This window comes from Arachis ipaensis, chromosome B7, assembly GCF_059453495.1.
Source record: "Arachis ipaensis isolate K30076 ecotype BB chromosome B7, ASM5945349v1, whole genome shotgun sequence".
NCBI lineage: Eukaryota > Viridiplantae > Streptophyta > Magnoliopsida > Fabales > Fabaceae > Arachis > Arachis ipaensis.
Window position 1 is genome coordinate 5,183,157 of NC_142442.1, and position 72,089 is coordinate 5,255,245.

At 36.6% G+C, this 72,089-nt stretch overlaps 3 protein-coding genes, 1 long non-coding RNA gene and 2 pseudogenes across 4 annotated transcripts; 2 read left to right on the forward strand and 4 right to left on the reverse strand.

The window, feature by feature from the left end:
- The first annotated feature begins 236 nt into the window (after nt 1–236).
- LOC107609312 (cyclin-dependent kinase C-2-like) lies at nt 237–12,750 on the forward strand. The gene is made up of 11 exons (XM_088493978.1): nt 237–507; nt 1,130–1,211; nt 1,385–1,475; nt 1,552–1,581; nt 1,775–1,884; nt 1,966–2,038; nt 2,119–2,239; nt 2,346–2,461; nt 2,626–2,767; nt 3,787–3,859; nt 12,355–12,750. Exons 1-10 carry the CDS (start codon nt 404–406, stop codon nt 3,854–3,856), a joined length of 939 nt encoding a protein of 312 aa, XP_088350104.1. The 5' UTR covers nt 237–403; the 3' UTR covers nt 3,857–3,859; nt 12,355–12,750.
- LOC148550214 (uncharacterized) lies at nt 1,521–12,465 on the reverse strand. The gene is made up of 4 exons (XR_015892307.1): nt 12,346–12,465; nt 11,579–11,681; nt 10,521–10,705; nt 1,521–2,449 (listed from the first exon to the last, which is right to left on the reverse strand). It is a non-coding gene; the product is annotated as an uncharacterized LOC148550214 (long non-coding RNA).
- A 19,581-nt stretch (nt 12,751–32,331) lies between the features above and the next one.
- LOC107606573 (F-box protein SKIP2 pseudogene) lies at nt 32,332–33,696 on the reverse strand (annotated as a pseudogene).
- A 15,718-nt stretch (nt 33,697–49,414) lies between these two features.
- Nucleotides 49,415–50,447, reverse strand: LOC148550215 (urease accessory protein F pseudogene; annotated as a pseudogene).
- A 521-nt stretch (nt 50,448–50,968) lies between these two features.
- Nucleotides 50,969–52,200, reverse strand: LOC110262361 (uncharacterized). Its single transcript, XM_088492735.1, has 2 exons — nt 52,061–52,200; nt 50,969–51,612 (listed from the first exon to the last, which is right to left on the reverse strand). The coding sequence occupies exon 2, from the start codon at nt 51,556–51,558 to the stop codon at nt 51,133–51,135; it is 426 nt and encodes a 141-aa protein (XP_088348861.1). The 5' UTR covers nt 51,559–51,612; nt 52,061–52,200; the 3' UTR covers nt 50,969–51,132.
- A 14,824-nt stretch (nt 52,201–67,024) lies between these two features.
- On the forward strand, nt 67,025–69,977 carry LOC107609422 (pentatricopeptide repeat-containing protein At1g71210, mitochondrial-like). The gene is made up of 2 exons (XM_021107087.2): nt 67,025–67,671; nt 67,878–69,977. Exons 1-2 carry the CDS (start codon nt 67,438–67,440, stop codon nt 69,648–69,650), a joined length of 2,007 nt encoding a protein of 668 aa, XP_020962746.1. The 5' UTR covers nt 67,025–67,437; the 3' UTR covers nt 69,651–69,977.
- Nucleotides 69,978–72,089: the final 2,112 nt, after the last annotated feature.

Genomic DNA, 72,089 nt, shown 5'->3' on the forward strand with positions numbered 1-72,089 from the left:
AGACCATGATGCTCTAAATTCAGACTAAAAATCTTCCGCAAATGGACTTTAGAAACTCTTCTCAACTATGGGCTGACATTACACTAGACCCAATTAATTTGGGCCTAACGAGCCGAAGTTTAAAAAGAATGAAAAAAAGGAAAGCACCCTCAAGAATTATAATTCAGACAAAAAACCGAAAAAAGAAAACAGAGTAAGAAATAGTAAAGAACGCTTTCACGTCCGAAAAAAAAAAAAGGAACGCTTTTATGCTCTCTGTTGTTTTTGCTTTTCTTCTCTCAAATGTTTTTCAGTGAAGACGTCAACAAGGAAAAAAATTCCCTACAGAAAACCATAAAAATTGGATTGAGGAATTTTAGTTCTTCGGAAGGATTAGGGTTTTTTTTTTCCTCAGGTGGGAACAATGTCGATTGCAGGGCAACTGAACGTGAACGAATCCCATTCTTGGGGATCCAGAAGTGTGGATTGCTTCGAGAAGTTGGAGCAAATTGGCGAGGGCACATACGGGTTAGTTTCACTTTCATTCCTTTTAATCTTTCGGCAATCAGAATCTTTTTTTTTTAAAAAAAAAAGGAATAAAAATTCCCCCTTTTTTTTGGAGTGTGTATGAAATTTGTGGATTCAGTGGTAATTACTTGCACCACTTTACCAAGAACTCTTGAGTTTTGGGTCGCCGATGCTTCCCTGGAGAATCGTGGCACTTTCCTCTATCGAGAGGACGATGGTATTTGACACGAGATTGAGCTGCCGGAGCCATAATTCTTCAAGTGCTTAGAGTAGTGTTTGTGTGCTAGTATGCTGATTATTTATCTGTGTTACCATTATTGGAATGTTAATGTGTAGTACTAAAGCTTAGTTGTAACTTTTCAGTAATTGTTGTTAGGCATTTTGTATAAGCATAATTGTAATTGGTTTGATTGATTTTTGTAAGTTTTAAAGTTTTTAAATCATGATTTGTATGAAAAGGCTCTTTTTCTTTTCCCTTTCCGAAATTTGTTATTGAGATAGTTGAAATGTGTAACATTTCTACTTTCAGATGAAGATTATTTACTTGTTAACTTACCATAAAATCCGTTGCTAATATTATCATAAGGTAATTGATCTTTGCTTCCATATATTATACTTGCAGTCAAGTTTACATGGCTAAAGAGATCAAAACTGGTGAAATTGATGCTCTGAAGAAAATTCGAATGGACAATGAGAGAGAAGGGGTATTTCTATATTTAATTTGTTGTTTATTATGTTATAGGTGCATAACATTCTATATTGGTACTTCCTTTCACTTGTGACTTACTAGCTTTGTATCTTCTCTAACAAACTCATACATGCAATTCTGTATTATGAATTTATCGTCTGACTTGTATTGTAAATTTTGCCATGGCAGTTTCCTATAACTGCTATACGAGAAATCAAAATTCTTAAGAAACTACACCATGAAAATGTGATCAAGCTAAAAGAAATTGTCACTTCTCCAGGTACTGTTTTAAAGAACTATTCACTCGAGTAAAGATTGTTTTGTTTTGATCTAACATTGTCTGTTTCTTCTTTCAGGCCCTGAGAAAGATGAACAAGGGAGGCCAGGCAAGGTATTCACTCTCATGTCATGTTATTAGCCAATTACTTTATTTACAACCATAAAGTTGCGCATAATCTGCTATATAGTTTTGTTTGTAAGAATATATTTATCAACTTCTTTTGGATATCCTTAGTTTATCTATTTAGTAAATTAATTCATCTGCTATTCATATTTGTTTTGGCCTTTTGGGGGCTACAGATGGTAACAAATATAAAGGGGGCGTCTATATGGTCTTCGAATACATGGACCATGATTTGACTGGTCTTGCTGACTGTCCTGGGATGAGATTCACAGTTCCCCAAATTAAGGTATTGCTGTTAATACGAGTGTTACTTTATACTGTTAAAATTGTTTATTTCATGTTTCCTGAGTTACTTTTCCTTCTGAAGTGTTACATGAGACAGCTGTTGACGGGGCTTCATTATTGTCATGTAAATCAAGTACTTCATCGAGATATTAAAGGTCTGTGTGTGGCCAAAGTTTCGTCTTTAGATCTAGTTGAATATGTCATATCCCATTTGATGTATTATGTTCTGTTGCAGGCTCAAATCTCCTTATGGACAATGAAGGAAATCTGAAGCTTGCAGATTTCGGACTGGCATGGTCATTTTCTAATGATCACAATGCAAATCTTACAAACCGTGTCATTACATTATGGTACAAGTAAATGTTGTGACCTGTCAATGTTTTCATGAGAGTTCAGTGGGGAAGAGGGGGTTGGACTCTTGAGATTGACTGGTACGTATATGGATTTTGTCATTGTAAATTTAGAACCTGAGTTGCTGCTAGGGACAACAAAGTATGGGCCAGCTGTAGATATGTGGTCTGTTGGGTGCTTTTTTGCCGAACTTCTTCATGGGAAGCCTATCTTTCCTGGAAAAGATGAGATTAGCGATATTCTGTGTATGATATATGAGTGGATTAGAGGGGCATTGGATCACTAATGTGAAATTGTTACAGGGAAGATATGATCTTATATTGTATATCTTCACGGCAACAATTTCTTTGTATAGCTTAGATGTAATGTATGTTTCCTTTGTAATTATTGCAGCCTGAACAACTAAATAAAATATTTGAGCTGTGTGGAGCACCGGATGAGGTGAACTGGCCTGGGGTTTCCAAGACTCCTTGGTATAATCAATTTAAACCAACAAGGCCAATGAAAAGACGTTTGAGGGAAGTTTTCAGACAGTAAGTAGATAACACGAGTTTCACTGATGAGTATATACTTATTATTTTTTGAGTTGTGATCTGGTAGTGTATAATGTTTGCTCATGTTAGTCTAACTATTTCTTTTCTTTTAATTAATTAGCTATAATTTTTTTGACTTGAGATTCAGAAATTAAAATCATGTTTTATGTTTAGGACAATATTATGGTGAAATTGAAGCTAAGATTGTGTCATTCACATAACAAACATCTTTTGAGTTGTTAATGTTTCCTTTAACTTCTTTTCAAAATCTTTATTTTTGTTGTTTGTCTGTTGTTGCATCCAGTAAGCTTATATCTACTTTCAATTTATTTTTTTAGAAACATTTAGGAGGATGAGAAGAAACAACTAAGCTTTCCATGCATTATTTGCAAGGTGCTGCCGTTTTCAAAATCTTTCCTACATGTACCTATTGATTTTTAATTAAGTACCCCCTTACATTGATCATTCATTGCCAACAATGTTTCTTTTCCTGGCATTTTTCTTTTGTTCAATGAAAAATTCAGAATCAATTCAAGAATAAGGAAGTTTATTAGAGTGCACAAAGTGAGTTAAATAAACACTTTTATGAGAAAATTGTCACTTTATATAAGATTAAATTTTTTCTCTTAATATCTTGGTGTAATTTTTTTTCCGTAATGATTTGATCTTGTGAATTGTGAGTATTCTTCTATTGATTCTTTAAAATTTTTACATCATACTTTGTCTCACTTTTTTTATTTGTTTATTTTTATTCTTCCCTCCTATTTTTGCATTTCTCTTAAATTTCATTTTTTATTTTTACCAAATTCTCTTTGGTATAAGCTTTTACTACTATTAGCAGCATTTGGATTCTCAAAACAGTTTTTGGTTCAGTATGATTCTCAAAAGTTAATGTTGTACTAGAGTTTGTTGTAAATACTCTTCAACTCTGGTTTCACCAATTTCTTTCTCTCATATCAATTTGTTTATTTGATAATTTATTGGATAAATCTTACTCTTATATGATTTTTTTCGTTTAGCTGGAGTTGTGAATTTGTGGAGGAGACTTTGTGTCCTAGATGCACAATAGATTTACTGGCACTATTCTAAAAGGTATGGTCCTTTTTACCTATTCTCTTTGGATACTACATTATTGATTGTGTCCTCTTATTTATTGTTTCCTAATTTCCTTGCACATATCTCAGAATTTTCAATTATGTTTAAATAATGAGTCTTTGTTTATGGTCATTGTTTTGGCTCTGATAACCTCAACTATTTTTTGTGACAGCCATTATGTCATGCTTATAATTCTACTGTTAATAACCATCTTTTTGCCTTGTGGGTTAAATCTTTTGTTTATTGCTAATATAATCAAAGTTACTAAAGTTTATTATGATGTCAAAAGATAATTTGAGCCTCTCATTATATAGGTGTTAAACGATTGATTCAAAGTTGCCAGAGAACTTTATTAGTATTTCAATCAGCATATTAATCTGTTTTTGGAAATTGAATATTATTTTAGACACTTCTAAATTTTTAGATAGTTATTTTTTTTTTACTGGTGAAGACATTGATGATTGCCTATGTTATCAAGCTCTGAATAGTTTAAAAATATGCTTCTTTAAAGATCAATTTTATAAGCTGATCAAATATGCAGATTTTTTTCGATTTCTTTTGGTTTCATGATAAAGGGAAGAAAAAATACACGAAATTTTGATTTGGGATTATTCTTTTGTACCATAACTTTATTTTTATCACAGATGTGGTGATGTATAATTTTGTATTGTAACCAATATTTTGGAAAACATCTCTTTTTTGTGATAAATAATCTATTTCAGGGATCACTACTATGCAAAAAGAAAAAGTGTATAAATACATCTATTATAACATGAACTGTTGGAAGATTGTTTCTACTTTTTTGGTTTGTCTTATACTTTGAAGTTCAAGTCATGTATTTATATTTATTTAGCTATCTTTTTATATCTAGAAATGGGATATAGATGTGTTCTTTAATCTTATTAAAGAGCTTGGGACAACGGCATTAAAAATCTGTTGAGAAGGTGAAAATTTTGACCATTTCGAAAAGAAATTTTTTGTATTTCCATATGGTTTTTCTCACTATAGGCAGAATTTTTTGTTTCCAAAGGCTATTAAATTTTGATTCTTTATGTATTACTTATTTCTATTCATTTGAAGTTTACTAATCATATTTTGGATTTTGTTACTGTTCTGAATAATTGGTGTTTAATTAATTTTCTACATCTTATTTGATCCTTACTTTTGTTTAACATGTGATCCGTGATTGAGTTGTTGAACATTTTAAGGGGGTGGTTTATTGGTAGCCACCGAAAGAAGCCATTGAATAAGGTGCACAAACTTGTGTGGAACCTTCTATTAATTGCTATAATGATTATGATGGTCTTCCTGAACTTCAAGCAGCATTAATGCAAAAGGTAAACAACAACGTTTTAGACTCAATCTTCTTTTTACAACATATAAATGTGTGTTAATTTATGTGTGATATCCATGTATTGAGTTATTCTTCTTCTTTTTCTAGGATTTCTTTGATTTTGTTTCAAATAAATATGAATTCAACTTTTTTTAATAGTGACTTGTTAGTAAAAAAATTTGAAATCTTTTTTTAAGTGTTAATTTTTTATTGATATAACTGCGTATTTGTGTAATTTAAAAATATATTTTTAGATTAAAAATCTCGGATTAGATATAGGCTGCTAGGAGGTGTAACCTATATACTATTTTGATGATAATTTTTTGGCCTTCCATTATTTTTTTACCGTTGTTTTAATTCCTTTTAAAGAAACTACATAACAATGCATATCTAATTATTTTCTTATTCTTTTTATTTTTGTTTTTGTTTTCTTTATTTCTTAATTTATTTTTTTTAATAATCTTAAGTGAATAATTGTTTATAATGTGCTAATGAGGATTAAAAAGAGAATAGTTGAGAAATCAGTCTCTACTAGGATAATAAGATTCTAAATAAATTGTCTATATCTACTTTTTCTAAAAGAGATCACCTTGGCATATTTTTCATTGGGAATATACTCTATCTTGCATTAAATATAAAAAATATGTTGTACGCTTATTAAAATTATAATATTTAAACTAATACTAGATGTACTCATTGTATGCACTTTCTTTTCCTTCCTTTTGGTCTTCTATCTCTCTTTCTTCCTTTCTGTTTCTCTTTTCTTCTGCTATCTTGAGAATTGTAATTTTTTCTTATCTTCATATTCTGTCCCTGTTATCTTATGTGGAATTTTTGCTATATCTCTCTGAGGTGACACTATTAGGTTATGGTTTAAAGGGAGCTGTTTTGATTTACGTGCTATTTTTCACCCCCTCTTTGCTATATTTCTCTCCTGCCATTAGGTTAGGGGGTATAGGGTTCCAACTTCTAAGTCTGTCCTACTGATTCTTTGATCGGATAGTGGTATTCTTTGATCGGATAGTGGTGGCCATAAAGATCTTGGATTAGATATGGGACGTTAATAGGGTAACCTATAAATTATTTTGATGATAATTTAAAACAATTTTTTAGCCTTCCATGATTTTGTAACTGTTGTTTCAATTCCTTTTAAAGAAATTAAGTAACAATTCATACCTAATTATTTTCTTATTCTTTGTAGTTTTGTTTTATTTTTATTTTCTTTATATATATATATATATATATTTTTTTTTTTACTAATCTTAAGTGAATAATTGTTTATAATGTGCTAATGAGGATAAGAAGAGAATAGTTGACAAATCAGTCTCTGCTAGGGTAATAATATTCTAAATAAATTGTCTATATCTACTTTTTCTAGAAGAGATCACCTTGACATATTTTTCATTGGGAATATGCTCTATCTTGTATTAAATATTATAATTTTAATAGGCGTACATCATATTTCTAATATTTAATACAAGATAGAGCATATTCCCAATGAAAAATATGTCAAGGTGATCTCTTCTAGAAAAAGTAGATATAGACAATTTATTTAGAATATTATTACCCTAGTAGAGACTGATTTGTCAACTATTCTCTTCTTATCCTCATTAGCACATTATAAACAATTATTAACTTAAGATTAGTAAAATATATATATATATATATATAAAGAAAATAAAAATAAAACAAAACTACAAAGAATAAGAAAATAATTAGGTATGAATTGTTACTTAATTTCTTTAAAAGGAATTGAAACAACAGTTACAAAATCATGGAAGGCTAAAAAATTGTTTTAAATTATCATCAAAATAATTTATAGGTTACCCCTATTAACGTCCCATATCTAATCCAAGATCTTTATGGCCACCACTATCCGATCAAAGAATACCACTATCCGATCAAAGAATCAGTAGGACAGACTCGGAAGTTGGAATCCTATACCCTAACCTAATGGCAGGAGAGAAATATAGCAAAGAGGGGTGAAAAATAGCACGTAAATCAAAACAGCTCCTTTTAAACCATAACCTAATAGTGTCACCTCAGAGAGATATAGCAAAAATTCCACATAAGATAACAGAGACAGAATATGAAGATAAGAAAAAATTACAATTCTCAAGAAAGCAGAAGAAGAGCAAACAAAAAAAGAGAAGAGAAACATAAAGGAAGAAAGAGAGATAGAAGACCAAAAGGAAGGAAAAGAAAGTGCATACAATGAGTACATCTAGTATTAGTTTAAATATTATAATTTTAATAAGCGTACAACATATTTTTTATATTTAATCCAAGATAGAGTATATTCCCAATGAAAAATATGTCAAGGTGATCTCTTTTAGAAAAAGTAGATATAGACAATTTATTTAGAATCTTATTATCCCAGTAGAGACTGATTTCTCAACTATTCTCTTTTTAATCCTCATTAGCACATTATAAACAATTATTCACTTAAAATTATTAAAAAAAATAAATTAAGAAATAAAGAAAACAAAAACAAATATAAAAAGAATAAGAAAATAATTTGATATGCATTGTTATGTAGTTTCTTTAAAAGGAATTGAAACAACGGTAAAAAAAATAATGGAAGGCCAAAAAATTATCATCAAAATAGTATATAGGTTACTCCTCCTAACAGCCTATATCTAATCCGAAATTTTTAATCTAAAAATATATTTTTAAATTACACAAATACAGGTTACACCTCCTAACAGCCTATATCTAATCCGAAATTTTTAATCTAAAAATATATTTTTAAATTACACAAATACGCAGTTATATCAATAAAAAATTAACACTTAAAAAAAGATTTCAAATTTTTTTACTAATAGGTCACTATTAAAAAAAGTTGAATTCATATTTATTTGAAACAAAATCAAAGAAATCCTAAAAAGAGAAGAAGAATAACTCAATACATGGATATCACACATAAATTAACACACATTTATATGTTGTAAAAAGAAGATTGAGTCTAAAACGTTGTTGCTTACCTTTTGCATTAATGCTGCTTGAAGTTCAGGAAGACCATCATAATCATTATAGCAATTAATAGAAGGTTCCACACAAGTTTGTGCACCTTATTCAATGGCTTCTTTCGGTGGCTACCAATAAACCACCCCCTTAAAATGTTCAACAACTCAATCACGGATCACATGTTAAACAAAAGTAAGGATCAAATAAGATGTAGAAAATTAATTAAACACCAATTATTCAGAACAGTAACAAAATCCAAAATATGATTAGTAAACTTCAAATGAATAGAAATAAGTAATACATAAAGAATCAAAATTTAATAGCCTTTGGAAACAAAAAATTCTGCCTATAGTGAGAAAAACCATATAGAAATACAAAAAATTTCTTTTCGAAATGGTCAAAATTTTCACCTTCTCAACAGATTTTTAATGCCGTTGTCCCAAGCTCTTTAATAAGATTAAAGAACACATCTATATCCCATTTCTAGATATAAAAAGATAGCTAAATAAATATAAATACATGACTTGAACTTCAAAGTATAAGACAAACCAAAAAAGTAGAAACAACCAACAGTTCATGTTATAATAGATGTATTTATACACTTTTTCTTTTTGCATAGTAGTGATCCCTGAAATAGATTATTTATCACAAAAAAGAGATGTTTTCCAAAATATTGGTTACAATACAAAATTATACATCACCACATCTGTGATAAAAATAAAGTTATGGTACAAAAGAAGAATCCCAAATCAAAATTTCGTGTATTTTTTCTTCCCTTTATCATGAAACCAAAAGAAATCGAAAAAAATCTGCATATTTGATCAGCTTATAAAATTGATCTTTAAAGAAGCATATTTTTAAACTATTCAGAGCTTGATAACATAGGCAATCATCAATGTCTTCACCAGTAAAAAAAAATAACTATCTAAAAATTTAGAAGTGTCTAAAATAATATTCAATTTCCAAAAACAGATTAATATGCTGATTGAAATACTAATAAAGTTCTCTGGCAACTTTGAATCAATCGTTTAACACCTATATAATGAGAGGCTCAAATTATCTTTTGACATCATAATAAACTTTAGTAACTTTGATTATATTAGCAATAAACAAAAGATTTAACCCACAAGGCAAAAGATGGTTATTAACAGTAGAATTATAAGCATGACATAATGGCTGTCACAAAAAATAGTTGAGGTTATCAGAGCCAAAACAATGACCATAAACAAAGACTCATTATTTAAACATAATTGAAAATTCTGTGATATGTGCAAGGAAATTAGGAAACATGCCAGTAAATCTATTATGCATCTAGGACACAAATTCACAACTCCAGCTAAACGAAAAAAATCATATAAGAGCAAGATTTATCCAATAAATTATCAAATAAACAAATTGATATGAGAGAAAGAAATTGGTGAAACCAGAGTTGAAGAGTATTTACAACAAACTCTAGTACAACATTAACTTTTGAGAATCATACTGAACCAAAAACTGTTTTGAGAATCCAAATGCTGCTAATAGTAGTAAAAGCTTATACCAAAGAGAATTTGGTAAAAATAAAAAATGAAATTTAAGAGAAATGTAAAAATAGGAGGGGAGAATAAAAATAAACAAATAAAAAAAGTGAGACAAAGTATGATGTAAAAATTTTAAAGAATCAATAGAAGAATACTCACAATTCACAAGATCAAATCATTACGAAAAAAAAAAATTACACCAAGATATTAAGAGAAAAAATTTAATCTTATATAAAGTGACAATTTTCTCATAAAAGTGTTTATTTAACTCACTTTGTGCACTCTAATAAACTTCCTTATTCTTGAATTGATTCTGAATTTTTCATTGAACAAAAGAAAAATGTCAGGAAAAGAAACATTGTTGGCAATGAATGATCAATGTAAGGGGGTACTTAATTAAAAATCAATAGGTACATGTAGGAAAGATTTTGAAAACGGCAGCACCTTGCAAATAATGCATGGAAAGCTTAGTTGTTTCTTCTCATCCTCCTAAATGTTTCTAAAAAAATAAATTGAAAGTAGATATAAGCTTACTGGATGCAACAATAGACAAACAACAAAAATAAAGATTTTGAAAAAAGTTAAAGGAAACATTAACAACTCAAAAGATGTTTGTTATGTGAATGACACAATCTTAGCTTCAATTTCACCATAATATTGTCCTAAACATAAAACATGATTTTAATTTCTGAATCTCAAGTCAAAAAAACTATAGCTAATTAATTAAAAGAAAAGAAATAGTTAGACTAACATGAGCAAACATTATACACTACCAGATCACAACTCAAAAAATAATAAGAGTTAGAAAAATAAGAAAAGTAGAACGGCAACATTTTACCTCACTCCACTAATAAGCCTCTTTAGCAGTACCATAAACCTACATGGGAAGTCGGGGCTCCAATTAATTTCGCTGTTGCAAGAAAATGTCTCTGAAAACCAAGAACAACTGCTGGATCTTGGACTCGGAGAGCTGAATCTCCTGTCGGGGTGTTCCATCCTTAGAGAGCGAGACCAAGAGCAGCACTTTGGGATCAGTGTAATCGGACCCCAATATAAAAGAACAAAAGAAATAGAAAACAATTAGTTCATGTATATTTACTCAAAGCACATCGAGTAAAATATTAAGAAAACACAAAGGATCAATAAGCATAACCATATGCCAAAAGAATTGCAACTAAAATAATAGTATATCCATATAGATTTAAAAGAAGATGGAAAGGAACCTATAAAACAAATTAATGGTAACAATGACAGTAACCAAAAATTACACGCTCAACACGTCACAGATGGAAAAACACTCAACCTAACCCAAAGATTCTCATCAAGTCAGTTCAGATTTAAAAAATATTATTTCTTCTCTTTTTTTCAAACGAAGCAACAAGGCATTTTTAAGATAAAATCCTTAAGCAAAGCAAAGCTAAAGTCATTTATCCACAACATAATGATACAGATCTGTCATGACATCAATTTTTTCTTTCTTAGGTTACGATAACGACACAGATTTGAATAGATCACATAAACAGCTAAAATCAAGACCTCTGACAAACCCCATTATTAGAATTCGAAAGGGAGATACCGAACAATGTCTCCAAAATAATAAGAGTTATTGAATATCAGTGAATAATTTATTGGAAATATAAGTTCAAGAGAAGTCATGTGAAAATTCAAATCAATATTTTAAAACATGTTGAAAACACATTGAAAAATATAACAGTGAAGTCACTCTCAAAATTAAAAGAATATAAAATCACAAATAGGAAAAAATAAAATCAATAAGACAATAACCCATCAATAAAATGCCAGTTTAAAAAGGACAGGAAAAAGACCGAAACAAAAAGGGTTGCAAGAACGAAAGCAGTACAGTTAGGGATTGCGAGAGGTTAGAGTTCCACAAACCTAAATGGAAAGTTGGAGGTACAATCAATTTCGCTGTTACAATAAAACATCTCTGATAACCGAGAAGAACTGCTGGATCTTGGACTCTGAGAGGTGAACCTCCCTGTCGGGATACCCACAAACTCAGTCAATAATTTATTGAAAATATAAGCTGTAGAGAAGTTATACGAAAATTAAAATCAAGAATTTAAAACACAATGAGAATACATTGAAAAATATGATAGTAAATATCTCTCTCAATTTGGATGTTGCAAAAAAGTGTACCTGGAACATAATCATATATTAAAAATGATTGCAACGAAAATAACACTAAATTCACATAGATTTAGAACACAAAGAAAAGCCACCCATAAATCAAATGGATAATAACAGTGACACGAACCCAAAATTACACTGTTAACACGTCACAGACAACAAAACAGTAAATTTAATCCAAAATTTCTCGTCAAATCAGTTCGGAATTCAAGAACATTAATCTTCGTTTTTTTAACGCAACCAGCAATATATTTTTATTTTTTAGAAAAAAATCCTTAAGCAAAGCAAAGCTAAAGTCAATTATACACAAGGTAATGACATAGATCTATCATGACATCAATTTCCTTTATCTCACGTTATGATAATGATACACATGAACTAAGAGATCACACAGACAGTTAAAATCCAAGACTTTTACCAAACTCCATGATCAACAATCAAAACGTAGATACCGACACATGTGAAAGTAAACTTTCAAAATTTACCAACATCTCAAGAAAAAATAACTTAACCTTCTGCAGATTTTCTGGACCCATAATTGCGATGCAGCCTCAGATCAGAATCCACCAGGGTGTGCAATTGATCTCTTATAAATCATCATATACCAACAGATCACAGTATAAATAACAGTGCATTAATATTTATTTGAAATATTATCAAAGAAATCCTAAAAAACACGATAATGATCCATCCGGTATCTAACCTGAGGGGTAGTGCCCGACAGAAAACGGGGATGGAACTCCGTAACCTTCGACTTTGGTAGGGGTGTGCAAAAAAACTGATTTCACTTAATTGAAACTGAACTGAAACCATAGTTTGTATGAAAAATCAGTTTATTAAAAACCAGTTTTTATGGTTCAGTTTAGTTTTAAACCAAATTAAAACTGGTTTTATTTAAATTCCAAAATTAATTTTACATACTCTTTTTTTCTCTTTCTCCATTCATTCTCTCTCTCTCTCTCTCTCTCTCCTCTTTCTCCCCCTTCTCCCCCTTCTCTCCCTTCTCTCTCTCTCTCTCCATCTCCCTTCCCATCACTCTCTCTCTTTCCTTTCCCCCTCTCCCTCTTCCTCTCCCTTCCTTCTCCTCTCTCTTCCTCTCTCTCTCCTCTCCCTCCTCTCTTTCTCCCCATCCCCTCTTTCTTCTCTCTCTCTCTTTCTCTCACCCCTTTCCTCTTTCTCCCTCTCCCTCCTTTTCCTCTCTCTCTCCCCCCTCTCCCTCTCCTTCCCCCTTCCTTCTTCTCTCTCCTCCCCCCTCTCTCTCTCTCTCTCCCTTTTTTTCTCTCTCTCCTCTCCCTCCTCTCTCTCTCTCCCTCTCCCTCTCCTTTTTCTTTCTCTCTCTTCTTCTCCTCTTTCTCCCCCTTCTCTCTCTCTCTCTCTCTCTCTCTCTCTCTCTCCTCTCCTTCTCTCTCTTTTTCATCTCTCTCCCTTCTCTCTCTCTCTCTCGCTCTCTCTCTCCCTTCCTTCCCCTCTCTCTCCTCTCCCTCCTCTCTCTCCTCTTTCCTCTCTCTCTCTCTCCCCCCTCTCCTTCCATTTCCCCTCTCTCCCCTCCTATCTCTTTCTCTCTCTCCCCCCTCACCCTCTCCTTCTCCTTCCCCCTTCCTTCTTCTCTCTCTCTCTCTCTCTCTCTCTCTCTCTCTCTCCTTTCCCTCCTCTCTCGCTCTCCTCCTCCCCTCTTTCTTCATCTCTCTCTCTCTCTCCCCTCTTTCTCCCCCTCTTCTCTCTCTCTCTCTCCCTCCCTTCCCCCTTCTCTCTCTCTTCCTCTTTTTCCTCTTTCCCCTTTTGTTTCTCTCCTCTCCGTCCTCTCTCCCCCTCCCCTTTCTCTTCCTCTTTCTCTTTCTCTCATTTTTTCTTTCTCTCTCCTATTCCTCTCTCTCTCCTTTCCTTTTTTCTCTCTCCTTTTCTCTCGCTCTCCTTCCTTTCTTTCTCTCTCCTTTTCTCTCTCTTTCTTCTCCTTTCTCTCTCTCCTTATTCTCTTTCTCTCCTTTCTTTCTCTCTTTTCTCTTTCTCTCTCAGCATTTTCTCACTCTATATCCCTCTTCTCTTTCTCCCCCTCTTTTCTCCAAAATAAGAGAGAAAAGGAGAGAGAGATAGAAGAGAAAAAAAGAGAGGTGGAGGAAAGATAGGAAAAGAGGAGTGAGAGAAGGAGGAGGAGGAGAGAGAGAAAGAGAGAGAGGGAGAGAAATTGAGAGACAGAGAGGAGAGAGGGAGAAAGAGAAAGAAAGGGGAGAGAGAGGGAGAGAGAGACACAGAGAGGGATAGGGAGAGAGAGAGAGAAATGAGTGAAAGGGATAGAGATGGAGATGGAGAAAAGGGAGAGAGAAAGAAAGGGGAGGGGAAGAAAGAGGGGCAGTGGGAGAGAGAGAGAGAAAGGAGGGGGAGAGATGGAGATAAAGAGAGAGAGGGAGAGAGAGAGAAAAGGAAAAGGCAGAGAGAGAGGAAGACAAAGAGAGGGAGGGGGAGAAAGAAGGAGAGCGAGAGAGAAGAGGAAAAGAGAGGAGAGAGAGAGAGGGGGAGCAAAGAAGAGAAAGAGAGGAAGAGGGGAATGAGAGAAAGGGAGAGAGAGAGAGAGGGGACGGAGAGAGAGAAGGAGAGAGGACGGAGAGAGAGAGAGAGAATGAGAGAAAGGGATAGAGAGGGAAAAAGGGAGGGAAAAAGAGAGAGGGAGAGAGAAGAGAGAGAGGAAGACAAAGAGAGGGGAGGGGAGAAAGAGGGAAAGGGGGAGAGAGAGGGAAAAGGAAAATAGAGAGGAGGGAGAGAGATAAAGGAGGGGGAGAGAGGGAGAGAAGAAGAGAGAGAAAAAAAGAGAAATGAGAGAGAGGGAGGGAAGAAGAGAGAGAGAGCGGAAGAGGGAAAGGAGAGAGAGAGAGGAAGAGAGAGAGAGAGAGGGGGAGTGTGAAAACTAGTTTTAGCCTATAAACCAGTTTAAACTGGTTTTTTTAATTAAAACCACTTTTATTTTTATAAACTAGTTTAAACTGGTGCACTGTATTATAAACTAGTTTAGAACCAGTTTCATGTGACAAAGCAGTTTGGTTCAGTTTCTAAACCATTTAAAATGGTTTAGTGCAGTTTCAGTTCAATTCATAGAAAAACTGAACCATGCACATCCCTAGTTGTTATTAGGGAAAGGATATGATGAAGAAGAAGAAAAGGAAGAAGGGTGGAAAAAAGAGGTACGCACAGAAGCTTGAAGTACCCTAAACATGGCTGGAAGTTTGATTATTTCTTTGGTGGGACGCCATTTACGGATTTAGTGTCCAAAGATAAATAGGTAAAAGTGTCCAAAGATAAATAGGTAAAAGAAAGAGTAAAAATTTATCTTTTTGAGTGTTTTTGCCCAAAACTCAATTTTAGATTTGACGATGAAAAAGATGTGAATATAATTGTTTAAATAATAATTGTTGTGTTCTTATCTTCTTCTCTTTTGTCCTCACTTCTCTTTTTCTTATTTTCTTTTTTTCTTTTCCTTATAATTAGAAAGATATATGAAATACTTAATTAAGGTGATTGAATATTTAAATATATATTATTATAAAAAAAATTATTGCTTGTTTTTCTTGCTACTAGATGTATATACACCACTGTTCATTAATAAGGAGGTATATATATGTTTGGGATTGAAGTTCTCTCTTCTTCCATTTTTTAATTTATATTTATCTTTCTTAATATTAATGCACATATTTGTTTTTCTCAAATTAAAATAGTTTTGGCTTCCTTATTTATATTTACTAATAAATGGTTAAAAGTGAATATATATATATATATATATATATATATATATATATATATATATTGTAATAATAAAATTATATAAGGTAGTCATGTTATATGGAAAGGGAGTCTTTTTTTTTTGTTTATTTGTTTGTGGTGTCTGAAATATTTATTTGTCAAGTTGGGACTTTAAAGAATGCCATAAAGAAAATGAATATGAAAAAGTGAAGTAATAATCTAAATAAACAAATTGAATATATAAAATAGGAGATACGGATTGATAGAATTTTCAACTTATTTTCACTTTAGCCAAAAAAAATCAAGTTAATTAAGTAGGATCAACATGATACGATTGGGTCAACGTTATAGATACAGTACAGAGATGACTAAATAATAGCACGGACTAAAATCCAATTAAGTTTCTAAACTTAAATTGAAACATTTGACTAACTCGCAGCTGTTAGATGTGCTGCAACTTCGTCCTTCAATAAAGCAGATTCCCATACCAAAGTTATCTTCTCTAGGACGGCAAGCACCAGACGAGAACCTCTGAATCCTGTCAACAGTATTCATGCTCGGCAACTTGTCAAGACCAAGCGGTTCCTCCAAGCTCGACATGGTGAAGTGGATGAACTGAAGGAAATTGGCAAAAGATGTGTTAGTGCAAGCAAGGATATCTAATAACATTATAAGTATATGCAAAATTTCATCTACAAATTATGTGTCTACTTATCCTCATACAAGATATACAGTTCTGATTTAACATTCTCCTTTGCAATCAGTTAAATTTTTTAGTTAAAATCATTGCCCCTATATATCATATACAAAGTAATGAAATAACTTGTAATGCAAATTAAAACTCCGCGAGCGGAAACAGAAACATTATGAGCTGTAATTAAACTCAAAGGCAAGAAAATCACTTTCAACTCACTTTCATACTTAGTAATGACCAAAAAATTGTGGTGTGGAATGTAAATGAATCACATTCTTCCACTCACAACTTCCCCAAATTTGTGTTGTACTAAGCATATATAAAAGTGAATTCTTCATTCCCCATTTTATAAGATCAATATCAATAAAATTTCAACAAATAAACAGCATTGTCTGCTAAATTATCATGCTTTATTAGGGGGATTTTCAAAATTGCATGTGATCACAATTGACTCCAACTGTGGTAGCAATACCAAGTTAGCAACCAACAAAAACTTTTATTCTTTTTATTGAAAAAAAAAAACGCAAATCTCACAGTTAGAGGTTGAAACATAAGCTCAAATCAGAAGTAATTAATTCAACATATAAAAGAAATTTAGGGAAACAGTCATAATCAACGAAACCACCAAAAAAAAAAAAAAGAAAGGAGGGAAAAAACGAACTTGGTATGTGATATTTATGTGGCATGTTTTCTACCCTAACAATAGAAAAGAAACATAATATAAATATAATATTTGGTTCATTTATTTATTTTTCTCTTAAGTATGTGATATTTATGTGGCATGTTTTCACTCAATTTCCGTAACCAATAGATGGCCCTTTTTTTATTGGTCAGTGATTGGTAAGAGTTCTTCTCAACCACCAACTTAACCAAAATAAGACATATAAGGCCTAACAAGACAAGCCAATTGTTCAAATTATTATTATTATTATTATTATTATTATTATTATTATTTGGGAAGAATTTATTTGCTTAATTGTGGCGGATAACACTTATTTCTATCTCTTTTACGTGTGTGTTTGTTTTTCTTTTTTTCTTTTGTCGTGAGTTGTATATAAATTTTTTGAGTTTAAGTAGGGAGTTAATTCTTTATAGTTAATATTAGTGATTTTTTCAAATTATTTTTATTCTAAATTTTAAATCTTAAATTCTAATCTTAACTCTAAATCTTTCAAAAAATAAGGCTTAAAAAATAATTTCATAATAAAAAATTCATTAATATTGACTAATTAAAAATTAATTTTTTTATATTTAGTCAAAATAGTTATTAACATAGATATATAAACGTAAATTAAATAGTTTATAAACTTTTCTAGTTTTGTTTAAACATATTCCACCCCTTGAGTAACAATTAATTAACAAAACCCTTTTTTTGATGGTAAGAACAAAATTATGATTAGGGATGTTCAAATTTAAACGGAACAAATTAAATTGTTCATTCAATTTAATTCAAATTGAAAATCGATTAAAACTGCACTAATTTGAATTTGATTGGATTTTATTTTTTACAAACCGTAGGATCGGATTAGATTTCAGATCTATTTTTCATAATCAATCTAATCCATTCCAAACTGCACAGTGTGCTATAATATTATTATTTTATTATTATATTTACAATTATACCTATAACATATTCATTTGTTATACATTTTTATATTATTCATGTATTATTATTATTTAATAAATATTTTATGTTCAAAATGTTATTTATTTATTTATTTTAATTAACCAATAATTTTATTTATATTGTTATGTTATCGTTGGTTTTTTAAGATATTGTTGAGATTTGTTATATCATTATTGATTATTTAAAATTTGATGTTGAGATTTTGTTATATGTATTTAATTTTTTTTACAAAACCGCAAATCCAATCCGCTTGAAATTGGATCAGATCGAATCGAATCAGATTTTTTTTTTAATTTATCCGATCTAAACCGCACCACAAATAAAATTAGTATTCAAATCAGATAAATTTTTTACTCAAAATCGATCTAAACCACACCACAAACACCCTAATTATGATTCATTTAAAATTTTAAATGGGTCAATTAGTCAATCTTGATTTTTGATGCATGGATCAATAAGCCACGACACATGTATTCTAGGTTAAAGTAATACCATATTTTAGCAATAAATTGCACTATAACACACATTTAGTTTTCCTAATCATAATAATTTAATGGCATAAATTCTACGAAGCACAAACACTGACACAAAAATAGAACACGATACGATATGAAATATATCGATATACAAATTTTAAAATCTTATAAAATACTGAAATATATATATATATATATATAATAAAAATCATATGAAATTTTTTTTATATTATTAAATCAATATTGTATGTCTATTTCAGGAAGGTAGCATGAGCCTATCACACAAACCTTTGTGCTTTCAATGTAGACATTTTTCTTGACGTATAGTTATAGCTACCTTAATTGATATAAGTAGTGAAGTTTAAGAAACATTGGGGTGTCATGATCATAGCAAATAAATAATAATTAAGTCAAATAACAATACTGCTCTTCTAATTTCTTACAATGAAAATGAAGGTTAATATCTTTTTTTTATGCATTTAATATAGGAAAAGTTCAGAAAACTTGTCAAAACTAAAATAGTTAATTGAAATAATGAATAAATATTTACTTCTTAGACAATAGAAATGGTTGAATTGATTGCACTCAACGGAGACAATTGCAACAATGATTGATTGGGTTTGCTTGAAACAGAATAAAAGTAATTTAGTGTGACATCTTCATAATGTTATTAAATACATTTATGAACTGAACATGACGTGAAACTAATTTTTCTAGAAATATCTGTCATATTTAACCTTAAAAAAAAATTCCAATTACTATCTTTGGTATAAAATAAAATAAAATAATTCAAAACAACAGTCAACAAAAGTTATGCCATGTAATAGGGAAATCAATTTAAGCAAATTCTTTATTATCTATAAGCAAGTTTGGTGGCGAATTTTCCGAATTTACTTTTTTATAGTAAATTTTAAATATTTAAAAATTATTTATTTTTATATTTTTAAATTAAATATTAATATTTATTTTTTTAATAAATTAGGCAACTATCTACCGTCAACATAACAAGCACCATAAATTTAAATGGGCAATCAATCTTTTTTAATAGAAAAAGATACCCCATGACACCCAGTTATGTTTTTCTTTTTAAATAAAAAATTCATTATATGTATTATTTTGATTATTTTAGTATATAAAATATTATAAAGCTTGTTAAAAGAGACTTGTAACTTTTCTGTTTAAATTTTTTTCCAATGAAAAACTCAAAATACATAGTTGTTTTAAGAAATGGATAAAATAAAAAATGCTATTCATAGTTTAAAATAATTATTATATTATAATTATCAATCATGTTGTGTATAATTAAAAAAAAAAGTCACTATGTCAGGACGGACCTAGAGGGGGCGAGTAGTGGCCTCGGTCCCCCAAAATTTTAAAAAACTATACTTATATATAAGATATGTGTTTTTAAAAAATAAAAAAATCTATTATCTATTATATATCTCTAATTTTAAGGCCAAAATGTGCTACATGTCACTCTCTCATTACAATTGAAATCAAATTTTTTCCTCCAAAATCAAAGAACTCTCCTCTCATCTTTTTTCCTTTTTCTATCTCTCTCATTTCTTCACTCACTCTATCTCTCTTATATATCATTATCAATGACTAATTACAAATTTGACAATCAAAATATACAACATAACATTCTCTTATTGTATTTAAATTAAATTAAAATTAAAATTAAAATACTAAAATTGAAATATAGCTATATTATATATTATATTTAGATATCTATTATATCTATTATCTATTATCTATTATTCTATTATATATTTCTAATTTTAAGGCCAAAATGTGCCACATGTCACTCTCTCATTACAATTAAAATCAAATATTTTCCTCCAAAATTAAAGAACTCTCTCATCTTCTCTCTTCTTTTCTCTATATATCTCTCATTTCTTCACTCACTCTATCTCTCTTATATATCATTATCAATGACTAATTACAAATTCGACAATCAAAATATACAACATAATATTCTCTAATTGTATTTAAATTAAATTAAATTATAATTAAAATTAAAATACTAAAATTGAAATATAGTTATATTATATATTATATTTATATATTACTAACTAATTTAATAACTAAAATGTGTCACATGACACTCTCTTATTAAAATTTAGAGAAAATATTTTTCTCTAAAAATAGTAAACATCCTTCTTATATTTTCTTATCTATCCCTTTCTTTTTTTTTCTATTTCTCTTTATCCTTCTCACTCTATATATAATTTATAATTCATATTTTATATTAGTAATTTGACAAATCAAAATGTGTCACCAGATATTTTCATTATGAATAAAATAAAAAATTTTCTTAACTTCCAAAATTAATAAACTCCCTCTCTCATTCTTCTTCTTTATCTTTCTCTCTCATTTCTCTCATTCTTTATTTTTCTCTACCTTTATGTTTTATAAAAAATAAAATTAACAATATAATATAATTTAAATAAAAAATATTATTATATACATATTTTATTTAATTTTAATTTTTTACTGCTTATCTTTTTAATATATATTTTTACTTTTTTTTTAAATATTTATTACATATAATTTTAAAAAATACTAATGTTGTGATTAAAAGTTAAAATTAAGATTCAATTGTTTTAAAAAAATAAGTTAATTTTATAACTATCAATATAAATTTTTTTATGTTAATATCTAATTATATTTTTAAATAGCAAGCATAAATTAATTATTTCTATTTGTGCAACAAACTTAATTTTTAATCAAATATAAAAATAACACGTTAAATTCTTTCAAATTTTAGATAACGAATATTAAAATTAAGTAAAAAAATTAAACTCTTTCATTTGAAAATAATAACTAAAAAACTTATTATTTAATTTTGTTTAAGACTTTGGTCTTCTTAGCCGATGGGGACTTTTGTCCCTTACGACTGTAACACCCTCACTATCAGTAGTCACGCTTCCGGCTGCGCCGCTCTGATAGCAAGAAGTATTACGACTACTTTACATACTAAATACTAAAATAGGAGCCTGTGACTCGACACTGTATCGCTGATTTCTTTGAAAACTAGAAATAAATATTTTATCTTAAGAACAATACAAGCAGGCATAGATTCATATACAAAACTCCTTACATAATAACTCAATATATTACATATTTAAAACATACAATTCCTATCCCTCTTACAAACTTGTAATAACAAAGACGAGGGGAGAAAATAATCTAATGAATACAACAACATATAAGACAAACGCAGTGTAACTCTTCATAACGCTTCTTCCGGTTCCTGAAAAGGTAAAGCTGTAGGGGGTGAGAACCTAACCACACGGTCTCACCACGCAGTTTCAAAGTTGTCATAAGAAGATATTTAATAAGAAAACTGTTTTCAAACTCAGTGATTATCATCGCCTTATGAATCTTTTAAAAACCAGTAGGTAATCGTTCAAGACTTTTTCAAAGAAACAATGTTTAATCTAATTGAAATCCGAAACCTTTCTTTTCTTATAAGAAAATCTCAATCAAAAACCAACCACGCAATCAAACAACACAATCATTAATGCAGCACCAAAGTTCATTCTCAAATGTAGCACGCCAGGACAAACACAGGCAAGACAGACAAGGAAAGCACAAGTAGGTAGCAATTACAGCAAATAGTTCAAGTAGCAGTTAAGAACAGTTTAGCAATTAGGCAAACCAAAACAAGTTCAAACCCAAGCAAAGCATACAAATGAATATGATGCATGCCTGTCCTATGGCTGATGAGGCTCATCTGTCGGTTATCCAGCCAACCCGACAAGTCTGAATTGTCCTTAGACTGTCCCCCGACGTGCATCCCCAAGAGTCTATGCATAGCTTTTTCTCAAATAATCAATATTGCTCAATGGGGGTAACATTCCTGGGAATTTATATAGTGCCCGGTCACACTTACGTCGTAGGGTCAACAGAGTATCGAGTTCTCAACCTGGTACACGTGGTGGCAAGCCATGGTACTTAATCCAGGGAACCTCGTATCTCAGATATTTCAAATTCATAAGTCAAATGAACAATTCAAAGATCGTATCTCAACATTCTCAACTTCATAATCATTCATTAATCCAAATCTCATTTCCAAATTCATTCAAAAGCCATATTTCAAAGAAATTCTCATCATCTTTCTTTTCATTCCGTTCACTAACAATTCTCAATCCAAAACATGACTTTTCCTTTGATAAATGAAGTAATCTTAAATTATATAATGCTTACAATTAAACCTTGTAAAATAACTACTTCAAATGAAACTTCTAATTTTATAAAATTTCGGCAGCATCTCTAAAACTCGGATTCTGCCACCCTTTTCGGGTCCCATCTAAACATTTCTCAAACCTTTTCTCATCCATTTCCAAATCTCATTCATTTTTCCAGAGTTGAACCAGCTCCAATATCAATTTATTTTCAAATCAAACCAATTCCAACAATAAAACTCTTTTTAAAATCAAATCAGCTCAAATATTAAATCATTTATAAAATCAGACCAATCCAAAATCAAACCGCTCCCAGAATCAATTTATTTTCATATCTCAAATTATTTCCTAAAATCGATTCATTTATATTACCAAGTAAACTTTAAAACCAAGAAGATCCACCTTTCATAATAATCGAGTAAATAACATTTCAAACCGGTTTTTACCAACAACCATAAGCCACTTACGCAATCAAGCACCAAATAATCCAATCCAACAGATCATCACATCCACAAGACAAATGTAACCACAGAAGTTTATCCTTTTGCGTCAATATCTATTTATCACAACTCTGTAATGTAAAATAGATTTTAAGAAAAACCCCTACCTCGTTCGCGATTCAACTACACGACAAACCGCATTTCTATTCTTATCCCACAGCAACAACATTAATACTGACCGTCCCCGCAGCAGTCACAGCCTCTAAACACAGTCTTAGCCCAATCCTAAAATATTAATGTCGCATAAAACTCAATAATCTATAACATAACAGCAACTAAAAGAGTTTGGAACAAGGAATGACTTACTGGGCTTACAAATAATCAAGAAAACGGAGCAACAGTAGCTCCGGTGACGACGCAGCACCTTGATGCTGTATGCAGCAGCCATAGAACACAGCAATCAAGACCCGTAACTCGATCCTATGACACCAAGACCTCAGATCCTCAAACAACTTAAAACAGAAATACCAATTTAAAGGTTTTGGAACGCATGGCTTACCTAAACAAGGATGAACGGCTGAACTGAAATAACAGTAACTCCGATGGTGGTTCCGGTGATCACCCACGCCACACTTGGTGACCAGAACGGCGGCAACGACGGTGCAGCAGTTCAGAACAACAAGCAGCGGGGGCAGGTGACTGAAATAAGCATGCAGTGACGATAAAGGTTCCCGGAATCCAAAAGAACATAAACCAAACTTTAAAACCCTTACCGACAGTGCGTTCTCCGGCGGCGGCAGCAGGATTTCGAGCGGCAGAAGCGGCGATGGCTGGCGCGGGTCTCTCTTTTCTCTCCTCTGCTCCCGAGCTCGCTCTCTCTGGCTCCTCCATAAGTGGCGGCAACCGACTCCGGGACGAGGACGACGACGACGCGGGTACAGTAGCGGCGGCGACGGCTTCACGGTGTGGGCGACGCTGGCGACGCGAAAAGGGTTCTGACACGGTGGTTGGACCTCAGCTCGGCTTGAGATCCCGCTCTCTCTCCCTCGCGCGTCTCTCCTCCCCGCGTGGTCTCCTCGGCGCTGGCGCCAACGGCGACGCGACGGCGGTCCTGAGCTGCGCGGCGGCTTCCTCGCGGTACTCTCCTTTTCTCTCAGATCTCCTCTCTCTTCTGTCAGTAGCGGCGGCTACGGTGGCAGTGACACCCACTGCGCCGCCTCCCTCTTCTTCCTCCCATTTCCTTCTTTCTTTTCTTCGTTCTTTTGCTTTTGCTTTTCTTTCTTTCTTTCTTTCTTTCTTTCTTTCTTTTGATATGTTTACTGAAGGAAAGAAAACAGGTGTGGCGGCTAGGGTTAATTTAGGGGGTTAGGGTTAATTTGGTTAAAGTTAGGGTTTGGATTTAATTTAGCAAAATTTGTCTTTAATAATTTTTAATCAAATTAGGATTTGTTTTATTAATTTCAAATCTAATTTAATTGTCAAAACTTGATTTAATTACTTCTAATAAAATAATTTCTAAAATAAAATCTTTAATGAATAAATAAATTGAAATTAACTCATAATAATATTTTTTAGAAAATTATGGGTCTTACACCCTACCCACCTTATAAAAATTTTCGTCCTCGAAAATTGATACAAAATAAAAGAGATTTTCATATTACTTCACTCTTGAACTTATTTAAAGAAAAGGCAAAAAGTTCTTAGTATATATATATTCATATAGTTTCAAATACCAGAATTTTCATATGGCATAAAAATATAAAGGGTATAAGTATGATGTGAAACAAAGTTACAAGATAGACTTGATGCACAAAATAATATGTTTCAAACGTGTGATAGTAAAGCAAGGTGACAAAAAAGGTATAAAACAAGCTGGGGTCAAAATGATGTGCTCAACGTCCGGATACTAATCTCATACCAACTGCAAAGACTCAACTATTCGAACTTCAATATAACTTATCTCCACCATTCTTAACTGTACTTCATTGAGCTCTCATCCGAAGGTTTTCAACCTCGTCATCACTTCGTAAATCTTAATGGTCACAAACCCAACATCAACAAAATTCTTTCACATGAAATAAGGTTCCACAACTCCCTGCAACATCGTATATTTACAAATTTTCACCTTTTGAATTCACCAAACGTGTCCTAAAGAGCTAATGTGTTGTTTACTAAGCGTACGGTCGCACAAGACATCAAAACTAATCTCGAGTATACTCAGAAGGATCATAAACCATAGAAAAGAAAGAACAGTGACAAAGACCGTGTTCGCGAGAATTTGAAAGAATTGTGGAAATCACAAGTAGACAAGGATGAACAAGTAATAAAAAGTGCTGGAAAGAGAATCAACTGATAACTTTAAAGGTAACTCTTGAATCGAAGGAATTTAATAAGATCAATAAGATGAAAAATAATGTAGTATTTTGAAACGAATTCAAGCTGAGTCAAATAAATATGAGGTTTACAAAGAAGAATATCTAAAACCAAAGACAAAATTCATAGAACCCAAGAGTATGATTTAAAGATACTCTCGAATGCATTGCTCATAAGGAATGAAAAACTTAAAGAAAAATCATTTTGTGTTCTAAAAGAGAAAATGAGTAACAAACATCCTTCAAAAGATTAATAAAAATGTAAATGTGGCATTATTTCAATATAAATTCAAGCGGAAATAGATTACACAATTTGTAAATGGAAAGATTAATTTGGCTAAGAGCAAAATTGTATTTTCTCTTCTTTTTTAAGAATGTATGAAAACTATAATCTTGTTGGAAGAAAATCTGAGATAAAATTTTACTCATAAAAGAAAAGATGATGCATTACAATCAAACAGGTTTAAATCACATAGAAATTTTCAGAGTATAAGGTAAAGGAGTGTAAGCTAAATTGAAAGCGATTTTATTAAAATTTCAATAGATGTATCGCCCCAAAACAAGTTCAAATCACACCAAAGAGAGGCACTGCTCAAGTAAAACAATTCTAGTCAGGGACAATTTTGCATAAAAATAAATCGAAACTTGTTTAAAAAGGTTTAAATTAAAACAAAACTTCAATAATATACTTGAAGTCACAACTTTATAAGGATGTTCAATAATATTATTATGTGCTAAAAAGGAAACTAACTCATTTTAAGAAAGAAACTTAAATTAAAGGATTTCAATTAGGATTCATAAAGCATGTCACTCAGAAACAAAAAGCTTAAAAAGGAACTTAACAACTTAAAAAAATTGATTCAAAACTTAAATTCCTTCAAAAGAATTCAAAACCTTTTCAAAAATGGTTCAAAACAAAATTCTGAAAGTATATTTGAAATAACCACCTCGCAAGTATCATTTAAGAAGATTACGATGTGCTTAAAATGAAATCAACCCATGGAAGATAGGACCTTTAAATTAAGGGAATTCAAACAAGAACTCATTGGGTATGGATTATCAAATGAGTTTCCAATTGGTCTAAAGGAATACAAAACGCGCCAGGAAGACAACTCAATCAATAGAAAATTCTCAAGAAAGAACCTTTGACTAAAGAAAGACAAATAAAAGGACAAATGGTGCATTAGATGGAAACGAATTAAAGTTGACTCGGATGAGAATGAGATTCACAAGAAATGGAAAACTAAGACTAATAGTGACGTTAAAAAAATAAAAGAGTAGTTAAAAACAGAATTAAATATGACATCCACAGAAATAAAAGTTTAAGAAAGAAATTGATCCATTCATGATAATAAAGACATGAGTCCAACATTTTTTTTTGTAAGAACAACAATTGCATAAATAATATAGTATGCTAAACCAAATTCGAATAAAAATAAATTAGGTGAAGCTTACCAAACAAAACCAACTGGAAAGAGACAAAAACCTTTCTTTGAAAAATATCTAAATATATAGTCAAATCAGGATATTCGTAAAAACTGTAATAAAATTGTTAAAAAATCAAATTGTATTTAAAGTATATATACATTTCCATAAATCAGTGAAGAAACAGGCGAGGTATTAGAAACAACTAGTTTTAAACTGTATAAGAAACTTTCAACGTTTATATAAAGAAGTACATATCAAATTAAAAGTGGTTGTATATTTCCAATCAAAAACGGTTTTGTTAAGATTTAAAGAATGGCTGTAATTGTTATCAAATAAGAGGAAAACTAAATTACAATTTATTTACAAAGGACTCGAAAAATGAACTTAAAAAGGTGTCCTGCATCAAAACAGATTCGAATGTATATATAAAAAAAAATACATGATTCAAAAAGAAGTGCCTAAATAAAGAAGGTAAATACACCAAGGATTTTAAACAGGCATATGCAGTTAGGATCAAACAAAAGCGTACGTAAACAAGAGAGTAGGATTGAAAGATAATCTGTTCACTTTCCAAGAAAAGTATCGCAGACAAGAACCTTAGAGCATACCAAGCAGGAATAAGATACGTGATATTTGCAGAGTTCAAGACACCTAACCGAGTAACCTCAAGAATTAACTCCTAACGTTTCTAAAACCCGCGATTCGCATTACCTATGACTCGCATATTGTCTATGATAACCCATTAGTGCTTACATAAACATAATTCACTAGTGTTAAGCTGGCCAAACTTAATACCAGGGATTATGCAATGCAAGACTAATGGCATTAATCAATAGACCGTCATGTGCATAAGCTCTAATTCTCATTATTCAAACAAGACTTACTACATGACAGACTCTTAGAGTATGCAATTGAAGCATAACTGGTCCATTCCTCAGGCTCTACAAGAAAGACTGCTCTGATACCATAATGTAACACCCTCACTTACAGTAGTCACGCTTCCGGCTGCGCCACTCTGATAGCAAGAAGTATTACGACTACTTTACATACTAAATACTAAAATAGGAGCCTGTGACTCGACACTGTATCGCTGATTTCTTTGAAAACTAGAAATAAATATTTTATCTTAAGAACAATACAAGCAGGCATAGATTCATATACAAAACTCCTTACATAATAACTCAATATATTACATATTTAAAACATACAATTCCTATCCCTCTTACAAACTTGTAATAACAAAGACGAGGGGAGAAAATAATCTAATGAATACAACAACATATAAGCCAAATGCAGTGTAACTCTTCATAACACTTCTTCCGGTTCCTGAAAAGGTAAAGCTGTAGGGGGGTGAGAACCTAACCACACGGTCTCACCACGCAGTTTCAAAGTTGTCATAAGAAGATATTTAATAAGAAAACTGTTTTCAAACTCAGTGATTATCATCGCCTTATGAATCTTTTAAAACCAGTAGGTAATCGTTCAAGACTTTTTCAAAGAAACAATGTTTAATCTAATTGAAATCCGAAACCTTTCTTTTCTTATAAGAAAATCTCAATCAGAAACCAACCACGCAATCAAACAACACAATCATTAATGCAACACCAAAGTTCATTCTCAAATGTAGCACGCCAGGACAAACACAGGCAAGACAGACAAGGAAAGCACAAGTAGGTAGCAATTACAACAAATAGTTCAAGTAGCAGTTAAGAACAGTTTAGCAATTAGACAAACCAAAACAAGTTCAAACCCAAGCAAAGCATACAAATGCATATGATGCATGCCTGTCCTATGGCTGATGAGGCTCATCTGTCGGTTATCCAGCCAACCCGACAAGTCTGAATTGTCCTTAGACTGTCCCCCGACGTGCATCCCCAAGAGTCTATGCATAGCTTTTTCTCAAATAATCAATATTGCTCAATGGGGGTAACATTCCCGAGAATTTATATAGTGCCCGGTCACACTTACGTCGTAGGGTCAACAGAGTATCGAGTTCTCAACCTGGTACACGTGGTGGCAAGCCACGACACTTAATCCAGGGAACCTCGTATCTCAGATATTTCAAATTCATAAGCCAAATGAATAATTCAAAGATCGTATCTCAACATTCTCAACTTCATAATCATTCATTAATCCAAATCTCATTTCCAAATTCATTCAAAAGCCATATTTCAAAGAAATCCTCATCATCTTTCTTTTCATTCCGTTCACTAACAATTCTCAATCCAAAACATGACTTTTCCTTTGATAAATGAAGTAATCTTAAATTATATAATGCTTAAAATTAAACCTTTTAAAATAACTACTTCAAATGAAACTTCTAATTTTATAAAATTTCGGCAGCATCTCCTCTAAAACTCGGATTCTGCCACCCTTTTCGGGTCCCATCTAAACATTTCTCAAACATTTTCTCATCCATTTCCAAATCTCATTCATTTTTCCAGAGTTGAACCAGCTCCAATATCAATTTATTTTCAAATCAAACCAATTCCAACAATAAAACTCTTTTTAAAATCAAATCAGCTCAAATATTAAATCATTTATAAAATCAGACCAATCCAAAATCAAACCGCTCCCAGAATCAATTTATTTTCATATCTCAAATTATTTCCTAAAATCGATTCATTTATATTACCAAGTAAACTTTAAAACCAAGAAGATCCACCTTTCATAATAATCGAGTAAATAACATTTCAAACCGGTTTTTACCAACAACCATAAGACACTTACACAATCAAGCACCAAATAATCCAATCCAACAGATCATCACATTCACAAGACAAATGTAACCACAGAAGTTTATCCTTTTGCGTCAATATCTATTTATCACAACTCTGTAATGTAAAATAGATTTTAAGAAAAACCCTACCTCGTTCGCGATTCAACTACGCGACAAACCGCATTTCTATTCTTATCCCACAGCAACAACATTAATACTGACCGTCCCCGCAGCAGCCACAGCCTCTAAACACAGCCTTAGCCCAATCCTAAAATATTAATGTCGCGTAAAACTCAATAATCTATAACATAACAGCAACTAAAAGAGTTTGGAATAAGGAACGACTTACTAGGCTTACAAATAATCAAGAAAATGGAGCAACAGCAGCTCCGGTGACGACGCAGCACCTTGATGCTATATGCAGCAGCCATAGAACTCAGCAATCAAGACTCGTAACTCGATCCTATGACACCAAGACCTCAGATCCTCAAACAACTTAAAACAGAAATACCAATTTAAAGGTTTTGGAACGCATGGCTTACCCAAAGAAGGATGAACGGCTGAACTGAAATAACGGTAACTCTGATGGTGGTTCCGGTGATCACCCATGCCACACCCGGTGACCAGAACGGCGGCAACGACGGTGCAGCAGTTCAGAACAACAAGCAGCGGGGGCGGGTGACTGAAATAAGCATGCAGTGACGATAAAGGTTCCCGGAATCCAAAAGAACATAAACCAAACTTTAAAACCCTTACCGACAGTGCGTTCTCCGACGGCGGCAGCAGGATTTCGAGCGGCAGAAGCGGCGATGGCTGGCGTGGGTCTCTCTTTTCTCTCCTCTGCTCCCGAGCTCGCTCTCTCTCGCTCTCTCTGGCTCCTCCATAAGTGGCGGCAACCGACTCCGGGACGAGGACAACGACGATGCAGGTACAGTAGCAGCGGCGACGGCTTCACGGTGTGGGCGATGCTGGCGACGCGAAAAGGGTTCTGACACGATGATTGGACCTCAGCTCGGCTTGAGATCCCGCTCTCTCTCCCTCGCGCGTCTCTCCTCCTCGCGTGGTCTCCTCAGCGCTGGCGCCAACGGCGACGCGACGCGACGGCGGTCCTGAGCTGCGCGGCGGCTTCCTCGCGGTACTCTCCTTCTCTCTCAGATCTCCTCTCTCTTCTGTCAGCAGCGGCGGCGACGGTGGCAGTGACACCCACCGTGCCGCCTCCCTCTTCTTCCTCCCCTTTCCTTCTTTCTTTTCTTCGTTCTTTTGCTTTTGCTTTTCTTTCTTTCTTTTGATATGTTTACTGAAGGAAAGAAAACAGGTGTGGCGGCTAGGGTTAATTTAGGGGGTTAGGGTTAATTTGGTTAAAGTTAGGGTTTGGATTTAATTTAGCAAAATTTGTCTTTAATAACTTTTAATCAAATTAGGATTTGTTTTATTAATTTCAAATCTAATTTAATTGTCAAAACTTGATTTAATTACTTCTAATAAAATAATTTCTAAAATAAAATCTTTAATGAATAAATAAATTGAAATTAACTCATAATAATATTTTTTTGAAAATTATGGGTCTTACAATAACCATTTTATAAAATTAGTTTAATGCTATAAATTTTTTGTGTCATAATCTATAATACCAGGATCGACGTAATTTTAAAAGATTTATATTTCCGTAATAGTATTACGGGTAAAAATACTAGTATTATGTAATTTAATAGTTTTATATGTATTATTTTTCACTATGTAATGGATTTATGTCTTAATTGTTTAATTCACTAATATTTTTTAGTTAACTAATTTAATATCATACCCTCAAGTCTTTGTACCTTTCAAATTAGTTTTTATATAATAATCTCTGTATTTATTTTTAAAAAATATTTTATTTTTAAAAAAAATATTTTATTTTTTTATATTAATATATTTAACATTCATATTATTATATTAATAATAACTTACGTAGTTATATTTTGGTAATAACATTATGTACTTTAAATATTATTTTCTTGTAAAAAATACTCATTTTTCTTTTAAATTTACGTTGTTAAATGAAAAATTTTATAAAGATATCTTATATCTTGTACTTTATAAGGGTACTATGTCTTTCAAATAATTAAAATTTATAATTTATTTTCAAATTTTTTTAAATTTTTGAAAGAATTAATTTTAATTAATAAGATATGTGATAATTTTTATCTAAACACGCTATAAATTATTGGTATTTTATAATTTTATAATGTACTATTGATATTGTTATATTTTATGATGTAATTATCATATTAAAAATAAAATTGTGAAAAAAATTCTAATTATAATTATATATATATATATATATATATATATATATATGTTTTGATAAATCTTTTAAAAAACTAACTCTAATAACTATATGTTAATTATTTTTATAGAAAAAAATTATTTAAAATTCGGCCCCTCCATATTAAAATTTCTGGATCCGTCCCTGGCCGTATGCATCCCCCACTTTCATGCCCATCATCCGAGACCTCTTCTTCTTCTTTCTTCCTCTCTCGTCTCATAGACCTCTCACTCCACAACCCTCTCCACCTTCCAAATAAAACAAAAAAAATAGATTAATTATAATACAAAGTTAGTATCACCATCAACACAAATAATAAGAACACTCGAACAGAACCAATAGAGATTATTAACAAATGCAGCTAGCTAACAGCAATAGCAACAAAGCTACTAGCTACTCAGGAAATTGAAACTCCCAAAAGGCAAATTGAACCAAAGAATTCACCTTCTCATATTGTCAAATGAGGACTTTGGCAAGAACGCGTTTGCTTTCTTACTAAGGTCATGAAAATGCTACTATTGAGCGAAGACATTATCATTGTTATACCACCTTCTCAATGCTGATTGCACTACACTTCTATTAGCAAAAAACCCAAATGTTGCTCTCAACATTGCCAATCCATTGTAACCATTTGATGCTTCTGCTGCTGCAGCTACAGCAGCCACCCCCTCATTTTCTCTGTGAAATGCTATCACATCATTCGCTGCATGATCATGATCAATTTGACTCGCATTCAATGTTTCATAATCACTATTATCAAAACTAAACGCCAAAGACTCCCCATGTTCATGCACCCACTCCACAATCATATCAGTAACCTTTCTGTATCTCCTCACCTTAAACTTAATCAAATTGGGGCAATCAGAAGTAAGAGCTAAAATCCCCACATTGGATATAGGGCACCCCTTAATGCAAAGCTTCTTGAGTGCAACACACTTGTTGGCAACACACTCAATCTCAGCGTCACCAATGGTATTAAGCCCACAAAGTGCCAATCTCTCCAAAGCCTTGCATTTGGAAGCAATTGCCTCAAGGCTCGAAGATGTTGGATAGATACCAATCAAAGCAAGCTCCTGCAAGTTAATGCAGTGTTTGGCAACAGAAATCAAACCATCATCACCAATCCTATTGGTTCTCCACCCATCAACGTGAAGCTTCCTCAACATCTTGCAGTTCTCAGCAACTAGATTGAGACCCACATTTGAGCACTCAGCGATTTTCACAATGTGAAAAGTGTTTCAAACTCAAACACTTAGACAAACCCACAAGACCCACATCGCTAACTTAAATCTTCTCAAGGTGAACATCGACCAATGCAGCATGGAGGTTCCCAATCTTTTCAAGGGTGTCATCCCAATCCCTCCAAATAGCCAATTACCTTCAAAGATCGAAGCCTTTTCGACCCAATCATAAGGGGGCGTGAAGCTCTGGCAATTCACGATCTCCTTCGAGAAAACAGAAGTCATCGACGTCGTTCCGGAACCAACCACCTCGCCACACAGCCGCTTAACGGAGAGCTCTTCCAAACCCTGGCAACGACTGGCGACAGCGTTGATTCCCTTAATGCTAAGCACGCACGAAGCGCAAGATAGCTTCTTCAACGCCTTGCAGTTTTCACCAGCAGCGGCCATTCCTGCCTCCGTTATCTCACGGCATCCACAGAGCTTGAGCCACGTTAGGTTAACGCACCGGAGCGAAATCAAGATCAAACCTTCGTTGTTCACGCTCGTTTTGGAGGGTGGAGAGGGTTGTGGAGTAAGAGGTCTGTGAGACGAGAGAGGAAGAAAGTGCGCGATGAAACTGGCATGGAAGAAGAAGAAGAAGAGGTCTGGGATGATGGGCATGAAAGTGGGGGATGCATATGGCGTCGTTTTGGCCATTAAGGACCAATTTGTCCTCCAACAATTTGTTTTCCCATTCACTTCAGCAACCGTAACGGACACATCACTCTTCACCCCTCCACCTCAGCAATCTCCGTTACTGTTTCGGACACCAATTTCATGGAAGGACATAATTGTCACGGAATTTACATGGTGAGAGATCGAAATGTATTTTCCAATCTTAAAAGATGAAAATGTTCGCATTTTAAAAGGTCAGAGACCTATTTGTCTTTTACTCTAAATTTTTCTTTTTGGAATGTGAGAAGGACAAAGGCAAAGTGCCTGAAAAGTACAATTAAAAAAATAATATTTATATAACTATTATTAATCCTAATCTCACCTTAGTTTTGATTCCTCTTTTTTATTTTTATTTTTTATAGTTACATAAATGTTTTTTCTTTTTTTTTAATCATTTTCTTTAATTTGTCTTATAAATTATCCAAACCGATCCCTTTCATATTTCATTAATTTAAATCAGTTCGGTTTCGATTAGGGGTGTTCATGGATCGGATCGTATCTGCAGATTCGCGGTAAATATCCGCATCCGATCCGAAAATTGCGGATATGATCCGATCCGTAAATTGATCGGATCGGATCCGCACCCTTTGCGGATCGGATCGCGGATATCTGCTCTACATCCGCGTATCCGATCCGCGTATCCGATCCGCGGATCCGCAGATCCGCATTATAATAATTAAAAAATAAATAAATATATATATGTTTGGTATTATATTTACTTGTTTGTATGTTTTAATTAGTAATTAATATTCATATATTGTATTATTTTATTTTTGTTATTTAGAGAGAGTTTAATTAAAAATATTTTAGGAATAAATAAGTTTAAAAGTATGAAAGAAATATTTTTATCGAATTCTTTTACATAGAAATATGATTAAAAAGAGAAGATTTAATTATGCGGATATATCCGATATCCGATCCGATCCGATCCGCAAATGTGCGGATCGGATCGGATCTGGCACTAAAAAATGTGGATATCATATCCGATCCGATCCGATCCGCGGACACCCCTAATTTCAATAACAAAAGCGTATTAACTCAATTCAACCCGACCGATCAAATTTAATTGAGTTGATTCTCAAATTCACCCAAATCCAACTCAACACAATTATACTCATAGCAGCCAAGCAATGACATGCAAACATTTTTTTTAATGAACGTATTTATATCCCCCTGCAGTCCTACATAATACATATATATGGGTCATTTGAAATAAGAGTGGCAAAGCAGGTCGGTCTACCAAACTCGCCTAAGTCCGCATCATAAATGCCCGTTCCGTCAATTAAGATGGATTTAAAATATTAGCCTGTCTCTTTTTACGGTGGATTGGCGGATTGGCGGTGGCGGATTAGCGGCTTATTTTTTTTTAAATAAAATTCATTAAAATTAACCAAAAAATAATAATTAAAAAATCAAATACAAATAAAAAATAGTCAAATTATAATATAATTTTTTATTATTTTTTTAATTTTTAACTTCAATAAAATTGTTTAAAATAATATTTGTTGATAGAGTCATCTTTATTTTAAAAAAAAAGTCACATAATTTGAGCATATATACGAAATTATAAAATAAAATAAATAAAGTTAATAACTAAAAAAAGAATAAAACAAAAAATAAAAAAAAGTGTTTAAAAATTATATAATTATTGATTTTATAGTAGTAATGACTTTTTTATTTAATAAAAAATAAATAAAAATCATTGACCCGACCCGCCAAAATCTACAAATTTAGCAGTGCGGAGTTGGTGCTTTTTTTTTTTCAATTTGACGAGTTTTAAATCATAATTCGACCCATTTTTGTAGCGGGTCAGCCCAACAAATTCAACCCATTTTGCCCCTTCTAATTTTAAATTGGTGTTTTAAGTTGAATCACAACTTCACAGGTGTCAATTATTGAACCTACATCATCACCTATGGCCAATTATAGCCATTTTTTAAGTGAGTTGCCACCTCATACCTCACAAGAAAGAAGAAAATTCAATTAATCAAAAAACTCAACATGGTGTCTTTTCAAAACTCTACTATTTTTGTGTGCTTCATACTATGAAAAATACAACACGGTAATTATTGTTATTTTTATTTATTATTAAAAATTATTTTTAATTTAATTTATCAAATGTATGTATAATAATTTTTTTAAAAAAAATTTACAAAACCAAATGTAAAATATAACCACCAAATCATTACTTATATAAGAGTTTCTCTTATAAAATAGTTAGCTTGTACTCTTTTTTTTTTCTTGAATATGGAGTACTAAAATTTTATATATTAACGTTTTCTCTTTCTTATAATTAAAGAGTACTAAAGAGTACTAAACCAATGAATTATAACTCAAATAACATAATCTTTCAGTACTCAATTAAAAAGTTATGGGTTTAAATATTCTATTTTTGACCAAAAAAAAAATTAAAGAATACTGAAATTCTATATTATTTTAGAGTATATTCTCCTTAAAATTTTGGAATTTGGAGTATTAAAATTATTTTTAAAGAATTAAAAGAAATTAGCATTTATATTTATTTTATGTTTTTGTATTTAAAATTTATTTGGACTAAGATTAATATTTTATTTTGGACCAATCTAAGTTTATTATATTTTTTTAATTAATATTACTCATTTTTTTCTGTTGGCGAGATACTTGTTGATTTATAGGCTCTCAAGGAAGAATAAGTTAAATGAATTGTATGATTTGTTTAAGTGGAGGTTAAAATTGATGCTCACCTAGGTTCTTTTTCTTTGTGCATGCATATTCTTTTTTTCTTTTCTTTTGCGCACGTATATTTTTAGATGGCATAATTATTTTTTTTATTGTGTTTAACTCTCAAATTCTTACTCTCCTTTTTCCTTCACTCGTTCTCTTTAAATATGAAGTACGTATTCTTTCTAAAATTAACACTAAAAGCAATTGATAAAAATTTATCACTTATTTAATTTGTATGTATATATATGTATTATTTAATTATTATGTTTTGAGTTTTCTATTATTATTTCGGCTACACAAATTAAACATTATTTCCAGTGTAGTATGATTTAATTATTGTCATCACGTACTCATATTTATATTGTTGTATTAAACATTGTTATTATGATTGCATTATTGTTGTCACGTACTCATATTTGTAGTTTTTAAAATTATGAGTATTTTTAAAAATACTTAAAACAAATTTTAAAATAAATTTGTATTTATTAATATTTAAAATATCATATATAACTTTATATATTAACAAATATCTCATTTTACTCTTATATTCATATTTATTTATAGTCTTTTTAAATTTTATAAATTATTTTTAATTTAATTTATTAAATATAGATATTATAATTAAAAAAATTATCTTTTAAAGTTAATTTTAATAAATTATTTTTAAAAAATAAAAATTTTATAAAACCAAATCTAAATTATAACCACTGTTCATATCCTGGTCCAATGCTAGAACCCAGGATCCAAGTAAGAAGGCCCAACCCAAAGGTTGAGCCTCACCCTGCACCAAATCAACCGCTACAAAGTTGGTTTGCACCACGACTTGCTCTAAGGAAGTCGGGAACGAGGATTAGCTGGCAGATAAGCACTCATTTGAATGGGTAACCGCCACTAGAATCTCTCTAACCACTTCCACGAGCCATATCTTAACTTCCCTAAGATAAAGGGACGGTTAACACCCTAGAAAAGTGGCACTACTCCAACGGTGGTTATTGGTTCACCACTATAAATACACTGACACTCCTCAGGTATCTCTAAGACCCAATACACTCTAAACCTGCTCACGCCCTTGCTAACTTAGGCATCGGAGTATCTTTGCAGGTACCACCCCCCATTCCTCCGCGCACTCACAAGTCGGAGGACACCGAGTTGCGGATCCACCAGGAATTCTCCTCATTCATACGTTTGGGCCAACCAGCACCATCCAGCCCATCAATCTCTGGTTACCCATCGTAACATTGGCGCCGTTGCCGGGGACCCGAGAGATCAACCAGTGATGGCGGACAGATCCCCTGAGGAGGGTCATGTGGAAACAGATTCTGAACAAGAGAATTTGGATACCGGAAATAATGACGCGGACCTAACCCTCCATCAGGAAACCAATGATCAACACAAAGAAGGAACCTCCGAAGTCAAAACCCCGAAGGTGAATTCCTCTGAAGGCCGTGAGTCAGAGAAAGACGGACAGTCCCACGCAACTGAGCTTATGGGATTAGTCCATGTCCACCAAAGTCGTTTGGAACAACTAGAACAGGAACGGGAGCGACAAAGGGAAATAGAAAAACACCTAAGAGAGGAGATGGATCGACGAAAAGAGTTAGAGGAAAAACTCTTAAAGTTAGAATCCTCCCTCAAAGGTCGGAACTCCCGTGACGGTAGGGAAGATTCGCCCCTAGGGGGGAAGATCCTTTTAGTGAGGACATAATGAGGACAAAAGTTCCGAGAAATTTTAGAAGCCCCGATATGGACCTCTACGACAGAACCACTGATCCAAAGCATCATCTGAGCAACTTTAAAAGTCGGATGTATCTGGCTGACGCTTCTGATGCTACGCGATGCAAAGCTTTTCCGACAACCTTGTCAAAAGCAGCGATGAAGTGGTTCGACAGCCTCCCCCCGAGGTCGGTTACCAGTTTTGAAGACCTCTCAAGGAAATTCTTGATGAGGTTCTCTATCCAGAAAGACAAAGTTAAACATGCACCAAGCCTCCTGGGAATAAAACAGGAGGTCGGAGAATCCTTACGAGCCTATATGGAAAGGTTCAACAAAGCATGTTTAGAGATTCAAGACCTGCCCACCGAGGCAGTCATAATGGGATTAGTCAATGGGCTCAGAGAAGGTCCCTTCTCACAGTCCATATCCAAAAGACATCCCATTTCTCTAAGTGATGTACAGGAAAGAGCTGAAAAGTACATCAACATAGAGGAAAACGCTAAGTTAAGAGACCTGAGTTGGCGACCTGGGCACCCTCCCTCAACAAAAGAGAGAGAGAGGGAAACCAAAAAGAAGGAAGAACTCGGTCTCAATAGACCAAGAAAATATCACTCTTATACTCTTCTAAAGGTCTCCATAGTGGATGTTACAGAGAGATTTGTAATACTGAAAAGCTGCCACCCCCTAGACCCATTAAAAATAAAAAAGGGGGGAGCCGCAGCGACTACTGTGAGTACCATAAAATATATGGTCACTCCACAAACGACTGCTACGACCTTAAAAATGTGATAGAAAAGCTGGCTAGGGAAGGTCGGCTCGACAGATATCTCATAGAAAGGTCGGACAGTCATGGGAAGAGAAAGCGAGATGATATGGATAGAAGAGACCCACCACCGCAGACTCCGGAGAGACATATCCACATGATCTCAGGAGGGTTCGCGGGAGGGGGACTCACCAAATCCTCTCGCAAAAGACATCTCAAGAGAGTCTACCAGGTCGGAGAAGATTCATCCGACCTCCCTACCATTTCATTCACAAAAGAAGATGGGCAAGGAATAATCCCTGGACACGATGATCCAGTGGTAATAACTATGATCCTAGCAAATGCTCATCTCCACAGAACCCTAGTAGACCAAGGAAGCTCAGCGGACATCCTTTTTAAGCCCGCTTTCGACAAACTAGGGTTGGATGAGAAAGAATTAAGAGCCTACCCCGACACCTTATATGGACTAGGCGACACGCCAATAAAGCCACTAGGATTTTTGCCCCTTCACACCACTTTTGGAAAAAGGGAAAAATCAAAAACTCTGAGCATAGACTTCATAGTCATCGATGTAGGGTCATCATATAATGCTTTAATTGGCAGAGCTACCCTTAATCGACTCGGAGCGGTGGTATCCACTCCTCACCTTTGTATGAAATTCCCGACTTCAGCGGGGATAGCAACGGTAAGGGGAGATCAGAAATTGACAAGGAAATGCTACAATGAAAGCCTAAACCTGAGAGGAAAAAGCCGAGAAGTTCACACAGTAGAGCTCGGAGGCGCAAGGGCTAGAGAGGAGCTGCGTCCACAACCGGGAGGAAAAACCGAGGAGATACAGGTCGGCGAAGAGGAGGGAAAAAATACTCACATAGGGGCCAAACTAGGGGAAACCCTAAAACAAGGGTTGACTAAGCTCCTAAGAGATAACTCCGATCTCTTCGCCTGGAAGGCCTCCGACATGCCTGGGATAGATCCCGAGCTCATGTCCCATAAGCTCTCGGTTTACCCGGGGTCCCGACCTGTACAACAAGAAGACGCAAGCTCGGCCCCGAGCGAGCCCTAATAGTAGAGGAGCAAGTACAAGTGCTCCTAGAAGCCGGCTTCATTAGAGAAGTCAAGTACCCAACATGGCTAGCCAATATAGTGCTAGTCAAAAAACAAAATGGCAAATGGAGAATGTGTGTCAACTACACCGACTTAAACAAGGCATGTCCCAAGGACCCTTATCCACTGCCAAGTATTGACACCCTAGTGGACTCCAGCTCGGGGTATCAATACTTGTCGTTCATGGACGCCTACTCGGGATATAACCAAATCCCGATGTATGAACCAGACCAGGAGAAAACATCATTCATCACGCCCAGAGCTAATTTTTGCTACGTGGTCATGCCATTCGGATTGAAAAATGCAGGGGCCACATACCAGAGGCTGATGAATAAGGTGTTTGCCTCTCACCTTGGAAGCTTAATGGAAGTGTACGTCGACGACATGCTGGTAAAGACCAAGAAAGAAGTCAATCTCTTGGTAGACCTCTCACAAGTCTTCAACACCATAAGGCTACACGGGATGAGACTAAATCCCTCAAAGTGTGCCTTCGCAGTAGAGGCAGGAAAATTCCTGGGGTTTATGCTAACACAAAGAGGGATTGAAGCCAATCCCGACAAGTGTAGAGCTATCCTGGAGATGAAAAGCCCGACTTGTTTAAGAGAGGTCCAGTAGTTGAATGGCCGACTTGCAGCCCTTTCCAGATTTTTGGCAGGATCGGCACTAAAATCCCTCCCACTGTTCTCCTTATTGAGAAAGGGATGTCAGTTTGAATGGACTCCTGAATGCGAGGAGGCGTTCCAGGAGTTCAAAAGATTCTTAAGCCAACCTCCTATTTTGACCCGACCAATAGCTGGGGAAGACCTCGTCCTATACTTATCTGTAGCAGACAAGGCCGTCTCGTCGGCCTTGATAAGAGAAGACGAGGTCGGACAACACCCAGTATATTTCATCAGTAAAGTTCTACAAGGCCCTGAGCTAAGGTACCACAAACTAGAGAAGTTTGCCTACTCCTTAGTAGTAGCCTCACGAAGACTACGGCCTTACTTTCAAGCTCACACAATAAGAATCCGCACGAACCAACCCATGAAGCAAATCCTCCAAAAGACGGATGTTGCAGGGAGAATGGTTCAATGGGCAATAGAGCTCTCCGAATTCGACTTGAAGTATGAAACTCGGATGGCGATCAAAGCCCAGTGCCTCACCGACTTCATTGCGGAATACGCGGGAGACCAAGAGGAAAAACCAACTACATGGGAACTTTATGTAGATGGATCCTCGAACAAAACAGGAAGCGGTGCAGGCATAATATTGGTGGACGAAAGAGGGACCCAAATAGAGGTTTCCCTCAAATTTGAATTCTCAGCTTCAAATAATCAGGCAGAGTATGAAGCCTTGATTGCGGGATTGAAGCTAGCGGAAGAAGTTGGTGCTACAAAAGTGATGATATACAGCGATTCGCAAGTAGTAACCTCCCAGATAAGTGGAGAGTATCAGGCAAAGGACCCAAATATGAAAAGGTACTTGGAAAAAACTCTGGAACATCTTGGGCGCTTTGCAGAAACCGGGGTCAAACACATAACTCAGGATCTAAATAGCAGAGCAGACGCCCTATCCAAATTGGCAAGTACCAAGCCAGGAGGGAATAACAGAAGCCTGATCCAGGAAACTCTCCAGAAACCCTCCGTAGTAAAAGAAAAAGACAAACAAGAGGAGGTCCTTGAGGTAGTCGGATTAAACCTCGGTTGGATGAGCCCCTTGGTCGAATACATAAAATTCGACATCCTCCCCAAGGAGGAGAAAGAGGCTAAGAAGATCCGAAGGGAAGCACAACATTACACTTTGGTGAGAAATATCCTCTACAGAAGGGGGATATCAACACCATTATTAAAGTGTGTACCGACTTCAAAAACCACCGAAGTGTTGGAAGAAGTCCACAGTGGGATCTGCGGAAATCATCTCGGAGCAAAGTCACTAGCCAAGAAAGTAATCCGAGCTGGATTCTACTGGCCGACCTTGCAGAAAGATGCCACGGAATTTGTGAAAAAGTGCCAACCATGCCAAATGCATGCAAATTTCTATGTGGCTCCCCCGGAGGAGCTAATCAGTATAACTTCTCCATGGCCTTTTGCAAAATGGGGAATGGATTTGTTAGGTCCTTTTCCCCAAGCGCCAGGACAAGTCAGATACCTGATTGTGGGAATAGATTATTTCACAAAGTGGATAAAAGCAGAACCATTGGCCACCATCACCGCACAAAGGAGTCGGAGGTTCCTCTACAAAAATATCATCACAAGGTATGGGATACCTTATTCCATCACTACAGATAATGGAACTCAGTTCACCGACTCTACCTTTAGAAGCCTAGTAGCCAGTATGAAAATCAAACACCAGTTCACCTCGGTGGAGCACCCGCAAGCCAATGGGCAAGCCGAGGCGGCCAACAAAGTCATACTAGCAGGGCTAAAGAAAAGATTACAAGATGCAAAAGGAGCCTGGGCCGAAGAGCTCCCACAAGTACTATGGGCTTATAGGACAACCCCCCAATCCGCCACTGGAGAAACACCCTTCCGACTAGTCTATGGCGTAGAAGCCATGATCCCAATAGAAGTCAACGAACAAAGCCCAAGAGTGATTCTCCATGACGAGATCGGAAATATACAGGGGCATAAAGAGGAGCTCGACTTACTTTCCGAGGTCCGAGAAGAAGCCCAGATAAGAGAAGCAGCGTTGAAACAAAGGATGACTACAAGATACAACAAGAAAGTCATTCGAAGAGCATTCACCCCAAGTGACTTAGTCTTGATCAGAAACGACATTGGAGTCAACAAATCAGGAGAAGGAAAGCTCGCTGCAAACTAGAAAGGACCATACAAAATCAATGAGGTCTTAGGAAAAGGCTATTATAAGGTGACCGACTTGGACGGCACCGAGTTACCAAGGTCGTGGCATGCTTGTAATATGAAAAGGTACTATAGCTAAAAGCGAACTCTATTCCCTGATGTACTCTTTTCCCAACTTAATGATTTTTTCCCAAAACCAAAGGGTTTTTTCTGGAGAAGGGTTTTTAAGGAGGCATCATAGTAGAGACTAAGGGAAATAGATTGTCAAAAACCCTTAGTAGCAATAAGGTACCTCCCCAATTAATAAAAGATCTTTTTCATATATATCTCTTGCAAATTCCTTTTTTGTTTTTTCTTTCAACGAAACGCGCCGACTTAAGCTCGACAAAACGTGAAAATCCCATGAACCGACCTAGATGGTCGTCAGGATAAAACGACGAGGTACAAGTCGGTGTAAAGAGGTTATAGAAGTTGATCATGATAAACTCGGAAACATCCCGACTCATAAGTCGGAATGGGAAACCGAGTAAAACAAAAATGAATCACGAAAATAGCCTAAGTCATAAAAACTCAATGAAACGAAATTGAGTACTAGGAATAACCAAAGAGAGATAGGAAAAAACCTAAGAAAAGATTAAAAGGCTGTCCTAAAGATCCTTAAAATAAAAAGGTTCAGAAAGGCAGACAAAGCCAAAGAAAGGGTTTTTTCCAGAAAAGATCAAAGGGAAGTTCAAAATCAGAGAAACATGCACGCATAAGGTAACTTAAACCCTTATCCAAAAAAGGGTATTTATTTTTTAACTTAAACCCTTATTAAAAAAGGGTATTAAAAAGTGTTTTGTTTACGGCCTTAAAAGGCCAAAAAATTGTTCACGCACTACCAAAATTAAATAAAGAGTTTAAAAAGAAGGGACCCACAGGCCGGGCCCCCATATAGCCAACAAAATTATTTTTTAGGAAGGAGAGTAGACGGATCACCATCACCAGAGCCAGGAGGAACACCACCAGGACCGGAAAGAGAGGCATCCATAGGAGATGAAGAGGAAGTCGGAGGAACTGTGGAGGAACTCGGGGCGTCCTTAGGGCGAGGAGGAGACTCTATAATCCTTTGCCCCCGAGTCTTCAAATCTGACTCGGAAATAATCTCGGGGACAGGGGGATCCACAATGGCGCCATCGATGACAACCTTATCAGGATCTAAAGGAGAGAGGTCCAAGTTAGGAGCAATGACTCCGACTTGCTCCTTAAAGATCCTCCAAGCCTCCTCAGCGCCATCAGCAATAGAGTCCTCCAACTCGGCGTATGCCTTCCGAGAATTCAGCAGATCATTTTTCACAGACACAAGATCATTAAACAAACTTTGATAGCTATCATGTGCTGTCTTCCTCAAACCGACCTCCATGTTGCATTGGGCTTGCAACTTCCTCTCCCTCTCCTGGAGGTTATCTCTCTCCTCCCTCAGCTTGGCGACTTCCTCCTTCAACTTCCCCTCATGCTCCTGATATATGAGAAGCCTTCCTTCCAGCTCTTCAACCCTCGAGGTCATCCCTAAAGAGCTGAGAGGAGACTTCTCAAAAATATCTAAGAGTTTGCCACAAACCCCCGCCGCCTTGAGGCTCTTCTCAACCAGAGTGGTAAGGTGGCGCCGAACAGAAGCATCATCCATGCTTATACGAGCATGGGGATAGATGTTCTTTCGGACGAATGCAAGAGCATCCGCCTTCATCTCACCAGAAGAGCCAGACTCTAAGGTCTTGCGCTTCTTAATCTCTGGCTCAGGAGAAGGTTGAGCAGAGGGGGGCGGCTGAGAGAAAGTTGAAGAAGAAATCACAATGGGCTGAGAGGGAGTCCCAACGTTCCGAGGAGGAGGAGGAGGAGAGACAACTGCCCTGGCGCCACCAGTCCTGGCGCGAGACCTTGCTTTAGTTTCCTGGACCCTTTGGTAAGACTACTGAGCGTTTGCCTTGGCCATCTCTGAAAGGACAATAACAGATAGATCAGACAAGTCGGAAAAGTCAGTCAGACAAGTCGGAAATCTAACAAACAAATAAAAGCTACCTAGCTGTGCCTGGACAAAGGTCGGAGACCCCTGGAGAAACTTTTTTGTGTCCAAGTATGGGGCCCTCCCCCACACTTCTCGGAGGAACCCCACAATGGCTGCTTCTACCTCATCCAGGTCATCCAGACCATATTTCTTGCAGGGGGAGGCCTCCAGCCAGTATAAAGGAAATCGGGGAGAAGAATTATCATCCAGAAAAAAGGGATGGTGACCCTCTACGGCTTGAACCTTGAAAAAATAATTTTTAAAGTCATGGAAGGATTCGTCAAAAAGGGTAAAAACTCTCCGACCCTGTATGGCTCGGAAAGACACCCATTGTTGCTTATTGTTTAGCCCACTGAAGGGTTTGGTCATATGGAAGAGATAGAAAAAAATCTTCAAAGAAGTCGGGAACTCCAAAGCCTGGCTAATAAATTGATAAATTTTCAAAAAACCCCAAGAGTTGGGGTGAAGCTGGGTAGGGGCAACTCGTCAGTGATGCAAAACAGATATCTCAAAGTTTGAAAAAGGAAGAAGAATACCCAAACGGGTGATCATGCACTCATACATAAAGAAAAAATGAGGGGCCGCCTCATTGACCCTCCCAAAGCAAACCCGGTCTTCAGGACCCGGGACTACCAATTCATACTTCGGCTCGTCATCCTCAGAAGTACAAATTCTGTGGTGAGTGCGAAGGTTGGTGATAAACTCAGTATCGACCGAGAGTTCCTCCCCTAGGACCGTGACATCAACCCATTGAGAAAGGATATCTACGGAAGCCATTTCTTTTTCTTAAAAAGGTAGCAAAAAACCTACAAGGGAAAAAGAAAAGGAAAATAAAAAACACGGTCTCTAAAGGAGGAAGTACGGAACTGAAGTCTACAAACCAACCTATCTACAAAATGAAGGCATGCAAATAGAAAAGCATGTTACAAAAAGAACTAACCTTTATCCGAAAATGAGGGTTGAAGGAAACGAAAAGCCTTCGAAGATACAAGAACACAGCACGAACGAATGAAGGGGAAAATTTGAAAAATCGCAGAAACGAAACAATGAAAGAGAGGGAAAGTATTTATAAGTACGTTAGGGGCACGATGGTAAAAGCGGAGCAGTCATTAATGAGAGTGCACCGTTACCAAGGCCATCAATCCCTACGCACATCCCTAACGGACGCGACGCTTGATTAGACGTAACTGTCAGAACCAAAAGGTCACGAAAAGTCACGTCGGTCCTCCAATAAGTCGACCACAATCCCGAGTAGAATACTCGAACCCAAATCTTAAAGAGAAATTGGGCTCGAGTAGGGGCACTGTTCATACCCTGGCCCAACGCTAGGGCCCAGGATCCAAGTAAGAAGGCCCAACCCAAAGGTTGAGCCTCACCCTACACCAAATCAACCGCTACAAAGTCGGTTTGCACCACGACTTGCTCTAAGGAAGTCGGGAACGAGGATTAGCTGGCAGATAAGCACTCATTTGAATGGGTAACCGCCCCTAGAATCTCTCTAACCACTTCCACGAGCCATATCTTAACTTCCCTAAGATAAAGGGACGGTTAACAGCCTAGAAAAGTGGCACTACTCCAACGGTGGTTATTGGTTCACCACTATAAATACACTGACACTTCTCAGGTATCTCTAAGACCCAATACACTCTAAACCTGCTCACGCCCTTGCTAACTTAGGCATCGGAGTGTCTTTGCAGGTACCACCCCCTATTCCTCCGCGCACTCACAAGTCGGAGGACACCGAGTTGCGGCTCCACCAGGAATCCTCCTCATTCATACGTTTGGGCCAACCAGCACCGTCCAACCCATCAATCTCCGGTTACCCATCGTAACAACCACCAAATTAATGTTTATATAAAATATATATTAAAATATAAATTATATATTAAAATAAATTAAATAATACATATATATACGTACAAATTAAATAAGTGACAAATTTTTATCAACTGTTTTTAGTGTTAATTTTAGAAAGAGTACGTACTCCACATCCAAAGAGAATGAGAGAAAGAAAGAGTGGGAGCGAGAGATGACCATGCCATGTAAATATGTTAGCAAAATGTTAGTGTTGTTGGTGATGACAAAAAATATGCGTGCACGAAAGAGAAGAAGAGAAGGGAAGAAGAATATGCGTGCACAAAGAAGAAGTGCGCGAATTCAAAAGAAGAAGAAGTGCGCGAATTCAAAAGAAGGAGAAGAAGGAGGAGGAAGAAAAAAAACAGAGAAAGAGAAGGAGAACGAAACGAAGAAAAAGGCGCATAATTTAAAAAACAGTTATAACAATTTTGTTAGACTTGATTAAGTATTTTTGTTTAAATGCAAAGATTTATTCTTATCAAATATCGATATTATAATTTAAAAAAAAAATTACAAAACCAAATCTAAAATATAATCACCAAATTATCACTTATATAAAATATATATTTAAAATAAATTAAATAATACAGATTGCGTGTGTTTGAATGACTTAAATGCAGGTAAAGAAAAATTAATTTCTCTCCATAAATTCTAGTAATTAATTTTGATCATTTTGACAGCATCTTATACATACATGTTGGTCAAGATGTATGCTATATCCATCCTCTAGTATGGGAAAATATGGATAATAAACATCTTTCTAAAAACTTAAATTAATTTTCGAGTTCACCAAGGATAGAGCGGATGGAAAAAAAATAACACTAATGATTATATCTCTAATACTATCTAAACCTCCATTGTATACATTGTATAAATATTTCATTGGCTCCTCATACTTTCCCATTATATATAGACCTTTATTATAATAGATTTTCTTTCCATTAATAAGTTTTTCTTCTGATTTTTTTTTATTATTAACTCCACACATATAATAAAAACTTTACTTTTCTCCTTTAATTATATATATACACATTAAGTTTCATTTCATATATCATATAATATATGTATAATAGGCTTCATATATTTTGTTCAATCAGATTTCTTTGCATCAAATAAAATAATTATGGATTCTAGCTCAGAAGAAATAGTTTCATCATCATCATCACCAACTAAAAAGGTTTGCAAGCATTGCAAATTTGCAATAGGAAATTCACATGTGGAAGAGCTTTGGGGGGTCACATAAGAACTCATAACATCAAAATAAGATTCTCCAACAACAACCACAAGTCACCAAGAACAACAACAAGAAAAAAGAGTATTAGTAATAATAATAATTTTTTGTTAAGTTGGAAGGTTCACAAGAAGAGAGGAAGCAACCAACAAGTAGTGGAAGAAAGCATCAAGAAGCCAAAGACACAAGAAAATGATGATGATGAAGTTGAAGAAAGTAATGGTGATGATGATCATGATGATTATCAAGAAGATTCATCAGAGAAAAGGTTATTATTAGAGAGGTTGAAAGAATTTGATAAAACAAAGCACAAGATCTCAAGAAAGATTAGAGAAAGATATGTGTGTCACACTTGCAAGATGGTGTTCCCAACATTTCATGCAGTGAGTTGCCATGTTCATGATGAGAAGATCAATAATTCATTATCATCACCATCTCCAACAACAACAACAACCGTTAATGACAACAATAAAGTTGGTAAGTTAGTTATTAATAATTTTAATGATGAACATGTCAAAAATAATAGTGAGTCTAAATTCAATAAGGGAGTAGTGGTTAATGATCCTCCTACTATTAGAAGAGTGCTAGATTTTGATCTCAATGAGTTGCCTCATGCGGAGGAAGATAAATAATAGTTGTGAAATGTTCAACATAATCTCTTGTCTTTGTTTTCGTCATCATTATTATGATTATTATTATTATTATTGGTCTATTTTTTTTTAATTTTAAATTTCTTGCATATACATATACATGATGTGTTAAAACTTATGCTACCAAGTAATGGGGTTATAAACATACGATTAATTATATGCTGAATAATAACAATATTAGTATATTACCGCAGCAGCAATGAAATTTAAAAGAAAATAATAATGTTCAAGTCTCAGAAAATGGTCAATTATATCAAGTCAAAATTTTTAGCCAATGTTTAGGTGGCAAAACAAAACCATACAAAAATAGTTTAATGAAAAGGTCTTAAATTTAATTAACTTATGAAAAATGTTGTAATCCTCTTGATATAAGTCATGTCGCATGAGTCACCAGAAAAGTTTAAGCAGAAGACAATAAAAAATAAAATCCAACCTGACTCAATTATATTGGTATTGTACCGACTTTAATTGGTTCGGATATTGGATTTAAAATCGTAAAATTCAATTATCCAATTATCTAATATATTATATTAAAAAAATAATATTTATATAATTTTTACTAATTTTAATCTCATTTTAATTTTTAATTTTTAATTTTTTTTTATTTTTATTTCTCATAGTTACATAAATATTTTTTTTTTTCAGTTTGTCTCATAAATTTAATTTTAATTGGATACTTGATTATCCAAATCGATCCAACCCATATTTCATCAGTTTGAATTAGTTCGATTTCAATAACAAAAACACATTAACCCAATCCAATCCAAACCGATCAAATTTAATCGGTTTGATTCTCAAATTTCCCCAAACCCAACCCAATCTGACTTGATTACACCCATAGGAGCCAAGCAATGACATGCAAACATTTTTCTTAATGAACGTATTTATATCCCCCTACAGCTCTCTATATATATATATATGGGTTACTTAGATTGGTATTTCGATTGAACTCCAACTTGACATGTGTCAATCGTTGAACCTACATCGTCGTGTAAAACCAGTTGAAGCCATTTTCTGAGTGAGTTGCCACCTCAAACCTCACAAGAAACAAGAAAATTCAATTTACCAAAAAATTTAACGTTGTCTCTTCCAGTCAAAACTCTACTATGTCTATGTGCTTCATATTATGAAAAATACAATATCAGCCTTATGTTTGTGCCTTCTAAGACGAAAAGAGCCGAGAAAACAAATAACCATGGCAACCCTGCACTGTATCTAGCAGAGGTGCAACTTGGCATGCATCGTCAACCTCGCGATTCTTCCATTTTTCTAGTATACCTTCAGCATTAGGAGCAAGTTGATGCTGCAAAACTGCAGCACCAAGAGGACCTATCAAATTCAATCTTGTAGCAGCAGAAATAACATCCCTCATTGTGATGTACATTTAAGCTCTTTGAGAATCAGTACTATCTAATCCTAGTGTGCCACATATAAGTCCAAATATAGGAGCATGGTGAAAAGATACAGTACCTGACCCCAAAGAAGCATTTCTCATTGTTTTCAAAGAAGAGTGTTCCGAGAACACGGCCAAACCCACCCTCATTAGTGCAGACCCTTGTGAGATCGATGCCTTTCGGCTGACTTCATTTGTCAGTGTGGCATCCAATATTTTGTTAAGATTGTGCCAGGTTTCCAAATTGGGCGACACAGAAGCCGAGTTCACAAAAGGAAGGAGTAAGCTTCCTGTATTCTCCAAGACATGGATAATGAATGTCTTGAGTTCATCTGGATTTAAGACCAGGTTGGACTGAACTGCTGCTTCAAGGCCAAAAGAGTGAGCAAAGCCGCCGGTGGGTAGAAGAGAATCAAGCAACTGCCATTGGCTCCACTGTGAAATGGAGTCTGCAAGGCGAGGTCCGTTGTCACACCCTTCACCTATTTGCATTGTAAATAATACTCAGCTGGCATCGACAACAAATATCATATTCCCACAAAAGCCTAGAAGAAGAAACCAGGCTTATACATTCAATTCTTTAAGGAAATTGAAATATTTGCACACATCATTTGAAAATGAATTACATATCATACAAGAAATAAAACTCAATGTTTCGACCCAAATTGAACTCCCAAAAGCCTGATCTTAAGGTCACACAGAGACAACTCAATCATTGCTCCAAACCTATCTTCAAACAAATGCTTAAAATTCGGAAGAACTTTGAAAATTCCTCGGTTCCCATTCTTTAATTATTCTGAACTCTTTATGCCATGCTTATTAAATATTAACCATAACTCACTTATAGAGGGAGTAAGATATTTATTTATCAGATCTCATTATGAATTTGATCTCACTATCTTGTTCTGTATCCAAACAAGGATTTGCAAAAAATTTTTTTTTTTTCAGTCCAATCAGAATCATATCTTCCAACATAACAAATCAGCATTTTAAAATGAAATTGCACAAGGAACTAAGAGTTGCAACAATCTATTAATGGTGATTCTACATTATGTGATAAAAAGACAAAACATTCAGTAGTTCCAACTTACAGACAATACACCTATGCTATCACATTATCTATTATCTCTGTCCCTAATATCATTACCCAAAAGAAAAGAGAAAGGTAGGGGAGGGACTAAGACTTGTTTTCTTGGGATTTATCATCGTCCCTGTTCATGAAATGGAATCCCATAATATACCTATATTCTCCAGTACCAAGGCAACGGGAGCAGTAACCAAGACCGCTTCCGCCACAAGTTCTACACCATTTTGGCCAGTCACCTTTCGGGAGCATTTCCAAATGAACCTGGTTTGTCCTTCCCTTCCCACGACACTGGTGGCAATCGACTCGTCCACTCCCCTCACAGACTACACAATGCGGATCCGGCTTCTTTCTTCTCTTCTTCTTAACATTTGACTCCGTTCTCACAACCCAAGATGGCTTAGTGAGTGAGATGTGACTATGTGGCGACAACTTGGGGGAGCGAGGAGGAGGTAGGCCATTGAAACTCCCACTCTCGAATCGAACCATTGTCAATAAACTTAGGGTCCCAATAGCCATCTAATCAAGCAAGCAAAATATTTCCAGTATCTACTCCACCATGACCCTTGATATCTGAAACAAACGAGATTCTTACTTACTTTAACATTTTCTCAAACATCTGGTGGGCATGATTGTGACTGTTTCTTACAGTGTGTATATTGAAACAACATTGCATCCCTTTAACTCGAAGGTTCTCCATTTATTCTATTGTACTATACACTCACCTAACTTATACATCCTCTGTGATCATGCTGATTGAAAAAATGAAATATTTGAGGATTAAATCATAGAATTTGCCCTCCAAAAAAAAAGTCGAAACATTATTGAACGATATCATAGTACTTGATCTTTTCTACTGGCAACAAATGATTATTGAAGTAAGGACGATATGCAATTAACTCCAGAATCCATGACACACAAGTATTGAGGTTCAAACAAAATTCACAAAGCAATTTCGAGTTTTTAACATAACGTAGAGTAATTCAGAGAAAATCAATCAAAAGGGTATGTGAAAGTTTACCAGGTGAAAAAAAAGGTGGTGACTCTGAATCTGAGGCCAAACGAGAGAGACCATGCCTAATTAAGCTAAAATTAGCTTATGATCTTTAAGATAATTATTTTGAAAAATATATGTCTATCTAAAAAACTTATGCGGTTATTATTTATGTGCATCACTTTGGTCCATAAAACTCTACATCTAAGTGATAATTCTAACAAAGTTGTTTCAAGTATTTTAAATTCTGCATATATTTTTTTTCTTTTTTTGGTTATTTTTCTCTTTCGTTATCATTATCAGCAACAATATCAATATTTTCCTAACATTTTTAATGGATCTGATTTTTTTTGTGTTATTATTAAATAATTTCAGTTCAATTTTTAGTTTTTTTGAGGTTCATTTGGATCTAAAAATGAATTCGATGTATTTTTGTTGATTATTGAGTTTTTTTACTGCTTGTTCAAATTTAAACTAATTTCGGTTCATTTGTGAATTAACTAAGGTTCGCTTGATGCAACTGTTAAGTATTAATCAAATTTTTTATTCCTTAAAAAATTTCAGTTCACTTCTTAGTTTAATTTATATTCATTTGGTTTCGTTTTACTTGAATTTATCCTCCTCATTTTCTGCTTAGCTGTCTTCTTCTTTTTCATCTTTTTTTTAATCTTCTCTTTCTTATTTCATTTTTTTAAAATTATTCTTGAATCTTGATTTACTCTTTTAAGAGAAATAAAACTAAGAAAAAAATCAAATAAAAAAGAAGAATAAATGACTGCAATAACATAAAAAGAGAAGGAGAAGAAGAAACAAAAAAAAAAATACAGCAACGCTAGAAGAAGAAGGAGGAGGTGCGTGAAGAACAAACACAAAGTGAAGCAGGTTTTGTTTGCGTTAGTGAAATACATGTATACATATTATGACGCTACATATAATAAAAGTAGTTTTTGATGAGTTTGAACCAATTTAGTTAGATTTAGTTATCAAAAATATTTGAGTGTATAATAGTTCTCCATTGAAAAATGCCGAATAATTTTTCCCGGCTTGTAAGTACTTAAATAATAGGATAATTTTTTTGTTTGAATACGGTATCACTCAAATCAATAAATCAAAGACTAATTTATTGCTGATATAGTTTTATACAAAATGAAATTAAAAAAATGATCACTAGATCAAGTTGGTTGAATAAAATTTGTCTAAAAATATTTTAAAAAGTAGTTTGATTTATACATTTTGCAAATTGATTTGTTACTAATTTGTGACCTAATAATTATATGTTTGAATTCCATTATAATCTAGTTGATGATTTGACCTGACTGGTTACTAGGTGACCGAATTTTATAATAAAAATTTTAAGTTTATTTAATCAGCATTAAATATCAATTAAAAAATTATTAGAATGATTACTAATTCTTTTTTAAGGAGATTAATAAATTTTCTATTAATATATAACCAATACTTATATTCTAAAGTATTATCTTGAGGGAATAGAGGTGAATGAATTTAAAATAGAAGTCGTCTAAAGTTTTTGAATAATAAAAGTGACGGATACTCGTATCTGTACGAAATTTTAATGTCAAATTTGATAAATATAGGAGTAGAGTAAGTTACTTAGATTGAAAAGTTACTTGAGATGAGTATTTATAAGAAAGCTCATAATTGACAGTGAAAAATTTTTCTTTGGTATGTCGTGCGAATAATTACTCATTCTAAGAGATTAAGTCTCACTTGGTATGTGAAATATTTTTGTTAGTAGATAGTTATAAATATGCTCTCCGAGTCAAGTATTATATTAGAGGATCTCTTATGATATTTTTTAATCCGACAGACTAAAAAATTAATCCATCGCGAATTAAAATTTCATTTAAGAGGTTGTCGTTAATCAATGAATTGCTATATATACAAGATATAATTCGAACTTCTAATACTTACTTAAACGTACTAATAAACTAATAATTAAACCACTTAAAATTGGTTAAGGATCAAAATTATATCGGACTAAGTTATATTTGAGTATTTGACAACTTGTTGCGAACCAAAATAAGCCCAAAGCATCTCCTGGGTCATTGGCAAGTTCCTTTGCCTTTCGATGGATTACAGAGGTTACATGATACAATGAGTGGGATTTAGATTAATTCATGATGAATTATTTTTTGATTTATCAGATTAAAAAAATATTATGAGCAACCAAAAAAATATAACAATATATTGTTTAATTTATTTGTTTGTCAAGTAAAAAAAAATGATCAATTTCTATGTGATATAAATATAAATTATTTTGATTTATTATAATTTTAAATTTGATATAATGACTATCCGTTAAATTTTTTTTGGCTATTTAAGATTGGAAAACTTTTAAATGTACCATCCACTTTATTGGTATTCTGGTGAACCATGGATGGGTCACTAACGAAAATAAATTTTGTCCTGTTTTACTATGTGTAATGTCAAAAGATTACAACGAAGAATATGGGAAAGACAGTTCAGTGTAGTTGTTTTGGCTGCCATGAACTAAGCCATCCAGGTAAGTGTGTGATTGCTTATTGAACACAAAAAATTGAGTTGAGGATCCTTTCAGCATGCAGCCCGGTCGTTGTTGGATTCTCTAACCCAGTTGAAAAAAAATTTGCATTCTTAGTTTGTTCAAAGACGGATGTATGAGAAAATAAAAAAGAGTTATATTTATTGTTTAATTTTGACATTAAAAAGGGTCATATTTTAAATAACTAGTGAGGAAACAAAATTTAACTATCCTAGCATTTTTACTAGTTTAAAAATTTATAATTGGATTTTTATGGTAAATAAAAAATTTGTAATTAACTTTTTACTAGTTATTTTTTTTAGCAAAAAACAAAATACTATAAAGTTATTCTTTAGAATATTTCATAATAAATTTTACATCAAATACAAAAATAAAATTCTTAAAATATTTGTATTTTTTAATAAAAAATAACTTGAAGAAACTTAATTTATAATTTTTATCTAGAGTAAAATACTAAATTAGTTTCCTACATTTAGGCCTAATCCTATTTTGGTACCTAAAGTTTAAAAGGTCCTATTTGAATCCAAAAAAATTTTATTTAACTTCAATGTAGTCCTACCGTGAAGTTAATGTTAAATAATTAATGAAACCTTAATTTTTAGATATGAAAAACTTATATAACCAAACTTTTCAGTTGTTGAGGGGAGTTTCTTGCGGTAGAGGTGACAATAGCCTTGTTCTTGTCGCCACCAGCGAACTTCCCCGCGAAAAGCGAGTTCTCGACAATGTTCTCCATGTGCTTGAACTAAGACTAGTGGCTTATGGTGATACATTTGTTGCTGATCCTATGCCTCTCGAGTTTGTACCTCTTTTTCAAAGAATGAGACATTAATATTTGGTGGAACGGTGAGGTTAATTATTTAAGATTGACTTCGCAGTAGAACTACCTTGAAGGTAAATGAAACATTTTTTATTCAAATAGGACACTTTAAATTTTAGAGACTAAAACATGATTAGACCCAAATGTAGGAGACCAATTTAATACTTTATCCTTTTATCTAATATAAAAATTCAATTATAAATTTTTAAATCATAAAAATTTAGTTAAATATTTAATAAAAATATAACAACAAACAGAATAATTAAACCATGCACAAAAATTAAAATAAAAAATACTGTAAATTTTTCAAAAAATTAATAATAATTACTAATTACAAATTAAAAATTTGGTCCTCCTAATATTAAGTTCTGGAATTAGGTGCATTTGTTGAATGTGGAATCATTTTGCCCACCCATAATATAACCAAAATAATAAAATAAAATAAACTTAAAAATGATTGTTCTACATTGTATTGTGCAGTTTCGGCCCAAATAAAGACACATAGTTACACCAAAATTGCTAATCCACATTTCCCTAAAGACCGTTGGCCTGCAACACCTAGTCACAACATAGAAGCATTAAAGGCTTCATTCTCAGCGAGCACAACCACGAGAAACTAAGCTACCCAGGAAACCAGCTGCCAAACCGCCAACAAAGGAAGCCTGCGCCAGGTGCGGGGGCGGCGGGGAATACTCTTCCTGCAATCATGCAATCATACCTCGGTTAACAAAAAAATCCGTACACCTTATGATGCTCCTCATTTTAAGTAAGTACACCCAAAAAGCTACACCCACAATCTCGACCATTAACATATTTATATCAATATCTTTAGGGTTCAGATTTAAAGTGTTCGGTAGGTCGGTTACCGGACGATTCAGGTCAGGATCAGGGGTGAAGGAAGGGGCTCGTCTGATCACGGTCTTCCAGTCCGGGAGCGTGAGGTCCCGAGCACTTTGTGTGAGGGGGGTGTCACCTGCAAAGACACTCCGACGTTCTTGTCAGAATACGTGCAGGTGGAGTAAGTGTAGTGCAGAGATGTGACGTACATCGGGGGAAGAGCCAGTCTTCCCCTTATATACATGTCAGTATTGGGCCCCTCTGGAGGGCAGGCCCATATTCCCAAGGATGCGGTCTCATAGCTGTGAGAGAGCCGTACGGGACGCATGTTCGAGTCGGTTGAGAGGCGTGTAGTCGGGCCGGGTGGAGCTCGGGTCGGGTTGACCCGCGGGAGTCCAGGGCCGTAACAGTGCCCCCGACGCGCCAGTGATGGTCGTGAGGCGATCGATGGTGCGTGATGTCCTTGTTCGTGTGTTGTCGCCGAGTCGGCTGACCGTGGGAGAGGCGCGTTTCTTGTGCGCGTGTCCCTTGGTCTGCTGAGGCGTTCGTTCGCCGCTTCGTTCTTCGTGCTGAGCATTAAATGCTCATAATGGGTTAAAACCCCGTGCGTAAAGACCATTTTGCCCCTATCTCTTTTCGCGCTCCTTGTGGTGGTTTTTAAACAGTTTCTTTCTCTTTTTCTCCTACCCTTGCCATTTTCACTTTCCTCTCTCCCTGATATCCAAAATTTCCTGTTCGAGCCTTCTCGTGCCTTCTTTTTCCTCTCAAGTTCCTGCAACCAACTCAGGTAATTTCTGCTTCCTCTTCCCTTGTGTTTATACTATGTTTTATTGCTGTGTAGTTGTTGTTTGCGATTGTTGCATGCTTGGATTACTTTAGCCGAATGGCCTTCCAATGGTGGGGTAGACGAATTAAGGGAGGGGTACCATTCCTGGGTAGGTTTTAGGTGATTTGCGTGATAGGCGTAGTTTTTAACTGTTCTTGGCCATGATCTGAATTTGAAAAGGCATAGTTTCTGGGTTTCTGTGGACTCCCGACCTCATAGTCTAACAGAGTGGTACCCCGATGTAGGTATGCCTCGCGTCGTTTCTCGGTCTTCTGGATCTGGCGCGGCCTACGACCCGTACGCCTGGGTGACTGACGATATCAGGAGCTCGCCCAACCAAATGGATTTGGAGGAGTTGACCGAGTTCCGGCAAGCCGGCTACTTGTGTGGGGGGACTGACGAGGAGGCCAACTACGAGGCCATTGTCCCTGCCCCCCATGAGCGTATTTATGAGCTCAACTTCCACTCTCCTCGTGTCCCTGATTGGATTTGGTTTTACAAGTCCATGTTCACACAAGTTGGCGTTCGGATACCGTTCTCCGACTTTCAAATGGCGCTGCTGAACCGGATATCCGTCCCCCCTTCTCAGCTTCATCCGAACAGCTGGGCTTCGATCCGCTGCTTCGAAATGGTTTGCGAGCACCTGGAGCTGCCGGTTTCGGTGGACGTCTTCCTCTTCTATTTCAACCTTACCAACCCTTCCAAACAGGGGAAGGCGAGGAAAGGGTTTCTCTCTTTCCGTTCTGCTCAGGGTAGGAGAATTTTTGGCCTTTTTGAGGACTCCTACCATGGTTTTAAAGATAAGTACTTCAAAGTTCGTCCCGTCAAAGGTCGTCACCCCTTTTGGTTGTCGTTAGAGGGGGAGCGCCTTATCCAGACTTATTGGAGTTTTGGCGCGGGGTCGAATCCTTTCATCAAGGTGACGTACAAGAGGTTGTCGCCTGTAGATAAGCAAATAGCCGACGTACTTTTTGCCATTTTTTAAAAGAACCCCGTGAACCCTCATCTTCTTATGGGTGAACGGGAGGCCGCCAGGAGCTATATTCATGAGTTGTCTTCTTTGTTTGCCTATGTTTCTTTGTTATTTTTCTTTACCCGATTTAACGACTAATGCGCCTGTTATTTGTTGCAGTGGAAATGTCTGCCACCGTGACTGGTCTTGAGAATCTGATGAAGACCTTTTTTGAAGCAAGTGACGACGAGAATGCCGAAGAGAAGGATGCCGGTAAGTCGGAGGGTCCTTTAGGGGAGAAGGAGAATCAGGCTGTGCCTTCTCCCCAGGATGTCGACGTGTCGGGGAAACAGGCTGAAGGGGTCCAGGCTTCCCCTACTCATGAGGAAGGGCCCGCTGGAGGGCACGCGTCTCTCACCCCCCAGCCGGATAGTGACGTGGAGCTCATCCATACTCCCAAGAAGCGAAGGATGTCTTCCAGCCCGGAAGGGGCCCTTACCATAATGGAAAGGAACTTTGATGCTACCAAATTTATTGACTCACAGTTGATACCCGGGACCGAGGAGCATTTTCATGAGACCGAGCTGTCCGAGCAGGCGAGGTGGATGTACCGCACCTTGCTTCGTGGGGCCGTGATAGCTCGGAAGGCCGAATTCAAGTTATCGGGGATGGAGGCACTCCGGAGGAAGCTTGAGTCCTCTGTTAAGGCGAACAATGACTTCAAGGCCCAAGTTGAGCTCCTCCAGGGTCAGCTGTCCGAGATGGGGGGAAAGCTTAGCGCTGCTGAGGAGAAAGCGTCATTTGTTGCGGAGAGGTTGAAGGCGTCCGATGAGACCGTGGCCTGGCTTCTTGAGCGTGAGATGACCTTGGAGGGTCAGCTGAATGCCGCTCAGGGTCGGGTTGCCGCCTTGGAGAAAGAGCGGGAGCAGGCCGTCTCAGAGGCAAAAACCGCTAAAGCCGAAGCCGCAGAGCTTAAGAAGAAGCTTAAGGTGACCAGGGAGCAAGGGAAGAACGCCATCTCGATGACCGAAGATGCCCTGAAGGCTCAGCTAAAGATCGCAGCTCCTGATTTCGACACGTCGTCAATTGGTGTTTTCAAGACTATCCAGGACGGAAAGATTGTTGACATGCCAAGGAAGTGAGGTCTTGTAACTTAGGATATTTTGTAATGCATTTGCTGAACAACTTATTGCTCGTTTTTGTTTTGACTCTTTGTAAGTTATACTTATTCAGTCGTTTGGCCGCGTTGTCGTTTGCTATGTTTGTTGTCGTTGTTTCTTTCAGGGTTGGGCTCGCGCCCGTTTTCCCGTTTTATGTTTGTTATGGCTTGGATCGCCGTGGTCGTGTTGTCATCGTAGTTGGATTTGGCCATGAGGAAGATGGCCCCCGGGGTGATCAGTCCCGGTCTGCCGTTTTAGGGGCGCTCGTGCGCGGCGCACGTGGGAAAGTAGTGGACAAGTACGAAAATTTTTGACAAGTGTGAGTTAGTCGTTAGCTAAACAAATTAATCAATATGGCGGGTATTTGATAAAATAAAAAATAAAAAGACAGATCATCATGCGAACAAGGCGAGTATTTACAATTTGTTTGGGTTCTCAGGTCGGCGAGTCGTCTGGTCATGAGTAGAACCTTCTTAGGCTACCCGTATTCCATGTTCTGGGTATTTCCTTGCCGTCGAGTCTTTCTAGTTTATAAGCGCCTTTGCCGAGTACCTCCCTTACCCTGTAGGGACCTTTCCAATTTACCGCCAGCTTGCCTTCCCCTGGGGTCGGGATGCCGATGTCGTTGCGTCGCAGGACGAGGTCCCTTTCCTCAAAATCTCGTTTGAGGACTTTTGCGTTGTAACGCAGGGCTATTCTTTGTTTCAGCGCCATTTTTGATAGGTGAGCCATTTCCCTTGTTTCCTCAACCAGGTCCTTTTCGACCGCTTCGCTCATGCCCGCGAGTAGTAGTCGTGGGCTCGGTTCGCCGATTTCGACTGGTATTACCACATCGACCCCGTATGTTAGGCGAAAGGGAGTTTCCCCTGTAGCGCTTTGCTCAGTTGTCCGGTAAGACCATAGGACGGAGGCGAGTTCGTCAGCCCATGTTCCTTTCTTATTGTCTAGGCGCTTCTTTAGACCAAGAAGGATGACCTTGTTTGCAGCTTCTACCTGCCCGTTTGTTTGGGGATGCTCTACCGAGGAGAACTTCTGCTTTATCCCTAGGCCAGAGAGGAACTCCATGAACTTCTTGTCCGTGAATTGGGTCCCGTTGTCTGAGATAACGACCTCCGGGATACCGAAACGGGTTATCACCTGCCTCCACATGAACTTCCGACAGTTGGAAGACGATATCGTAGCCAGCGGTTCAGCCTCCACCCATTTGGTGTAGTAGTCAATGGCGACAATGAGGTATTTGACTTGTCCTGGGCCGACCGGGAAAGGCCCCAGGAGGTCGATTCCCCATTGTGCGAAAGGTCGAGTAGTCGTCAGAGAGTTTATCTCGGAGGCCGGTGCCTTGTGGAAGTTGGCGTTTTGTTGACACTTTATGCATTTTTTAACAAATTCCTTTGAGTCCTTCATCATTGTCGGCCAGTAGTATCCTGCTCGGATGAGCTTCCTTGCTAGGGCTTTGCCCCCGATGTGGTGTCTGCAACACCCCTTGTGGACTTCTCTAAGCACATAGTCCGTCTGGTCGGGGTGCAAACACTTCAATAGGGGCTGGCTGAGTCCCTTTTTGAATAGTTGTCCCTGTATGATTGCGTATCTAGCCGCCTCCCTTCTTAAGGTTTTGGCTGCTTTCTCATCTTCAGGCAACTTGCCGAGTTCCAGGAAGTTGGTGATGGGGTCTAGCCATGAGGGGCTCGACTTCGTCAAGTGGAGGGCGACCGTCGGTTCTTTCACCATGCCTTGGATAAGGGACCGGTTACCTGACCCTGGCTTTGTGCTCACCAGCTTAGACAGGAGGTCCGCCCGTGTGTTCCTTTCTCTTGGGATGTGTTGGACGATGACCTCCTGGAACTGACTCGTTATTTCTTTAACCTTTTCCAAGTATTTTTGCAGGAGGGGGTCCCGGGCTTGGTAGCTTCCGTTCACCTGCGAGGTGACAACTTGTGAGTCGCTGCATACTTCGACCTTTGTCGCTCCGACTTTCCGAGCTAGTATCAGTCCGCCCAAGAGAGCTTCATATTCTGCTTGGTTGTTCGACACTGGAAACTCGAACTTAGTCGATTGCTCATAGATGACCCCTGCAGGGCTTTCCAGGATGACCCCTGCTCCCCCGGACGTTTGGTTGGAGGCCCCATCAACGTGGAGCCTCCACCGTGTGCCCGTTTCCTCGGGGGGCTCCCCCGTCACTTCTACCAGAAAGTCTGCCATTGCCTGGGCTTTGATTGCATGTCGGGGTTCATATTGTAGGTCGTATTGGGAGAGCTTGATGGCCCAGGTCATCATCCGACCAGCCAAGTCAGGTTTTTGCAGTACTTGGCGAATCACCTGATCCGTCCTTACGACTATACGATGGCTCTGAAAGTATTGTCTCAACCTTCGGGAAGAGACTAGGAGCGCCAGCGCCAATTTTTCCAGTTTGCTGTATTTCAATTCTGGTCCTTGGAGGACCCTGCTCACGAAGTAAACGGGTTGTTGGGTCTTCCCTTCTTCTCTAACGAGCACTGCGGCAAGTGCTTCCTCGGTTACTGATAAGTAGAGGTAGAGCGGTTCTCCGGCCTTGGGTTTTCCGAGGACCGGTGGTGCCGCTAAGATCTGCTTGAAGTGGTTGAATGCCTCTTCGCATGCTGGGGTCCATTCGAACATCATTCCTTTTTTCATTAGATTGAAGAAAGGCAGAGCTCTTGCTGCTGACGCGCCGAGGAATCGGGATAAAGCCGTTAACCTCCCGGCAAGTCGTTGGACGTCTTTGATACAACCCAGGCTCTTCATCTGGAGAACTGCTCGACACTTCTCGGGGTTGGCTTCCACTCCTCTTTGAGTAATCATGAATCCCAGAAACTTTCCGGCCTCCATGGCAAACGCGCACTTGAGCGGATTAAGCCTCATGCCGTGTTGCCGTAGGGAGGAAAAAACGCCATCAAGATCGCTCAGGAGGTCGTCGGGTCGTGTGGTCTTTGCGAGTATGTCATCCACGTAGACTTCTACTGTTTTGCCTATAAGTTCACTGAATATCCTATTCATCAGCCTTTGGTACGTGGCCCCAGCGTTTTTCAGGCCAAAAGGCATTACCTTGTAACAATAGATTCCCCCCGGCGTTATGAACGCCATTTTTTCCTCGTCGGGTCGGTGCATCGGTATCTGATTGTATCCTGAGTAGGCATCCATGAAGCTCAGATACCGGTACCCCGCCGCTGCGTCGACGAGTGCGTCGATGTTAGGTAGGGGGTAGCAATCCTTGGGACACGCCTTGTTCAGGTCAGAGTAGTCCACGCACATTCTCCATCTCCCATTGTGCTTTTTAACCAGGACCACGTTCGACAACCAGGTCGAGTAGTCCAGTTCTCGGATGAATCCTGCTTCTAGGAGGCTGGCCGTCTGCCTGGCTACCTCTTCTGCCCTTTCTTGGGACATTTTTCTCCACCTCTGGGCCACTGGCTTGGCTCCCGCCTTAACGGCCAGATGATGCGATACGAGCTGGGGATCTATTCCGGGCATATCGGCAGGCGTCCAGGCGAAGAGGTCGGCATTAGCCCTGATCATTTCCATCAAAGGCTCCTTCATCTCGTGGGAGAGGTTCCTGTTTATGAATGTGAACTTATCGTCTTCCTCGCCGACCCTGAATTTTTCCAAGTCTCCTTCTGGCTCTGGTCTGGGTTTGTCGTCTATCCTGGTGTCCAGGTCAGCAAGGAAGACCCCAGATGCTTCTTTGGATTTTTTCCTGAGAGAGAAACTGGCGTGGTCGCAAGCGACCGCCGTTTCCAAGTCGCCTTTGATGGATCCTACGGATCCGTCGTCGGTGACAAACTTCATCACCAGCAGCTTTGTGCTAATGGCCGCCCCCAGGTCGTTGATGGTTTTTTTCCCGAGAATGATGTTATAGGCCGTGGAGTCTCGTAATATCACGAAGTCCGCCATGACTGTTCGTCATTTTTGCCCCTGTCCTACAGAGGTCGGGAGTGAGATGATTCCATCCAGCTTGATGAAGTGGTCCCCCAACCCTACCACACCGTATTGGTGGGTCGTCAGGTCGGCGTCCCTTAGTCCCAGGGCATCGAAAACGTTTCGAAACATGATGTTCGAGTCTGCCCCCGTATCTACCAGGATTTGTTTGACGAGGCCCGTTCCGACCCTGGCCGTGATGACCATGGGCGGACTTTCCGGTGCCTCGTCAAACCATTGGTCCTCCGGGCCGAAGGAGATGGGTGGAATACCTCGGAAACTTCTAACAGTCGAGGTGGAGACCGCTAGGACTTTGGCGTCTTTTTTCTGTACTGACTTTGACCTTGGGGCGGTATTTCTGGCCGTTACCACGTTTACCACTGTAAGGCCGTGGTCGTCACCCTCTGGTTCCTGTCGTCGCCTTGTCGACCGGGATATGTCTTCGCTATCGTGGTCCCGGTTGCGTCTCCTTGGTTCCCGGATAAGGTGGGAGAAGTCGGCAAGTTTCCCATCCCTGATAGCTTGTTCCAGGGCATCTTTTAGGTCGAAGCAGTCTTGGGTCTTGTGTCCGTAACCCTTGTGGTACTCGCAGTAGAGGTTCTTGTTTCCTCCCGTCCTGTCCTTCAGAGGTCGGGGCTTTGACAATATCCCCTTTTCCGCTATCTGTTGGTAAACTTCGGTGATTGGTGCCGTGAGGGGGGTATAATTGGTGAACTTCCCAACTCGGGGGAACGGTTTGGGTGTTTTACTCGGGCCGCCGTCCCTGGCGTGTTCCTTTGGTCTTTCTCTGCCTTCATAGTGCCGTGCTTGGTTGTAGGTGGGCTGCCGTTTATTGGCAGCCACGACCCGGCTGACTTCTTCGTCGTTGATGTACTCTTTGGCCACGCATTGGATCTCTTGCATTGTCCAAACGGGCTTTGTGGTAAGGTGTTTCCTGAAGTCCTCATTCGAGAGCCCGTTCGTCAAGCACAGGCTTGCCACCGAGTCCGTTAGACCGTCAATCTCCAGGCACTCGTCATTGAAACGGTCCAGGTATTTCCTGGTCGGCTCTCCGGGTTTCTGTGTCACCCCTAGCAAATTGATCGGGTGTTTGGCTTTGACAATCCTGGTCGTGAATTGAGCCAAGAAGGCGTGGTTGATGTCGGAGAATTGAGTCACCGAGCCCTGCGGGAGGTTGTTGAACCACCGTATCGCTGGGCCCGCCAAGGTGACCGGGAAGGCGCGACATCTGACCTCGTCTCCTACCCCTTCCAGGTTCATTCTGGCCTCAAAGGTCGTCAAGTGTTCCAGGGGATCTTGTGTTCCATCATACTTCATGTCCGTTGGCTTGTCGAAGTGTTTCGGTAGCCGGACCTCGAGTACGGAACGGTGAAAAGGGGTCGCTCCTATTATCACTGGTCCCCGGGTAGTTCTCCCCGGTTCGTCATTCTCCCAACGGGCGTCCTCTTCGCCTCTGTTCGACGCCCGCCGTCTCTCGTGTCGGGCGTAAATGATGGGGTCCCGACTTCTTCTTCTGGCTCGTCCCCGTCCCTCGGTGCTCTCCGACTCGTATTGGGGGCTGGGTGAGCGCCTCGAGCGGCTCCTTGAACGGGAGCGGGTGGGGCTCCGCTCCGGGGTGCGTTGGTCACGTTCTCTCTCGGCTAGCCGGCGCTCTAAGTCTTGCATCCTATGGCGCAACTCTTGCATTATCCTAGCGTGGTTGTCGCCAGTTCCTCCGAAGGGGCGTCTTTCGTGAGTCTGCGTCGTGTCCCTCGGAGGCGACCTCTGCTGTTGTCGGGTTTCTGTCGAAACGGCGCCTCCCCCAAGCACGGGAGGCGCGGCCTCGCTGCCGGTCCCAGTCTGGACTAGTACGAAGTCCATGGACGAGTCCCCACAGACGGCGCCAATGTTCGGTAGGTCGGTTACCGGACGATTCAGGTCAGGATCAGGGGTGAAGGAAGGGGCTCGTCTGATCACGGTCTTCCAGTCCGGGAGCGCGAGGTCCCGAGCACTTTGTGTGAGGGGGGTGTCACCTGCAAAGACACTCCGACGCTCTTGTCAGAATACGTGCAGGCGGAGTAAGTGTAGTGCAGAGATGTGACGTACCTCGGGAGAAGAGCCAGTCTTCCCCTTATATACATGTCAGTATTGGGCCCCTCTGGAGGGCAGGCCCATATTCCCAAGGACGCGGTCCCATAGCTGTGAGAGAGCCGTACGGGACGCGTGTCCGGGTCGGTTGAGAGGCGTGTAGTCGGGCCGGGTGGAGCTCGGGTCGGGTTGACCTGCGGGAGTCCAGGGCCGTAACATAAAGTATACCAATGTACCTGTAATTCTGTAAAGTAAATTGGTACAGTTGAAATTCTTCCTTCAAGATTTCTTTCGATCTAATCTATCTGAAGTTGGTTATCTTATTGGAAAACTTTCACATGTACCAATTATTTTTTTGGTACAGCAATATAGCAAGTACGGTCTGATTAGCAGTCAACTTTTTGTCATATAGTGATGGATAGAAAACCTAAAATGTCCTTAGTTGTACAGTAAAATTATGGAAATGACAGACTGGCTTTGTGCTTCATGGTTGTAGCTAGTAAGAAGCTAACGTGAGAAAGTTTGGCTCCAACGGCTGAAAGCTGGTGGGCTCTTTGTCTACCAACTCAAGAGACATTATAAATGGGCTTGGATTACTAAATAATAATGAAACTGTTGTAAATTTTGTATTTTATTAATGAAAATAGTATATTTGACATAGTTAGAAAAAATGGTGATGGACCGGTTTAAAGAACTCGGATCCGGTAGTAATATTTTTTTTTGTTTTGTTAAAATTTTAAGCCGTGCCATTTTCAGGTAAAACAACCCCGCTCATATAAATTTTTTGTTTTGGTCAATTTTTAGCCCTATATAATTTTTTTAATAGAACTTTTTTGTGACTCTATATATTTTTTATTATATTTTTAAATTAGTATATATTTTATTTATTATCATTAATTTAAAAATGGTGATGGACCGGTTTAAAGAACTCGGACCCGGTAGTAATATTTTTTTTGTTTTGTTAAAAATTTTAAGCCGTGTCATTTTCAGGTAAACAACCCCCCAACCAGCTCATATAAATTTTTTGTTTTGGTCAATTTATGTTTACAATTATACTTATTATGTCATTGTTAGTTATTTAAAATTTGATGTTAAAACTTGTTATATATATTTTATTTTTGTACTTTACAAAACCGCAAATTCAATCACATTCAAATCGCTTGAAATTAGATCGAATCGGATACTTTTTTTTTTAAAAGCTCATCCAATCCAATCCACACCGCAAATAAAATCAGTATTTAAATCGGATAAATTTTTTACTTAAAACCAATCTAAAATCGATTCAAACTACACTGCAAACACCCTATATTATGTTAGTACATGAATAAGGGTTAGTTCTATTTATTGTCTGTGGATTGAATTTTTCAGACCAAACTATGAACCTAATAATAAATAAAAAACGATGCAAAATTTAACAATTATGACTTTACGGTTTTTAACCCAATAGTATAATACTGGCCAAAAATTATACAAAAATAATACACCCAACAACAATCTATTACTCTCAAACTAATGTAAGCAACAACTATGCGCCAAAAAGGTCCATTGGCCACACAAAAAGGAAACTACCCAAATCAAAACATAAAGTAAGTCGTCTAAGGAAGTAGCCACTAAACAGAAATTACATAAAAAAAAATGTCATTCATTCATATTTTAAAACTAATATTTTAACGGTGCAGATTTATTATATACCAGTGTATCAGTAAAGTATACTGGCACAGGTGAAATTCTTCCTATCTTATTTGGGCTAAATAGTCTAGTTGAGGTCTGATTAAAAAATAAAAATAAAAATAGAACGGTCCGTAAAGTTATTAAGACAGGGATGATATAATGTTCAGATTTCAGAACTTAATATGTAAATCAAAATAAAAGATGAGGTGCTAGGTTAGGTTTATGTAAAATTGAAGAAAGAGCGTTGAAATGGGTTTGAGGAAGGAAGAGGAATGAAAATGAGAATGGCATCGGAGAGAGATAGGGAACATCCATAATGCTACAGCCACTAAAACATGTAACCAAATGCAGATCCCTCTTCTCTTCTTTTCTCATTCACATCAACAACCCTTCTTCCTTTTCTTCTTCTTCTCATAACTGCCACACCGTCTTAAGATCCTCCATCAAGGACTGGTTCAACACCCGCGACCCACTCATCACCCGAATCTTTCAGATTCTTTCTTCGACGGACTCTTCCTCCGACGCCGCCCTCGACGCCTCTCTCGCCGCCCTAACACTCCCCCGTCTCGACGAGTCCTTCGTCCTCACCGTACTCCACCATGGCACCGCCGCTGCCCACGTCTACCCCTGCCTCCGCTTCTTCGATTGGGCCGGTCGCCAGTCCGGCTTCCACCACACTCGCGGCACCTTCTCCGCCATCTTCCGAATCCTTGCACGCAACAGATCAATGTCAACCATCATCGAGTTCCTCCAATCCTTCCGCCGCCGTGGTCCAGCCTTCTATCCCCGTGCACGGTTCAACGATACTCTCGTCATTGGATATGCTATTGCGGGTAAGCCTGAGATTGCACTCCAACTATTTGGTAAAATGCGGTTTAATGGCTTGGACTTGGATACCTTTGGTTACCATGTGCTTTTGAATGCCCTTGTTGAAGAGAGTTATTTCGATGCTGTTAATGACATTATTAGGCAGATTAGGATGAGAGGTTTTGAGAATCGGTATACCAATGTGCTTATTACGAAGAGTTTGTGCAAGCAGGGGAAGTTGGATGAAGCTGAAGTGTTCTTGTTTGGCTTGGTGGATGGTGGCAAGAAGCTTCATGGCTCCGAGGTGAGTATTCTTGTCCGTGCTTTATGTCGGAGCAATAGGTTTGATCATGCTGTTAGATTGGTTAGCGAGTTTGGGGATTCGGGACTGGTGCCGTTGGATCATGCTTATGGGGTTTGGATAAGGGGCCTTGTGCACGGTGGCCGGTTGGATGAGGCCTTGGACTTTTTCAAACAGAAGAAGGAAAATAAAGGATACATTCCTGGTTTGGCAAGGTACAACGTGTTGATTTACAGGCTCTTGAGGGAGGACAGGCTCGACGAGGTGTATGATTTGTTCATGGACATGTATGAGACTGCTGTTCCACCTAACACAGTTACCATGAATGCCATGCTGTGCTTCTTTTGCAAGAAGGGAATGGTGGATGATGCTCTTGATTTGTTCAAGTCGAGGTCAGAATTTATGCTGTCCCCAAATCATATGGCTTACAAGTACTTGATACTTACTTTGTGTTGGGACGGAAACGCCAAGGAAGCATTTAGTGTGTTGAAGAGCTCAATTGATCACCATTTTATTCCCGATAGACGGACCTTTACTAGGCTTGCCAATGTTCTGTGTAGAGAGTGCATGATTGATGAGATGAAAGAGTTGCTCCATCTTGCCTTGAAATGGAAAATTATGCCTAATGCTTCCACGTATGATAACTTTATAACGGCACTGTGTCGGGCGGGAAGAGTGGAAGATAGTTATTTGAATAGGGGAGATATTGCTGCTCGTCTTCTCGTTGAAATGAAGGAGAAGGGTCATAAAGTGACACCGGCTCTATGTAGAGTTGTTCTTTGTTGTTTACTTCAGATGGACAATTCAAGATCTCGGTTTTTCAGTTTGTTCGAGATGCTGTCCCATAATGATCGTCAACATTATATTTATGATTGTTTCATTGATGCAGCTGGGCATGCCAAGCAAGCTGAGTTGGCTTGGAAAGTGTTTGAGTTGATGCAGAGGAATGGCATTCAGCCCACTTCATCTTCTCTAAGTCTTATGTTGAAAGCTTATTTGAAAAGTGGAAGGACTTATGATGCTCTTATCTTCTTTAGTAATGTTTGGTCTCGTGGATTGGCGACTAAAAAGTTATATAATTGCTTTGTTATTTTTCTCTGCAAGAGCAAGAATCCTGAACCTGCGTATCGGTTCTTCCTCCAAATGTTAGAAGACGGTTTAAATCCAAGCATTGAATGCTATGAAATTCTTGTACAGGAGCTTTGTTCATCGGAAAGATATCACGAGGCAGTGAATCTTGTTGATATGTATGAGAAAATGGGACGTCGATTAACCTCTTTTCTCGGTAACATACTTCTTTATCGATCTATGTTTTCACCGGAAGTTTACAATGCCTGTGTTCGTTTAAGAGGAGTGAAAGAGGAGGGAAAAACTGATTGGTCAATGCTTAGCTTTGTGGTTGGTGCATTTCGTCGTCATCATAGAGTTAGCCATGTTGAGGACTTGGAGAAATTAATCGCAAAGTGCTTTCCACTTGACATTTACACTTACAATTTGTTGTTGAGAAAAGCATGGAAGAGTGATAAGGAGCAGGCTTGTCAGTTGTTTGAAAGGATGTGTCAAAGGGGCTTTGAGCCCAACCAGTGGATTTATAGCACCATGGTTGATGGTTTCGAAAGGCATGGGATGAGAGACAAGGCTGAGAGGTGGTTTAAAGAAAGTAAAAGGACATTCTCCAACAGAGAAACCAGAATGCTCATTTAAGGAACAATTGATCAGTATGCGTTAGATATCCAAAATGGTCCACCCAATTTTTGTAAGGATATTTTTTAGAATTGCATTTTTGTCAAAAGAAAAAAGTTATCTTGGATGTGTTGGATTTAGTTTTTTTTTTCTCCTTATCATTTACTAATATTACATCCTGTGCAATCCTTTTATGTTGACTATTCCTCTCCCCCACCAAAAAAAAAACATTCTTTTTATGTGTGGAAGCAATAGGAAATAAAATAGTTTCCACATTGTGTTATTTATCAGTTATCACATTAGATTTACAATAGCTGTGATATTTGATTTAACTTCATTTTTATCTGATACTGTTTTTTTTGCAAGTTTGATGTATTGCATCTTAACCTCATTTGATGGTAATAGTCATTGCCCAAGAAATAAAAAATCAAATATGATACAAACTTGAAGCTTCAGATAGGGGATTGCTGTTCCCTCATTAATCTGCAACATGCTTGTGACCTGTCATCCTTATTTGAGCATAAGCTATATTGGTTTATCTTCATTTGACAATAATTCTCTCTTCTACTGGCTCTTATTTTGGTTTGTAGAAGAATTAATCTGTCCTTTTTACCTTGGTTTCTTTAATGATTGTGTGCTTGACTCCCTTACTTATTTAGAATTTGCACTTGTAGTCATATTTTAGTTCTTACATCTGGTTGCCATTCATCAAAGCTTTCCTCATATTTCATCAAATGATTAGCCTCAAAATTTTCAAAAACAGGAATCAAGTATGTTGATCTCTGGGTGGCCTCTTTTATTCTTTTCATGAACATATTTGCTAGCTCCAAACTAGTAAATTATTATGAGAGCTTAGTATCTATATTTGTCAGGGATTATACAAGTTTATATATACTCTTCTTAGAACTCATTTTGCTAGAAACTTGCTACTTAGAAATACAGATTGAAAGCCAATGTAAGAGTAGTTTGGTAGAGCTTTTCGTATAAGGTCTACTGCTTAGTGCAAAAAGAATCTAATTGAAAACTCAACAAACTGATATTGTTGAAAGAAACTGAGAGACGAGAGGAAAAAGAAAGGAGGAAGATGAAAACGCAGGGTGGACCGGTGGAGGATGAATATAGAGTCCAGCGGTTGATGGGGAGACGTTACTTGAGAAGTGTTTCAAAATTTCAAATTGGAAAAAATGGAACACTGGATTTTGCAAAACGTTGAACTATTGCATCTTTTTCTCTGGTGTTTGCACTGCCAAAATTCATGGAGTCATGGTTCAAAGGATCCAAGCTTCATATATTTGAAGATGTTGACAAAGCTGCTTTGAGGGTTTTTTTTTTTATTTTTATTTTTTTGGGTGATATATGAAAGTGAAGGAATTGAAAAAGAATGCTGAAAATAAGCGCACTTGATTATTTTCATCATTAGGTGGCTACTGGTTAAGATTATACTATTGTTTTGCATCATCAGAAAATCATAGAACCTTAGAAAGGTGGTCTATGGCTCTATGCTAACTATGTGGAAGAAATTTCATCCAATGAAAGAACCTCATAAAGGAAGTTGTCTTGTTGATATTGCTATAACTAGGAGTGATTAGAGCATGTAACTGAATTACATGTGATGCAACTAGGTAAGATATTTCAGTCTATTTTCGGATTTTCTTATTCCCTGGTCCAAATTTACTCTAGACTTGAATATGATTGGTTGAAAAATGAGATTCCATTGTGAAATGATGCATCATGACAAAGCCACAAAGGCAAAGACAATACAATAGTTGATGCATGATGCTGAAGAGAGTGGAGTTGCAGCTTCTTGAGGCTACTTGCACCATCTCAACAGAGCCATGATCAAACTAGTTCTAATTACTAAATATCAGCATTTGAATGCCATGAACAAATGCTTTGAATGTGCAACAGTGCATGCTCCCTGAAAAAAGAAGTGCTTGGCAGAAGATCTTATATTAGCAACTATATAAATAGCTAGTTAACATATTTGATGTCATCGACCCAAAAAAAGAAAAAAGTCTATTTTATCCAAACAGTGATGTTTTATTTTGCTCAAGACCAATATTATTTTCACAGGCATAAGTGGGTTAGTGATTCCCTTCTAAGATTGGGATTGTAATAGATTTTTGTTAGTGCCATCCATTCCTTTAAATTAAACCTCGCCTTCCCAAAAACGTTGTTTAAAAAAATATACAAGGTTTAAATTTTTAATATATATTTTGTATTTATTAAAATAAAATGTTCAAAAAGTATTTAGTTATATAATCTTAATTATATATTTTAAAGTCCCTACAACATAAGTATTTTGATTTTGCGCCATTAAACATTGATGGTATGATATTTATTGATCGGATGTCTTAAATTAGCTTTTTTTTTTTATTATTAGGAATGGATCTTTTTAATTGTAAAAAAAATGTAAAATGTGATTTTTAAACCTTCATTGTTCCAAGTAAAAAAAAAATC

Bases quoted from the DNA above. Each gene is read 5' to 3' on its own strand.
- LOC110262361 (XM_088492735.1), bottom strand. From the start codon at position 51,558: ATGGCTATTGGGACCCTAAGTTTATTGACAATGGTTCGATTCGAGAGT.
- LOC107609422 (XM_021107087.2), top strand. From the start codon at position 67,438: ATGGCACCGCCGCTGCCCACGTCTACCCCTGCCTCCGCTTCTTCGATT. The intron at 67,672-67,877 runs GTAAGCCTGAGA...TTGTGCAAGCAG, and splicing joins CATTGGATATGCTATTGCGG to GGGAAGTTGGATGAAGCTGA.
- LOC107609312 (XM_088493978.1), top strand. From the start codon at position 404: ATGTCGATTGCAGGGCAACTGAACGTGAACGAATCCCATTCTTGGGGA. The intron at 1,885-1,965 runs GTATTGCTGTTA...TTCCTTCTGAAG, and splicing joins TCACAGTTCCCCAAATTAAG to TGTTACATGAGACAGCTGTT. The intron at 2,462-2,625 runs AGATTAGCGATA...TGTAATTATTGC, and splicing joins TATCTTTCCTGGAAAAGATG to AGCCTGAACAACTAAATAAA.